This window comes from Capricornis sumatraensis, chromosome 4 (genome assembly GCF_032405125.1).
Source record: "Capricornis sumatraensis isolate serow.1 chromosome 4, serow.2, whole genome shotgun sequence".
Lineage (NCBI taxonomy): Eukaryota > Metazoa > Chordata > Mammalia > Artiodactyla > Bovidae > Capricornis > Capricornis sumatraensis.
Genome location: NC_091072.1, coordinates 151,010,432 through 151,080,357, shown reverse-complemented (window position 1 = coordinate 151,080,357; position 69,926 = coordinate 151,010,432). Strand labels below are relative to the sequence as shown.

Here is a 69,926-nt window from a genome sequence, read left to right as displayed (position 1 = left end):
AAGTAAAGAAAAAGGAATAAGTGGTCCAGATTGAGGGGACAGTGTGTGCAAAGGCCCTGAGGCAGGACAAAGGCTGGCATCCCAGGAAAAGAAGGCCACTTGACTGGACATGGCCCAGCCTTATCAGTCCCATCAAGGAATTGATCTTTATTCTAGGAGTTATGGAAAGCCATTAAAGAATCTGAATAGGGGACTTCCCTGGTGGTCTGGCGGTTAAGACTGCGCTTCCATCCCAGTGGGTATGGGTTTTATCCCTGACCAGGGAATTAAGATCTTGCCTGCTGTGTGCCATGGCCGAAAAATAAAAATTAAAACACATAAACAAACGGAAGAATCTAAATAGGATTCCTGGTACATTCAGACACACAAAGAATCTAAGTAAGAAAGTAATGGGGTCAAATCTGCGTTTTTTTAAAAAAATGAAAAGTTCCTTCTCGGTTACAATGTAATGAAATCAAATTTATATTTTAAGGCAGGGCAAGAAAAAATTAAACGTAAAATTCTGTCTGTGTGTTTGAGCCTCCCCCATCATGTACATTATCCATTAGCCAGAACCTTGAAAACACAGGAGTGCCTTCTTAGCTGTGAAGATCTTTCTTTTTTTTCTTTCTTCTGATGCTAGCAATGTAACTTCTTAAAAGAAGAGCATTCTTTCCCAGCTCTACAGGGGGTCATGCAGAGCTGACCCCCTCTTTGTATGTGCTGGACTATGCATCCTTGGTGAGTTTTATGTAAAACATCAGTAGGTCATTTTGACGTGCAATCGTTTGTCTCAAAAACATGTATGACTGCTTCTAAGAGCAGAACAGTTCTTGGAGCTTTCTGATAACCTGCTTCCTGGATTATAATTCTCAGTCTGACTCAAATAAAATTCCTCCCCTTTTTTTCCTTCTTAACTTGGTAATTAATTGACTTTTCATCAACAAATGTTAGAACAGCCTGAAAGGAGCAAGACTAGTTAGAAAAGAGACTACTGTAATAATCCAGGTGAGAGACGATGGTGTCTTAGGCTGCATTGGGGAGAGAGGGTTGAATGGGTTTCAGAGGCAAGGAGGAGGAAAACCAATGGAGTGAATGCAAGGGGCAAGAAGAGAGGAGAATAGACATTGGGAATGACCCCTAAGCTTCTGCTTCTAGCCACTGTGTGGGTGGTGAGGTCATTTACAAGACATGTATTAGTGATAGAGGGCAAGTTTGGAGAGTGGAGGAAGGGTGAGAGAGAAGTTTATGAGTTTTCCTTTATGTTCAGTTAAGTTCCCTTTGGAACATCCTGACAGAGTATTGAGAATGCCATTGGCATCTTCATTCAGAGCCCAGAAGTGAGGTTTGGAGTTCTCAGCAAATAAAAACTACAGCCATGTGAGAGGCTGGAATAGACAGCCGGCATAAAGACTTGCAAATAATGTTCACCACAGCATTATTCGTAACAACCCCTAAATGAAACAAACCAAACGTATTTCACTTGTGAATAGGTGAACTGTGGGTATGCACCCGCTGGAATACTATTTGTCAACAAAAAGAAACAGACTACGGCTACATGGAACAATATGGATGAATCTCAAAAATAGTATGCTTAGGGAAAGAAATCAGATATAAACGAGTACATATGCCTAATTCAATTTACATGACATGCTAGAACAAGCAAAACTAATCTTTACTGATAGGAATCAGATTAGTGACAGCCTGGAGCAGAGAGGGGTGTGAATTGACTGCAAAGGGGTGGGGATGGGGGCACGGGTTTTGGGGGCGGGTAATGGGGCCGTTCTGTACCATGATTGTGGCGGTGGTTACACAGCTGTATGCGTGTCAAGACTCTCAGAACTGTACGTGGAAATGTGTGAATTTTACTGCCTGTAACTTAAACCTTAAAAAAAAACCACCCACAGTTTAAAACCTGAAGCCATGAGTATAGATAAGATTCACTGAGTGAAAAGGATAGAGAAGAAAAGAGAACGGTGGAGTGGGTGACTAATAATTTCACCAACAGTTAACACGTGTCCTTACATCTTGCATGTGAGAAAAACGAGGCTCAGAGACGTGGAGTGCTTTCCCCAAGGTTGCACAGCACTAGGGAGGAAAGCTGGGGCTTGAACCCAGAGCCATCAACCAGGCCTGAGCCCATGCTGAGCCCAGTCACCAAGCAAGGAGAAGGCCCCTAACTCATATTCTTTGAGGTGCAGGTGTCAGTGAGCTGGTTTGAGGTGTTCCTCTTACCTGATCTGTAAAAGTAAAGACAGCTGTTATCCACCCACACACTCACAACATGCAATGGCAGGACAACAGCTCCAAAAGGGGTTAACAGAGGAAGCACAAAGGAACTGCTGGTCCACGGCGATTCTGGAATCCGCTGGGCCCACGTTGCATGTTCCCTGCCTAGATTTCAAGACCTGAGAACGATTCCACGTCTGTTGGCTCAACGTTCTGCCCTTGGGCTCATCTTTCCACTGAAAGGCAACTGAGTAGATCTTTCAGCTTTTTCCTGCCAGTAGAATTTGGGAGATCTTACAGCCGCCTTCCATTTTGCATTCTCATTGCCCTGATGGTCCAGTAAGGAAGTGCTTTTGCTGAATAAGCTTTTGTCAAGACTGTGTATGTCTGGGACTTCGCTGGTGGTCCAGGGGTTGGGACTTCGCCTTCTAATGCAGGGGATGTGAGTTTGATCCCTGGTCTGGGAGCCAATGTCCCACATGCCTCCTGATCAAAAAACCAAATCATAAAACAGAAGCAATATTGTAACAAACTCAGCGAAGACTTAAAAGAAACATACTGCGTGTGTCTTCCCTGGATTTCAACAGGGTTCACCCTGCCTGTCGAAAGCCACACCCCAGATCTTTGTGAGATGAGCCCTCCCTCCCATCAGCCCCAGCTGAGGTCACCAAGGGCTGACCCCCTCCGGCTGCCTCAAGGCCCTGTGTTTGGACTGAGGTTCTGTTTCTGGGAGGCACACCCCCAGTCTCTCAAAGCAGCCCTTTGAGTGATTCAATGCTGCTGTGATGCTTTGAGCTCCATGAGGTTTCTTTTTCCCTCAATTATTTTATGTATTTCTTTTTGGCTGTGCTGGGTCTTTGTTGCTGCAACGAGGCAGGAGCTACTCTCGTTTGCAGCGCGAGGGCTCTCATCGCGGTGGCTTCTCTTGTTGTGGAACACCAGCTCTAGGGCGTTCTGGCTTCAGTCGTTGGGGCAAATGGCCCCTAGAGTGCTGGCTCAGTACTGAGGCACATGGGCTTAGTTGCTCCTCAGCCTGCGGAATCTTCCTGGACCAGGGATCGAACTGGTGTCCCCCACATTGGCAGGTGGACTCTTATCCACTGCACCACCAAGGAAGTCCTTTGTGAGGTTTTAAGGAAAAATTGTACACTTTCTGCTTTTCCTCTAGACAGCTCCTCTCTAACCCATCTTCCTGGAGGTCATTTCTTAACATTCGCATCTTGTGCCATGTCGGGAAGCTGAAAAGTCTCAAAATCCTCAAGTCCTCCTTCTCTTTCCATGGCTTTTAAAATCAGCTTCTGCTTGGGAATTCCCTGGTGGTCCAGTGGTTAAGGCTTCATGCTCTTACTGCCGAGGGCTTGGGTTCAATTCCTAGTTGGGGAACTAAGATCCCATAAGCCATGTGGCACAGCCAAAAAATATACAAAAATAAATTAAAAAAAAAAAAAAAAACAGCTTCTCTTCCATTAACCTCTCTTCTCTCACATTTTGGTAGGAAAAAACAGGAAGCAACCTGCAGCCCTCGTTCCCCTCCACTCTGTTAACCAGTGTATCACTTACCCTTTCTGTTTTCCAAGTCCCTGCAAGGAGACAGCTGTTCTAAGCTCTTTGCTGCTGTTCAGCAAGGGTCTCCTTCTTCCAGCTGCTCATAGTAAAACCCTCACTTCCGTTGAGGCCTTTCTGGCAAGTTCTGGAAGCCTGCAGTTCCGACAGGATCCAAAGAGTTGTCTGTCAGGACTCTTCCAGCCTCTGCCCTCTGTACCCCACATTTTTATGGATTTGTTAAAGCAGCACCCTTCTGGCTCAGCTGGTAAAGAATCCACCTGCAATGTGGGAGACCTGGGTTTGATCCCTGGGTCAGGAAGATCCCCTGGAGAAGGGAAAGGCTACCCACTCCAGTATTCTGGCAGGAGAATTCCATGGACTGTATAGTCCATGGGGTCGCAAAGAGTCGGACACAAGCAACTTTCACTTTCACTTGGAACGCCATTTCCATTACTGAAATCTGTATTAGTTATCTATCGCTGTGTAATAATTTAACCACAAACTAAAAAGCTTAAAACAGCATACACTTATTATCTTTTTAAAAAATCTTATTTTGTTTATTTATTTAGCTGCACTGGGTCTTAGCTGCAGCATGCAGGATCTAGTTCCCTGACCAGGGATCAAATCTGGGGCCTCCTGCATTGGGAGCTCTGAGTCTTAGCCCCCAGACCACCGGGGAAGTCCCCATGTTTATTATCTCAGGACTGATGAAGGGCAGGCATCCAGGCAGGGAGGAACTGCAGTGAGATGTCCAGAGACAGAAAATACCTTCCTGGTTTCCAGGGGCCAGGAGGGAAGGATGAAGATGACTCCTGGTGGGTACAGGATATCTTTTCAGTATGATGAAAATATTTTGAGATTGTCAAGGATGGTTGCCGACTTTACGACTGTACTAAAAATCATTGAATTGTATACTTTATAAAGGGAAATCTTTATGGTATGTGGATTATAGCTCGATTAAAAACAAAAGGGTGCTGGCCAGGGATGGGTCCTATACTCCAACAACCAAAAATATTTTTAAAAAATGTTTAAGTAAACTAAAAGTGAAATTAATTTCAATAATATATTTATTTAACTCAATGTATCCAAAGTATTATCATTTCAAATTGTAATCGTATACCAAATTATTAATGAGGTCCTTGAAAAAATTATTTTTTTCATACTAAGTCCTAGAAGTTTAGTGTGTATTTTATACTTACAGCACATTTCAGTGTGGATGCTAAATTTTAATCGGAAATACATGGCCTGTACTTAATTTCACAGCATTTACATTGAAAATTCAAGTTGTCTCACCCATATTTTTTTCTAATAACTGAAAGGAGGGAGTATCAATTTTTTTCTTTTTTTTAAATTGGAATACGGTTGCTCTGCACTGCTGTGTCAGTTTCTGCTGTGCAGCAAGTGAATCAGCCATACATACACCTACTGCTGCTAAGTCACTTCAGTTGTGTCTGACTCTGTGCAACCCCATAGACGACAGCCCACCAGGCTCTCCCGTCCCTGGGATTCTCCAGGCAAGAACACTGGAGTGGGTTGCCATTTCCTTCTCCAATGCATGAAAGTGAAAAGTGAAAGTGAAGTCGTTCAGTCGTGTCCGACTCTTCGAGACCCCATGGGCTGCAGCCTACCAGGCTCCTCCGCCCATGGGATTTTCCAGGCAAGAGTACTGGAGTGGGGTGCCATTGCCTTCTCCATACATATACCTATATCCCCTCTTTTTTGTATTTCCTTCCCATTTATGTCACCATGAAGCACCGAGTTATATAGTAGGTTCTCATTAGTTACCTGTTTCATACATATTAACAGTGTATATATATATATCAATCCCAGCCACCCAATTCATCCCTCACACACACATACCCCACCTGTTTCCGCTTGGCATCCATACATTCCATACTTTTGTTTTCTATGTCTGTCCCTATTTCTGCTTTGCAAATGAGATCATCTATACCATTTTCCCTAGATTTCACATGTATGTGTTAATATATGGTATTTGTTTTTCTCTTTCTGAGTTAGTTCACTCTGTGTGACAGTCTCTAGGTCCATCCCCAACCAACTGGTTCATCTGAAACCAACTTTTAAATTGATTTTTACTGAAAATTAAGCACATTAAGAGTTCAGTCAGTTCCTCAGCTGCACACACAGGCCGCATTTCCAATGCTCCACACCGACTTGTGACCAGCGGCCACCAGGGAGTAAGGCTCTGCTGTCTGGGCTCTCTCCAGTTACCCCCACTGACTTGGGCCCCAGGAAACCAAGTCTTGTCCTCCAGTCACCTCCAGGGGAGGTGGGATTTCAGAATTTGCTGGGTTAGTGAGATGGGAAGGAGCATGGACAGCATGAGTGGGAGACCACTGGGGAGAGAAGAGACCACTTGGGGGAGGTGGGGTAGGGGGAGCTTGGGGGGAGGAACATTTTACATTTGATTCATTGTGTCAGAATGATTTGGTTGTTAAATAAGCACCTTAAGGGATTATTTGACATTTCATACTTTTAAATTTTTATAAATTAAATTCTTTCCCCTAGGCTAGGTTTTTCTAAGCTTCAGATCTCTGGCTGGTATTGGCGTGATCTGCATAATCCCACCTCTGATATTTAGCCCCACCTCTTAGGAGCCCCTTTCTTGCTGGTCCATCAGGGAAAGCTCTCTGCCGGACAGTCATTCACCTTCCTGGGTCTTCCCACTGTGGGCAGCCACCCTGCCCCAGCCTCCCCTTCCCTGGAGCTGAGCTGGGCCGCGCTGCTGCTGAGAAGCTGGGATAATCCGCCCTGAGCTATTTCAAGGATTAGTCCTGCTGCCCGGTACCCAGCTACCACGAGGTGGGATTTCAGGGCTGTGGATGCTGCACCAGGAACAGGGATGCAGCTCCTGACTTGCAGATCTACTCAGGGCTCTGGGCACCAGGCTCTGGGCTCTGGGGTAAGGGCACGTCCTAGAGTGTGGAGTTGAGCAGAAGGACATAGGCAGCTTGCCAGGCTACAGGCTGGAGAGTCAGAGCCTGAGGTCTTAGGTCCTCAGTCTCTGCCCTGAAACACACACACACACACACACACACCTCTCCAAACACACACACTCATACCCTCTCTGCACATATACACACATGCACCCCTCTCCACACACACACACACACCTCTCCAAACACACACACTCATACCCTCTCTGCACATATACACACATGCACCCCTCTCCACACACACTCACACCCCTCTCTACACATACGCCCTCACCCCTCTCTCTACACACACACACACACACACACACACACACACATCCTCTTCTCCTCCTCACTTTCACACACCAGTCCGGTGCGTGAAACTCTCATGGACTGGGTGGGTTCTTTTATATTTGTAGCAATCTTATTCCATAAAAAAATATTAAATATCATATTTTCTGACTATGTTGGTACACAGATGAAAATGTTAATACTCAAATACCTTCTTTAATCTGAAGTTCATTTTTTCTTCTGATTCTTAATGAAAATACATTTGTGGTCTTCTGAAAGTGCTGTCTTACTGTGCGTGATGGGGGAAGTTGCCGCCACCTGTGGCTGGCTGGTGCCTGCCCCACTGTGTTCCCAAGCTCTGGTCCTCCAAAACTGCAGGGGAGACTGGGATTGGGGGTGTCAGGAGAGCTATGAGGTCCCAAAGTGGGCCTTTGAGGGTCAGAGCAAGGCCTGGAAGCCCCCTGTCTGCTCCCTCTGAAAAAGGAGAGTTTCCTGGGGCAGGGTGGCTGCCCACAGTGGGAAGACCCAGGAAGGTGAATGACTGTCCGGCAGAGAGCTTTCCCTGATGGACCAGCAAGAAACTGGTCCTCCTCTCCTCTGAAAAAGGAGAGTTTCCACTGGGAGAACCTGGTGCTACCCAAGAGGAACAAGTTCATGGTTTCATGGAGTCCATCCTGCCCCCCAGATGCCACTGATGACAGGTAAGTCTGAGCAAATCTGAGGGAGCCCAATTTTGGCATTGGAAAGAGATGGCTTCTTCTGAACCCACCAGCCACTGGAGTTCTGGCTCAAGTCCTGACTGCCCGCTGTGGCACATGCAGCCCTCTTCAGGGGCAGATACAATGGAGTTGGTGAGAGTGTCTACTAACAAGTGGCCCTGGCTGAACTTGGGCAAGTTCTTAAGCCTCTCAAAGCCTCATTTTCCTCCAAGTGTACATAGGAATGATGGGAATATTTTCCTTACCAAATTCTTATAAGTATTAACTATTGTGTACCAACATGTGCTTTCCACCCAGGAAAACGCTATACACTTGTTAGGAAGTAGGACTGTCGTTCGGGTCCATAACTTCAAGCCAAATAGATGGGGAAACAATGAAAACAGTGACAGACTTTATTTTCTTGGGCTCCAAAATCACTGTGGATGGTAACTGCAGCCATGAAATTAAAATACTTTGCTCCTTGAAATAAAAGCTATGACAAACCTAGACAGCATATTAAAAAACAGACATTACTTTGCCTACAAAGGTTCATCTAGTCAAAGCTATGGTTTTTCCAGTAGTTATGCTTGGATGTCAGAGCTAAACAACAAAAAAGGTTGAGCGCTGATACCATGTGGTGCTGGTGAAGACTCTTGAGAATCCCTTGGACAGCAAGGAGATCAGACCAGTCAATCCTAAAGGAAATCAACTCTGAATATTCATTGGAAAGATTGATGCTGAAGCTGAAGCTCCAATACTTTGGCTACCTAATGCGAAGAACTAACTCATTGGAAAAGACCCTGATGCTGGGAAAGATTGAAGGCAGGAGGAGTAGGGTATGACAGAGGATGAGATGGCTGGATGGCATCACAACTCAATAGACATGAGTTTGAGCAAGGAAGATGGTGAAGGAAGCCTGGCATGCTGCAGTCCATGGCGTCGCAAAGAGTCGGACATGACCGAGTGACTGAAACAGCAACAGAACTCTCATACAAAACAAATAAACAGAGAAGATCGCCCACCTCTTCTCCTTAGGTCAGGCCCCTTATCATAACCGAGGATATAGATGTAAAGTACCAAGTGCATTGCCCAGCACAGAGCAGGAGCTCAGAAAATGGTACTCAGTATTATGGTCTGGTTCACATATTGCTGAAGCCTGCCTTGGAGAATTTTGAGCATTACTTTACTAGCGTGTGAGATGAGTGCAATTGTGCAGTAGTTTGAGTATTCTTTGGCATTGCCTTTCTTTAGGATTGGAATGAAAACTGACCTTTTCCAGTCCTGTGGCCACTGATGAGTTTTCCAAATTTGCTGGCATATTGAGTGCAGCACTTTCACAGCATCATCTTTCAGGATTTGAAATAGCTCAACTGGAATTCTATCACCTCCACTAGCTTTGTTCATGGTGATGCTTTCTAAGGCCCACTTGACTTCACATTCCAGGATGTCTGGCTCTAGGCAAGTGATCACACCATCATGATTATCTGGGTCATGAAAATCTTTTTTGTAAAGTTCTTCTGTGTATTCTTGCCACCTCTTCTTAATCTCTTCTGCTTCTGTTATGTCCATACCATTTCTGTCCTTTATCGAGCCCATCTTTGCATGAAATGTCCCCTTGGTATCTCTAATTTTCTTGAAGAGATCTCTAGTCTTTCCCATTCTGTTGTTTTCCTCTATTTCTTTGCATTGATCACTGAGGAAGGCTTTCTTATCTCTCCTTGCTATTCTTTGAAACTCTGCATTCAGATGCTTAAACCTTTCTTTTTCTCCTTTGCTTTTTGCTTCTCTTCTTTTCACAGCTATTTGTAAGGCCTCCCCAGATAGCCATTTTGCTTTTTTGCATTTCTTTTCCATGGGGATGGTCTTGATCCCTGTCTCCTGTACAATGTCACGAACCTCAGTCCGTAGTTCATCAGGCACTCTGTCTATCAGATCTAGGCCCTTAAATCTATTTCTCACTTCCACTGTATAATCATAAGGGATTTGATTTAGGTCATACCTGAATAATCTAGTGGTCTTCCCTACTTTCTTCAATTTAAGTCTGAATTTGGCAATAAGGAGTTCATGATTTGAGCCACAGTCAGCTCCCAGTCTTGTTTTTGCTGACTGTATAGAGCTTCTCCATCTTTGGCTGCAAAGAATATAATCAATCTGATTTCAGTGTTGATCATCTGGTGATGTCCATGTGTAGAGTCTTCTCTTGTGTTGTTGGAAGAGGGTGTTTGCTATGACCAGTGCATTTTCTTGGCAAAACTCTATTAGACTTTGCCCTGCTTCATTCCGCATTCCAAGGCCAATTTGCCCATTACCCCAGGTGTTTCTTGACTTCCTACTTTTGCATTCCAGTCCCCTATAATGAAAAGGCCATCTTTTGGGGGTGTTAGTTATAAAAGGTGTTGTAAGTCTTCATAGAACCATTCAACTTCAGCTTCTTCAGCGTTAGTGGTTGGGGCATAGGCTTGGATTACCGTGATATTGAATGGTTTGCCTTGGAGACAAACAGAGATCATTCTGTCGTTTTTGAGATTGCATCCAAGTACTGCATTTCAGACTCTTTTGTTGACCATGATGGCTACTCCATTTCTTCTAAGGGATTCCTGCCCACAGTAGTAGATATAATGGTCATCTAAGTTAAATTCACCATTCCAGTCCATTTTAGTTCGCTGATTCCTAGAATGTCGATGTTCACTCTCACCATCTCCTGTTTGACCACTTCCAATTTGCCTTGATTCATGGACCTGACATTGCAGGTTCCTATGCAATATTGCTCTTTACAGCATCGGACCTTGCTTCTATCACCAGTCACATCCACAACTGGGTGTTGTTTTTGCTTTGGCTCCATCCCTTCATTCTTTCTGGAGTTATTTCTCCACTAATCTCCAATAACACATTGGGCACCTACCAACCTGGGGAGTTCCTCTTTCAGTATCCTATCATTTTGCCTTTTCATACTGTTCATGGGGTTCTCAAGGCAACAATACTGAAGCGGTTTGCCATTCTCTTCTCCAGTGGACCACATTCTGTCAGAAAGAGCTAACAGAAAAAATCTGGTTTTAGAAAAGGCAGAGGAACCAGAGATCAAATTGCCAACATCCACTGGATCATTGAAAAAGCAAGAGAGTTCCAGAAAAACATCTATTTCTGCTTTATTGACTATGCCAAAGCCTTTGACTGTGTGGATCACAATAAACTGTGGAAAATTCTGAAAGAGATGGGTATACCAGACCACCTGACCTGCCTCTTGAGAAACCTATATGCAGGTCAGGAAGCCACAGTTAGAACTGGACATGGAACAACAGACTGGTTCCAAATAGGAAAAGGAGTCCAGCAAGGCTGTACATTGTCACCCTGCTTATTTAACTTCTATGCAGAGTACATCATGAGAAACGCTGGACTGGAAGATCCACAAGCTGGAATCAAGATTGCCGGGAGAAATATCAATAACCTCAGATATGCAGATGACACCACCCTTATGGCAGAAAGTGAAGAGGAACTAAAAAGCCTCTTGATGAAAGTGAAAGAGGAGAGTGAAAAAGTTGGCTTAAAGCTCAACATTTAGAAAACGAAGATCATGGCATCTGGTCCCATCACTTCATGGGAAATAGATGGGGAAACAGTGGAAACAGTAGCTGACTTTATTTTTGGGGGCTCCAAAATCACTGCAGATGGTGATTGCAGCCATGAAATTAAAAGACGCTTACTCCTTGGAAGAAAAGTTATGACCAACCTAGAAAGCATATTAAAAAGCAGAGACATTACTTTGCCAACAAAGGTCCATCTAGTCAAGGCTATGCTTTTTCCTGTGGTCATGTATGGATGTAAGAGTTGGACTGTGAAGAAAGCTGAGCACCGAAGAATTGATGCTATTGATCTGTGGTGTTGGAGAAGACTCTTGAGAGTCCCTTGGACTGCAAGGAGATCCAACCAGTCCATTCTAAAGGAGATCAGTCCTGGGTGTTCATTGGAAGGACTGATGCTAAAGCTGAAACTCCAATACTTTGGCCACCTCATGTGAAGAGTTGACTCATTGGAAAAACTCTGATGCTGGGAGGGGCTGGGGGCAGGAGGAGAAGGGAAAGACAGAAGATGAGATGGCTGGATGGCATCACCGACTCGATGGACGTGAGTCTGAGTGAACTCTGGGAGTTGGTGATGGCAGGGAGGCCTGGCGTGCTGTGATTCACGGGGTCGCAGAGAGTCGGACATGACTGAGCGACTGAACTGAACTGAACTGATTGTGGTCTGGTTCCTACTTCTTGTCTAATCTTATCTCCAGCCCCTTCACCTTGAACTTCACCAGCACCAAACTGCTGACGGTCTAGTGTCACACACCCCTCTGCACACTGTCTCACCTCCTGATCACTGTAGCAGAAACTGGCTCATCTATAGCTAGACTCTGTTTCCCAGCCTGCCTTGCACTTAGATGTGGCCACTTGAGCAGACTCCTTCCAGTGGAAGATAAACAGGAGTGATCTGTGCTGCTACCAGACCTGCTCCATCAAACCCTGCACATGCTCTTCATGTTCTTTCCCTTCCCAACTCCAGAAGCCCCTTGTTAAGGGCAGCAGACCCATAGATGGAAAGAGCTCAGGCCCCTGAGTTAAAGCCTGAAGGAAAGCTCTCCACGGATCTGGATGAGATAGACTCCTGCTGTCTCGTGGTCCTTGAATGCCTATAACCCCACCCTCCTTCCCTGGGGTCACTCCTGCTCATCCTTTAAGCTTCATGTCTGGCATCACATCCTCCAGAAACCCCTCTCTGAGCAAACATGAGCAAAGGTTAGGTGTCTCTAGCAGACACTGCCCAGTTGAATACCCTCTTTCTGTCCACTCCCTCCTAACTGTTGTCTAGTCGCTAAGTTGTGTCTGACTCTTTGCAATCCAATGGATGATAGCCTGCCAGGCTCCTCTGTCCATGGGATTTCCCAAGCAAGAATACTGGAGTGGATAGCCATTTCTTTCTCCAGGAGATATTCCCAACTCAGGGATTAAAAACCCACGTGCCCTGCATTGGCAGGCGAGTGCTTTATCACTGAGCCACCAGGGATAGAATCCTATTTTGTTCAGATAAGTAATAACCCCAGTTACAAAGACTCATATCCCAAGTCTCCTTTGCAGCTGGCCAAGGTCCTGTGGTCTAGACCTGGTCAATAAGATGTTAGAGAAAGTTGCTGGATGGAGATTCCTAGGGAATTTTTGTTAAAAAGAAGTAGGTTGGGCTCACATCTGTATTTTACCTTTTTGCTTCCTTTCTTCCCCTAGTGGTTAGACAGCATTTCTCATGCCCCAGCCTTGTCTATCAGTTTCATTTTTTAGAGTGAGGTGATAGCCATACAAACTGACCACTTTAAAGTGAACAGCTCCTAACACAGCATTGTAAATCAACTATAGCCCAATAAAAATTATATTAAAAAAGAAAGGAAAAAATTTTTAATCATCATGCAGTCAATGATACAGCCTTGCTTTACTCTTTATCAACTAAATTTGTAAAATATGGCCTTGTGTTGTTTTTCATCTGTGTCTCTCATTTCCCAATCAGGCCATTACATTCTTTTTCACTCCCCAAACCATCAAACAAAATGTCTTGTAGATGTGCTTGTAATAAAGATTCAATAAATGTAAAAAAATTAAAGCAAACAATTCAGTGGCATTTAGTGCACACACAATGCTGTGAAACCCCTCCTTCTGTGTAGCTCTGAAACCTTTCATCACCCCCAATTAAAAACTTGTACCCATTAGGCAGGGCATCCAGGTGGCTCAGTGGTAAAGAACCTACCTGCCAACACAAGAGACTCGGGTTCGATCCCTGGGTGGGGAAGCTCACCTGGGGGAGGGCATGGCAGCCCACTCCAGTATTCTTGCTTGGAGAATCCCACGTACAGAGAAGCCTGGCGGGTTATAGTACACGGGGTTGCAGAGAGTTGGACACGACTGAGCACACACGTTCCCATTAAGAAGCCGTTTCACATTACCCCTTCCCCTCATTCTTGGAAACAACCAACCTGTATCGACTTTTCTGGATATTTTGTGTGAATAGAATTACATGATGGGTCACCAGAGGCAAGTGGGGCTCCAGTGTCCACACATTAAGATGACACTCAGCTTTTCTTTATCCTCAGCATTATCACTACAGCTCCAGTGGCTGAGGTTAAATGTCTTCGCAATCCAGCTCCTAGGAAAGCTTTGAAATGAAGTGTGGGATAGCCAGTCGGTGGTAGATGAGGCAGAGGACTTGGATGAAGTGAGGGTAAGCAGTCTGGAGGGTGAACTGGCTGCTCCGGGCTGGGTGTGCTGTCTTGCAGCACTTTTGTGAGAGGACAGCTGGGTTTGATGTGTGGAGTATGTGGGAACATGTCTATGTACAGACAGACATCCAAGCCCTTCGTGTCTGAACACACTTCACAGATCACAGAGCACTTAGATATCCTTTCTCTCCCGTGCTCAACCCTTAACCCCAATTTACAAATGCAGCAGCCGAGACCCCATCAGTCCCTCTTTGATGTGTTCTGGACACCTTAAGCTGATCAGTCATTGCTCAGGTGGAGTGAGGGGGAAATGAGCTTGCAGGTTGTGTTAGTCAAAAACAAGACACCATAGAGTGGCTTAAACAGCTTAAATTTATTTTTCACAGTTCTGGAGGCTCCAAAGTCCGAGATCAAGGTACCGGCCAATTTGATTCCTGGAGAGAGCTCTTTTCCCTTTTGTCTGTGTCCTTACTGTTGCAGAGAGACAGAGTATCTCTTCTCATCAGGGCTGTCTCCCCTCATGAGAGCCCCACCCTCGTGACATTATCTGCCTCTAATTACCTCCTAAAGGCCCCAGCCCAAATGCTGTCACCTTGGGGGTTAGGTGTCAATGTATTGGAAGAGGTGCACCTTTGGTCTATAATAGAGGTGCAAACCCATCTCTTTCCCACCATTGGTGGGAACAGTATGCTGCAGCCTGCAAACACTGGGGTCTACTCATCAAAAAAGACATTTCATCCTAACTCTCTCCCAGGGAAGAATGCAGAGAGGGGTAGGGAAGGAGGACAAAATTCTGAGAGTAATTGGAAGAGAGCAGAGAGAAATTTTTGCCAGATTTAGCAAAAAATATATATATATAACACTTAATCCTGAATTTCAAATAAACAACAAATGATTTTTTAAATGTAAGTGTGCCCCATGCTCAGTTTGGGACATACTTATATAAAAATAAAAAAAAAACTTTTTTTTTTCATCTGAAATTCAAATGACCTTGGCATCTTCTGTTTTCATCTGGCAACCCTAAAAGAGAGGGGGCAAGAATTCTGAGGCAAGTCAGTGGACCCCAGGAGGGACTATTACAGAATCTTTGCACTGATGCTGCTTTTATGTATTTTACTGTTTAAGTCTTTTAAACAAGCATCTAGGCCTTTTTTCTTGTTGAAACAAAGACATATCATAAAATCTACCATTTTAACCATTTCTCAGTGTCAGTGCAGTGGCATTACATACATTCACGTCGTGCAACTATCAGCAATATCCAGAACTCTGTCATCGTCCTAAACCAATATGTGAAGGGAAACCAGAGCCGCACAGTCATTGAAGTGGTAAAAGCAGATTTTTCGGGACTTGGCAACAGGGGAAAAGAGAGGTCATTAGAGACCCGGGGTCAATTCCAAATACAGCAGACAAGTGGGGGCTTCTGGACAAACAGCAGGGTAGGGGATGGGGTGGATGGAAATTTACTTAAGAGGGACGGGTAACTCTAGGATAGGATTCTTGCCGCAGGCGGCAGGTGAGGGGTGGGACATTACCTGGGGACAGGGATGGGGGGCAGGTGGCGGGTAAGGGAGGAAGGAATTTGGCCAGATAAGAGGGCGGAGGTTTCTGGCTAAATCGAGTGACAGGATTCTTGCTAAAACTGGGCTTCGCAAGTGGAGGCCTAGTTAGGAAGAGGATTCAGAGGAGCCTGACTTAAGTGTACTCCAGAACAGACGGTCAGGAGCTCTGAACCCATTAAACCATAACGCTTCCACAGCAACCACAGCTCTGGTTCTGTTTGGATCTAGCGGGTATGGGGCACCTCGCACAGCGTGGTCCTTCTGTGTCTGGCAGTTACTATCTAAGGGAGGGCGAGCACTGGGCGGACTCTGGGGAGCTCGGCCCGCAGAGGCCAAGCCCAGAAAACACGAGAGAGGTACAATCAAGCGCATCACAGAGGAGAAGTGGGTGGAGCGGGCGCGGAAGGCGGGGCCACGCGGAAGGCGGGGCCGCGCGGAGGGCGGGGCCGCGCGGCGAAGGGAGCAGCTGCGCGGGGAGAGGGGGCAGAGGGCACGCGGGCGGGGCAGCGTGGGGGTGGCGTCTGGCCTCCGGGCAAGGCGGAGCTGAGGGGACGGGCGGCCACTGGGGGCCCAGACCCGCGGCGCGGAGCCGGCGGAACTGACGGCTGGGGGCGGGGCCGGAGCTCCGGGGCCGGATCACCCGGGAGGCGGAGCGGGCTGCGGCGGGGACCCGGCGCGTCGCGTCGCGGAAGCGGCGGGCGTAACGCAGGTGAGGGCGCAGGCCTGGCTGGGACGGCGGGACGGAGAGCGGGTGTTGCGGGCGGGTCACCGAGGGAACGGACGGAGGCGGGAGCGGCTCTCCGGGGGACGCCGGCCGGGAGGCCCGGGCCGGGTGACTTCCGCCTCGGACGCCGACTGGCGGTGCGTCCGTCCGCTGGATTCGGACTGGGCCTCCGTACGCGCCCTCGCCGCGACCTGGGGTCCCCGGGAACCCCGACCGGTTTGCGAGGAGGGCCCGCCTCCCGCCCCGAGGGCCTGCCCACCACTGGCCCGGCTCTCGGAACCCTCCCTTTGTGGCCGTCCCTCCCGGCCCCTGGTTGACCCCACACCGCTGTAACCCTGCCTAGGTTCCTGCCCGCAGCTGGCGTGGGTGTCGGTATGCCGACACTTGTAAATTTATTGTAAAAGCAGAATTTATGAGAGTCGATTTGTTGTATGTTCACTGTCCTATGAGAAGCCACAGTGTTTACCAAGATTCTCTAAGCCGTAGAGTCAAAGGTAGCGTCCGCCGTCCAGGAAAAAAATACTGTGCAAGAAACTACGAGTTACATGTGTGAGTTTAAAAGGGAAGAGCGAAATTAACTTAGTAATACACTTTACTTAGCCCACTGTCGGAGAAGGCGATGGTACCCCACTCCAGTACTCTTGCCTGGAAAATCCCATAGACAGAGAAGCCTGGTAGGCTGCGGTCCATGGGGTCTCGAAGAGTCGGACACGACTGATCGACTTCACTTTCACTTTTCACTTTCATGCATTGGAGAAGGAAATGGCAACCCACTCCAGTGTTCTTGCCTGGAGAATCCCGGGGACGGGGGAGCCTGGTGGCCTGCCGTCTATGGGGTCACACAGAGTCAGACACAACTGAAGTGACTTAGCAGCAGTAGCCCACTGTATTTAAAGTATGGTCCTTTCAACGATGTCATCAGTATTTAAATTTTTAATGAAGTATTTTCTTCGTTTCAGTAGGAAGTATGAAATTCGGAGTGTATTTTACGCTTGGACTCCATCTGCATTCAGAGGAGCTCCGTTTATTTCAGGTGCTCAGGAGCCCTGTAGCTTGCGGCCCCTATACCACATGGCAGGTCTGAGGATCTCATTCCTGGCCTTCAGGCTCAAGTCGTACTCCTTGCCATCAGTGTTTTTCGCAGTCTGGCCACTGTCTTTTTCTGCTCCTCCTCCAAGGATGGTTTTATCTTCCCTGCCCAAACCACTTGCCCTTCCCTACACACCTTTGTTCAGCTGTCCCTTCTTCCTGCGGTGCTCTCCCTGCCCTCTCTCCCAGGCCTGGTAGGGAGACACAGCTTCTGCCAAGAGCTTTTCCAGACTCCCTGACCCCAGTAGGGGTTTGTCACTTGCTCCTTCCTCATTGTCCCCTAGCACTGGGTTCACAGCTGTATTAGAGCATTAACACCTGCTGTTTAATTGTTTTCCAGGCTGTCTTCACAGCTACCATAGCGTCTTATTCTTCTTCGTTGTGGTCATGACCAGTGCCTGATAGTTGATCAGCCCTTGTTAGCTGACAGAATGAGTAAAAGCTCTGGACACCTGTACTCAGGCTCTCAGTTCTTTGAGAGACCTGCTGTTTCCTTGCCTGGGGGCTTTGTGCCTGTTCCACCCCCTGGTACATGGACAGACATACATTAGGTGGGTGACTGACCATGAGAAGTACATCTCAAGATGAGCACAGAAAGTACCTTCTTTCTGCCTTTTCCTCCCTCTCTGTCTTACAGGTGGGAAAACAGATACTGAACTAAGCTAGGATGCCCAGCAGAGCTGCGTCACTGTAAATGCAAAGAGGGGCAGGGGTGGGGATGGTTTGGGATCAGTTGGCTCCACTTTGGTCACTTGATGGTGGGAGGAGAGGTGGGGAGGTGAGGAGTTACTCCGAGAATCCTGATGAGGGTGCTAGGCAGGCTCAGGTGTAGGAAGCTGAGGTGTTCACCGCTGTAGAAGAGCTTGGAGAGCAGACTGGTCATCTCAGACCAGGAAGAATGCTGACCTGGGAAGGGTAGGAGAGAACAAGGTGGGTGGAAGGAAGAGTGGGGGAAGCCAGCAGAGGGCGAGGAGGAGTAAGCTCCAGCAAGGTGAGGATATTGGTGTGAAGCATTGAGCTTAACTACTTTTCAGAGGGCAGTGCCATTCTCAGTCTGTGGGATGAGAAGTGGAAAGAATCAGAGGTTCAGAGATGGCAAGCAGCTTACCCCAGGTCATATAGGACTTGAAGCTCAAACCAAGCCTTCTAAACCCACCCTGGGCTGACTTACCCAGCCCCACCCACACTTCTGTTGCAACCTAGGAGAGCAGGTCTGGGGCACGGTGCCAGGCTGATTAATGTCTTCTTCACAGTCTTCTACCGAGGGGCCGTGATTAGGCCTATTTATAGGGGCTTGGTGCCTTAATATTCTGCCCGATGCCTCTCTTGCCAATCACATCAGTGCCGTCTGCAGTGTGATTGCTGCTTTGGTGGCACCAGGGAGTGGAGTTAATTAAAGCCAGTATAAATAGACTGACTCTGCCCTCCTCTTGCAGTTCGAAGGAGGGTTTTTCCTTCCTGTCCACCCCCCCATGTGTCCCTCCTTCCTCCTGCCTCTCCCCACCCCACACGCAGCTCTAATCCAGGAGAGCAGAGCCCGGACATCCCTGCCTCCCGCTGTTGCCTGTCCTTTCTCAGGAGCAGGTCCCAGGGACCAGAAGAGGAAGAACCCAGAGTCCATATTTTCTGTGCTCTTGCAGAACCGGTACCATTTGCTGGTACCCGGCAGTAGACACAGGCAATTCCCCACTGTCCTGCAATCTATCCCTCTTTTTCACTCCGCAGTCACAGTTTCTTTATTGTTCATCCAGGCTTGGGAGGTTGAGGTGAGATGAGGTAGGGCAGGGGCACCTAGCTGGGTACCATGCACCCACCTTGTGGCAGCCAGTCAGTGCCCTCTGAATGCCTTGTGTCCATCTCTGGTCCTTACAGTTTCCGCTGCTCACTCAACCAGCATTGACAGAACAGTAGCTCCTGGCAGCCCCCCGACTGCCACCCAGGCTGAAGCCGTGCAGATCATTGGGATGGGGTCTGTGTGCATGCTCTTCTCCCGCACCTGGACCTGTGATGGGTGGGTGTGGGATGGGGGAGTCCTGATGCTCCCTTCTCTCCCCCAGGCACCATGACCCCCACGGGGACCCAGCATTCCTTGGCTGGTCAGACCTATGCAGTGCCCCTCATTCAGCCAGACCTGCGGCGAGAGGAGGCCATCCAGCAGGTGGCGGATGCCCTGCAGTACCTACAGAAGGTCTCCGGAGACATCTTCAGCAGGTGGGTGCTGCTCCCTGGCCCAGGCAGTCATCTCTCCAGTCCCAGAGGCACCCTCTTGGAGCACCTCTGTGGTGACTTTTGGTCCTGAGGGAAGCCAGCTGGGTCCCCTGTGCCCAGGGGGCCAAGCTGGGTCCCCTGTGTAGACTTTTTCTTGTAAGCGCTCACTGTTTACCATCCTGCTTAGCCCTGGGGTTCCCCATGCATCCACGGGCCCTGGCAGTGGTATGACTCTCCAAACTGCTCTTCCCTTGCTGGGGTGCCCTGTTCCTTCGCCTGTTCCGCCAGTCAGCCCATGGTTGGTTATCCACCATTTCTTGTGTGCAAGGCTCTGGGCCCTTTAATAAGGCAGCATCCTTGCCCAGCTGGAGGGTCTGCTCCAGCAGCAGAGACAGACTCTAAGTGATCAGTTGGGTGTTAGTTATAGTTGTGGTAAAACCAATCTCTACTGTCTTGTAACACCTAATATTTGTATCACATTAACTGTGTGCCACCTTTGACCTGAGTGTGTTCACTTATTCAACACTTTTAACAGCCTTTGTTTTTTTCTTCAATATGTATTTATTTATTTGGCTGTGCTGGGTCTTAGTTGCGGCATTTGGGATCTAGTTCTCTGACCAGGGATCGAACTCAGACCCTCTGCACTGGGAGCGCAGAGTCTTAGCCCCTGGACCACCAGAGAAGTCCCTCAACAGCTTTTTGTTTGAGCTTCCGTTATTTCCACTTTGTCGATGAGGAAACTCTGGCAGAAGGGTCAGGAGACTTGCCTGAGCACTGGAACTAGGCGTCACACCCAGGTGTGGGGGCTCCAGGCTCTGGAATTACCCCTGTCTCTGTGATAAGAGGCCTGACTTGGTCTATAGGGTCAGGGAAGACATATGTGAGGAAAAGCTGGACTGGTGGAAGGGAAGATATCGTGAGTGGGTAGGTTGGGGGAAAAACCTTCAAGAAAGGAGGAAGAGCATGAACTAAAGTGGAAAGGGGCCTCAGTGGAAGCCAGTGTGGCTGGAGCAAGGGGCTTCGGGAGGCTGGCAAGGTGGCTTTGGTTCCTCAGTGATCCCAGGTGGGGAGTGGTGGCTGTTTGTACCCCTAGCGCTGATCCAGCTCAGCTCTCAGGCTCTTGTGATTTTTCATTCAGTCTTGGTTGAATGTCTGTGTGGTGTTTGCTGTTTTCTGCAAAGGTTCCCTAGTTTTGTCCTGTGTAAGGTCCTGTTTCTCTGGCCATGAGCAAGCTAAGATGGGCTAGCGCTTCTTCCTGGATGCCCACGCTGTGCTTCCCCGGCTGGAGCATTTGACTGCCTGATTCAGGTCCCTCTCCTGGCCAAGTCTCCCCCACTGTCCCCTGCTTGTATCCCAGACCAGGGACACCCACCACTGCAGCATGCAATCTCCTCCACCAACTGGAACCCCACCTCTTCCCAGAAGCGTTCCCCAGTGGGGGCAGAAAATGGGGCCATTGTCTCCAGATGGAGAGTCCCAACACTTGACTCTAATGCCTCTGAGCTGCCCTCTAATGCACCTGGCTGCCCCAGGCCTCTCCAGAAAGTGAGTAACTGAGAGTGGGGCCTCATTAACGGGGTTGACTCTGGAGCGGACTTCCTGGCTCCAGTCTGGTTTCCCCATTTGCTTGCTCTTAACCTCCCTATGGCACCCCACTCCAATACTCTTGGTAGGCTGCAGTCCATGGAGTTGCTAAGAGTCGGACACGACTGAGCGACTTCACTTTCACTTTTCACTTTCATGCATTGGAGAAATGGCAACCCACTCCAGTGTTCTTGCCTGGAGAATCCCAGGGGCTGGGAGGCCTGGTGGGCTGCCGTCTCTGGGGTCACACAGAGTCAGACACGACTGAAGCGACTTAGCAGCAGCAGCAACCTCCCTGTAAAGCCTCAATGTTCCCATCCATAAAATGGCAATGATAATGGTGCCTTCCTCGGAGGATCATCCTTAAGATGAAATGAATTGAAATTTACAAAGGAACGGAAGTGCCTGGTGTTTAGTAAGCATCCAGTGAATGTTCCCTCTTGTTATTTAGTAGCATCATCTCTGCTCATCTGCCGCCTGTGCTAGCCCTCCATCACCTGTTGTCAGTAGTTATAGAAATGCTAAATGTATCCAGGGGTCACCTAAGCAAGAGGACACAGGCCTTTAAAAGCTACTAGTGCCAGATTCCGGTCACCCCACACCTTGTGATGAAACAGTCCATCAGAGATACTTGTGTTTCCTCACCAGGACCGTGGCTGCATGCCTGCCTGTCTGTAAGGGGAGCATTGGATTCTTAGCATGCTTTCCTTTCCCTTCCTGTAGACATTTCCAGGTTCCTCTGCTCCTGGATGGGAGAAGCAGAGGGCAGGAAGGCCATGTCACATGGAGGGGTGGTGGGCTCATTGAGGCCCAGGGCTGGCAGGGTGCTCTCCTAAACAGCCGACTTCTGACTTCCGGGTAGCTCTGCCCCTCTCCCAGCAGGTGCCCAGCGTTCGGGACTAAGAAATACCGATGATGCATGGCCACGTGGTCCCTGTGCTCAGGGGCGGCATATCTCAGAGGGGAGAGCCACTGGCTGAGCTGATTCTGAGCCATGTAGCATGCACTGTGTGGGCACCTGGGGATCCAGAGGAGAGAGAAGCAAGACTTGGCAGCACGTTTATCAGTTAGGTTCCCCAAACTAACTGAAGCAAAAGTAACCAGCCGTCAGAGCAGGCTTTGGAGCCGCAGGGCTCAGTGATGTCGTGAGGACCCGGTTTGCTTTCATCCCCTCCCTGCTTGCTACCTCTGGGTTGGCCCCACCCCCAGACAGGCCTTGCTCTTGCAAGGTGACCAGTGGGCCCACAGCTTAGGTCCAGCAGGAGAGAGCGCCTCCCCAGAAGCCCCAGCCTCACGGCGGTCCCAGAGCCATGGCTGGGGCGGGATGGGGGTGACACGGCGGCTGGCTCAGCCCTTGGTCACATGCCTAACGCCCAGGACCTAGGGTTTAACCTGAAATGTGGGGACCAGGCCTGTGGGAGCAGTGGCATCCCCAGTGGAGGCTGGCTGTGATGAAATGAGGGAGCTGATGGTGAGAGGAACATGACCACCTGCTCCCGGGTCAGGGAAGGCCTCCTGAAGGGGTGCCACATGGGGCAGGTTCTGCTGAGGGGTGGGGAATGCGGTCTGCCTGGGACCTGGAAAGGGGCGCCAGGGGCTTGAGGCCTGACTGGAGGGTGGTGCCCCTGGCAGCAGGGCCCTCAGCACCCCAGCCCAGAAGCCACTGTCCCTGTGGTCTGCTCCTTCACTGCAGGATGGGGTGAAAGTCAGCCTCCGTGTTTGTGCCCCTCACCACCAAGCCCTTCTCGTGTCCCCACAACGCTGAGACAGTCTCTGGTGGGAGGAGTGGGTGAGAGGAGAGCTGAGCCACATCAGGGCCATGAGGGCTTCTCCCAGCTGGATGGGGCTTTGAGCTTAAGCCCAGGGTTTTGGGAGCCTTGATGGGTTCTGAGCAGGAAGTGATGGGACAGAGAGCTGGGAGGGGTCATCAGGCAGCTGCACAGGGGCCAAGGAGGGGGGCTGCGGTGCAGGATGGGCGGATAAGAGACACTTCAAAGGGAATGCTGACGGGACATAGTGACAGATTGGGAATGAGATCGAAGGGGAGGGAGGGGTCGGGGACGACAGGGAGTGGGGATGCCGAGCCCTGCCCCCCATCCCCCAGCCGCCTACGAGCCTGAGGCTCTTTTCTCCTCATGAGCTTTTGCAGTGGGGATGTGACTCCAGCGTGGAATCGGTCCCCTTGAACATAACTCCTCTTGCAGAGAAGAGCCCTCTCCCCTCCCCTCCCCTCCCCTCTGTTCAGGCCCAGGCCCAGCCCTTGGCCCCCCTGGAGCCTGTGCCCAGCTCTGCAGGCAGGTGAGCTCATAGGGTATTAGCATTCTGAGCCGGGTCCTTCTCCCGCTCTGCTCTGCCGCAGCCTGCAGCCGAGTCTACAGAGCTGGAGAGAATGACAAGGACCTTGCGGGCGCCTGGACCGCTCCTCACAGCCCCGCCCCAGCCTTTTCTCCTGCCAAGCAGACCTCCCGCCCTCACCTGCCCCTCGTCACCTGGGAGATGCCAGCCCCAAAATAGCTACCCAGAGACGTCACCTGTTCCACATGACTTAGATGACGGCAGAGGGGCTGCAGGAGGAGTGGAGGGGACTGTGTGAATGGCGGGTTTAGAGACGGCCCTCCCTGGCGGCCCCAGCCTGACCACTTGCCCTCTGCAGAGCTTTTCCCTGGTCTTTTCTTCCTTTCCTCCCCCCCTTCCCCTCCCCTCTCTTCCTCTTCACTTCCTCCATCCTCTCCCCTTCCTCCATGCTCCCCTCCTCCCTGCTGATTGGCACCTGGTGCCTCCCAGGGTTAGGAGGCCTCAATCAGCCGCCTGCATAATTAGCAGATCATTCTTAATTACCCCAGCTAGTGGAGAAGATCCAGGGGAAAGCAAGAGCTGCTCAGAGGGCTGATGGGGGGGTGCTGGGGAGGGGAGGGGAGCGGCAGTTAGGGCTGGGGGTCTTCGCTGCCCCCCACCAGCAGCTGACTGGTGTGGTGCTGGGAGCAGCAGCAGCCCCAAGGGAGCCCTGGGCCTGCCTGGCTTCATAGGTGATCTCCACCGAGGGTTGTGGGGATCAGCTTCGGCTTTGGAGGTGATGGGACAGGCAGCCCAGGCGCTGTCCTGGCCCCCGGGGGGCCTCGTTGACCTTGATCACCTCACGCCCCAGGCCCCGGCAGAGGAGCCCTCTGCCCTCCACAGTGCTCCCTTGCAGTGTGCCATGTCCTTGTCTGAAATCTGGAATGTTCTTCTCCGGGTCTACTCAGCACTGCCTGGGGCCTCTCACCCCACCCAGTCTGTGGGTGGTCCAGGCAGGTGTTGACCGTGTTCTGGGGACTTGTCGGCTTTTCTGGTCATGAGATACACATCACTGACTTTGACCTTTACGGCAGTTCTCCGATGGAGAAGTTACCAGCCTTGCTTCTCAGCTGAAGAAGGTGGGACATGGACCAGTTAAGTGACCTGCCCACGGCCATAGTGCTGCTGTCCCTAGGGCTTGGGGACATGGCAGTTGTCTGTCTCCTTGGGAGCAGGCGTGTGTTGCCTGATTTCTCTCTGCCCCAGGCTCTGAGCAGACCTGCTGAGCCTGCTCCTCCCTGCTGGGGTCCTGGTGACACTGTGGGGTCGCAGCTGCAGGGATGAGCCTGGGGGCTGAGCCATGGGGTCTAGATGAGGAACAAACAAGTTGCCCTCTTGGCACCGTCCTGTTCACAATGGATATTGCTGATCAGTCCTGGCTCTCGGGCCCCACCCCACATGGCCCCGCAAGCCTTCCCAACACTGCCTTCCAGCCTGCCCCTGCCAGTCAGGAGAGATGACCCGCCAGCTGAAACCTCTTCTCTCACCCTTGGTCTGAGATTGGGCTGCCTGAGGCCTTTGTCAACAAGCAGGACATTACTTAGATAAGAATAGAACTCTGGGAATTTCATCTTCCATCGTGTCCTCACAGGAATCCACCCCGGAGCACCCTGACAGTGGGCATCCAGCTGGAGTCTGATGGCTTCCTAGGCCACACTGCCCCCCCGCCACCCGCCCCCGCCGCACCATGGACTCTGATGCACCCCCCTCTTTCTGGTGACGATTGCTTTCCCACCTGACAGCACCTGAGGTCTTCTGGTCTCTGAAGGGAGTTACATTCTCAAAGCCATCTCATCTTTAGACCGAATGTCCTTCACTTGCCTTGTGTGACGTGCGCTGCTCACTCCTCGCCTCGCTCCTCACCCTCCTCTGGACGTTCGTTGCCTCCTCACTTCTTACCTAGCTGCTGTGTTCCGTGCCAGGTGCTGTCCCAGGTGCTAGTGGTGCAGCCGTGACTCAGGCAGAGCCTGTAGCCCAGAAGGGAATTCAGGGTCCTCTTACTGTGTGGACCTGGTTTGAAGGAGACACGGCTGTGCGTGAGTATGGTGTCCAGGAGATGAGCTCATGAATCCAGGGCTCTGCTTCCTCTGCCATGCCTCCAAGAGAGTGGATGTCCCATTTGTTGAAAGAAGGTGGGAGAGGAACATGGTGCTGTGTGCTCCATGGACTCACTTCCTTAGTCCAGGTTGCCATTAGCGCCTAGGTGACCAAAGTCGTCAGGTCCTCCTTCACCTGAACCCCTGCTCAACCTCTGTCCCCCGTGTTTGTGCGCCTGAGTGCTGAGCTTCACAGTCATTCTGTATCAGTGTCACCTTTCCTGGCCTTTCAGCTCATGTGGGTCTTGATTTCACCATGCAGACCATTTGGGGGCCTTCCCATTGGATACCCCAGCTTCCTAATCAAGCACTGGGTGAGCTGTGTTCACGACTGAAATCAGCCCATGGTGCCTTCCGGGTGCTGCTGCTGTCTGGCTCGCTCTGATTTTTCCTAAGTGTGCTCTTCTCCAGCCCGCAGCTCCATCTCATCCACAGGACTTTGTGAGAAGCCATCAGCGTCCTTGCTGACTCAGGCTGCACTGCGTGTAAGGTTTTTCCCCTCTTACACCAGGCTAATAACCCTGTCAGAAAACGCTATAAATTTAGAACAGTGTTGGCCCCGGGGATCCACCTCTTCCATTTCAGATTGCTCGGGACCCTGTATTTAATAATCCATTCTGGAAATTTGCCAGGATTCACTGTTAAGCTTGATGTTTGCAACTTTGAGAAATCAGAGAGAGAGCAGGCTCCGTCTGTGTCCAGTTCTGACATCCACCTTTTATGCCGCCATTATGTTAACTGTGAGGTTGCTTCATCTCCCAGCAGCGTGGGGCTGAGCTGGGAACTAGAGAAGGTGGCCTGTGTGCAAGTAGAGAACCCGTCCTCCCCGCCAGAAAGTGGGCCCAGACAGGTCACTGGTTCCATATCTCCTGGAAGGAAGCTGTGCCTTTTGATCTGGTATGCATTGCTGCCCCACTCAGACCAGCCTGTCGAGGAAAACTAAGCTGGTTTGGGTACCTGCTTGGAGCCCATCCCCTGCGTCCCCAAGCCCCTGCACACGAGCGGCCACAGGAGTAATCAAGGAGACTTCATCGGGGTGGAGACCCTGCGCTTGTGAAAGTGGCTGATCAGGGCTGGTAAAAAAGTCCTTGAGTTCCCTCGCTGTGTGGTTTCTGACCAGAGACCACGGGCCTTCTGCCATCCACCAGCTGTGGCCACGGTCAGGGGCTGGTGTTCCTGGAGGTCGGGGGGCTCTTGGGCAGAGGACACTCTGGTGGGGTGGGCTGGGGCTCCTGGGAAGTGAGAAGAACCTTGTGCTGCTGAATAGTGAAAGTGAGGCGCGTGTGCATTTACCTTGGGGCATGTGGTGCTGGCCATTCAGTGACCGCACAGGAGCCCTTCAGGTGCCCGGCACAGTGCCACATGCTGGGAACACGGCAGAGAGCAGAGCCCCAAGCCTAGGAGCCCACAGGCAGGAGACACATGGTGACAGGTGGTTCTTGTTCAGCTGCTAAGTCATGTCCAGCTCTTCGCGACCTCATGAACTGCAGTATGCCAGGCTTCCCTGTTCTTTACTGTCTCCCTGAGTTTGCTCAAACTCACATCCATGGAGTCACTGATGCCATCCAGCCATCTAATCCTGTCACCCCTTCTCCTCTCGCCCTCAATCTTTCCCAGCAACAAGGTCTTTTCCAGTGCGTTGGCTCTTCACATCAGTTCAGCGTTGACTTCTTTTAGGATTGACTGGTTTGATCTCCTTGCAGTCCAAGGGACTCTCAAAGGTCTTCTCCAGCACCGCAGTTGGAAAGCATTAATTCTTCGGTGCTCAGCCTTTAGGGTCCAGCTCTCACATCCCTGCATGACTACTAGAAAAACCATAGCTTTGACTCTGCAGACCTTTGTTGGCAAAATGATGTCTCTCTGATGGTGACAGGTGGCAGTGTGTAACAATAGAGCCGGCTAGGGGTTGGAAAGTGACAGTGAGTTTTAAACTCTGTCTCAGGGAGGCTTTGGCATGGGGCTGAGTGAAGTGAAGGACCAGCCGTGTGGGGAGACGGCTGGGCCACATGACAAGGCAGTGTTGGGCATATTCAGGAACTAACAGGGTACCCTGTTGCTGGAGCCTGCTAATCCTGGGAAGGGGAGGGGCAGCCCTTTGGCAGCCTACCCACAGCTGTGAGAACCTCAGTGGGAACTAGGGTTTACCTAGAACCACCTGCTCTGAGTTGGGCAGTTCCTTGTGGACAGCTCTGGGACTGAAATAAGGACCAGTCTGGCCTGTCGCTCAGCCTCGCTAAGCTCTGGTTTCCTCCATGTAAGTCATGAAGATTCTGTCTCTGCTCACCTGGGCCTGAGAACAAAAGCCCTGGTGGGTGGGCACTACATCCTTTCAGGTGGCATGTACAGGTGCCAGCTTGGTGCCATGGTGATTGCCAGTCCCTGCCCAGAGCTCCAGGGAACGGAATACAGTCTGTTCCCAGACCCTTCAGGTTGGATGGTCCTGATTGAGGTCACCTGGGAAGTTCCAGGAGCAGCCCTGACAAGCAGGTATTACTGTTTTAAGAGCCCTTACCTTAGGGCTTCCCTAATGGTCCAGGGGTTAAGATGTGTTTGCACTGCAGGGGCACGGGTTCAATCCCTGGTCGAGTACTAAGATCCCACATGTTGTGGGGCATAGCCAAAACAAACAATTCAGACACAAGCCCTTACCCAAGTCCCCGTTTGCCTGTTTGCTGTTGGAAACAGAAAGGGGGCCAGAGGCTGCAGGGGCTTGGGGAGGAGCCTCCAGCCCTGGTGATTAGTTTCTGTTTTGTTTTTTGTGGGTTTTTTTTGGTGGCAGGATCTCCCAGCGAGTAGAGCTCAGCCGGAGTCAGCTGCAGGCCATTGGGGAGAGGGTGTCCTTGGCCCAGGCCAAGATCGAGAAGATCAAGGGCAGCAAGAAAGCCATCAAGGTAGCAAGCGTGTGGCCCTGTCCTCTGGCTGGTCGGTAGTCCCAAAAGCCCTCTTCTTTCCCCTCTCCCCATGCCTCTGAAGCTGCCGGGTCCCTGCTTCAGCTACCCCTCAGGTTTCCTCCTGCCCACAATCCCTCCACCCCAAACCCAGGCTGGCTGGAGCTTCTCAGGCCCCAGCAGGAGTGACCAGACGACCTGTGTCCACAGGTGTTCTCCAGCGCCAAGTACCCTGCCCCCGAGCACCTGCGGGAGTACGGCTCAATCTTCACAGGGGCCCAGGACCCCGGCCTGCAGAGGCGTCCCCGCCACAGGATCCAGAGCAAGCACCGCCCCCTGGACGAGCGGGCCCTGCAGGTCTGCGGGGGTGCCTGCACCCTGGAGGGAGCCGAGGCCCCAGAGGATTCTGACTGCTGGGGGAGTGGGGGGAGCTCTTTGGCCTGGAGCTGAAACCCACCTTCCTCGGTCAATTCCCATCTCCCCACACCCCCAGGAGAAGCTGAAATTCTTCCCCGTGTGTGTGAACACCAAGCCAGAGCCTGAAGATGAGGCTGAGGAGGGGCTGGGCGGGCTCCCCAGCAACATCAGCTCTGTCAGCTCCCTGCTGCTTTTCAACACCACCGAGAACCTGTGAGTGGGGGGGGCGGGGGACCAGGGGGGTCTCCAGGCTCGGGTGCAGCGGAAGTCTATGGCCTGGGAGCCAGGAGGCTCGTAAGGCCTGGGAGGCCATAAGCCTAACTTGAGCTGGGGCCCTAACGACGTGAGAAGGGCGGTCCAGCCCGGGGGCCAAGCACAGGTGCTGCATCCCCTGCCCTCCGCCTTCTCCAGGTACAAGAAGTATGTCTTCCTGGACCCCCTGGCCGGTGCCGTCACAAAGACCCACGTGATGCTGGGGGCTGAGACAGAGGAGAAGCTGTTCGATGCCCCTTTGTCCATCAGCAGGAGAGAGCAGCTGGAGCGGCAGGTGGACGGAGACGATGCCTGGGGGTGGGGGAGGCGTGGCCCCCCAGTGTTGTCTGGACCAGGGGTCTGATGAACCCCCTACCCGCCCAGCTGTGCTTGGGGACCTGGGAAGCTCCAAGGCCCGTTCCCTGGCCCCCCTCACCCTCCCGACCCACAGGTCCTGGAGAACTACTTCTACGTGCCTGACCTGGGCCAGGTGCCTGACATCGACGTGCCGTCCTACTTGCCTGACCTGCCAGGTGTGGCTGACGACCTCATGTACAGTGCGGATCTGGGCCCTGGCATCGCCCCCTCTGCCCCCGGTGCCATTCCTGAGCTGCCTACCTTCCACACGGAGGTGGCCCAGCCCTTCAAGCCAGGTGGGCCGAGAGCTGGGGACGGACTAGGGTGGGTGCCCTCCTGCTCAGCCTCTTGCCTCCTAAGGTACCTGACACCTCGATTTCTGTCCCAGACCTCGAGGATGGGGTGCTGACGGCACGCCCACCACCCCCGCCACCTCCACCACCTCCCCCAGCTCCAGCCATACAGATCAGTGTCCCCCCGCCTCCGCCCCCGCCGCAGGCTGTGGCCCCGCCAGGACAGCCCGCCAGGGGGGACGACAGCGGGGGTGCCTCCCCTTCAGGTAGGGGCAGTCCCGGGGCATGTGGGTTGGGGAGGGGCACCTCCAACTTCTGGATCCCTGGAGGGTTTTCTGTAGCTTAAGTTAAATGGTCATCAATTCTAGATTTTCAGAATAGTTCTGATTTCAAAATCACATTCCCCCGAGTTCATAAAGTAGTAGTTTCGAACGGTATCTGTGGGTCCCTGAAATTCTAACCTTCAAGGTAGAGGGAGCCTGGACCCCCCCATTCCCCTTGAACCAGTGACAGGGGGCTGCTAGTAACCATGGAAAATATAGCGAGTCCCCACGTGGCCCTTAAGTGGTGTCTCCCAGGCTACCTCAGCACCCTCCCTGGGCGGTGCTGGCCCACAGCCTGGCTCTGCCCTAGCAGCCTTTCTTCCTCACACCTTCCACCCTCCAGCGCCAGTCCAAGGAGCGCCCAAGGAAGTGATTGACCCCTCCAGTGGCCGGGCCACTCTGCTGGAGTCTATCCGCCAGGCCGGGGGCATCGGCAAGGCCAAGCTCCGCAGTGTGAAGGAGCGCAAGCTGGAGAAAAAGAAGCAGAAGGAGCAGGAGCAAGGTGAGGCTGGACCCGCTGCAGGAGGGCGCTCTGCCCGCGTCTCCAGGGCCTGTGCAGGCCTCCCCGGCATGTGTGGGCCCCTCCTGCCCAGTGGTGGAGCCTGCTTAGACTCGGTCAATTGTCCAAGGAAACAGGGACTAGGGATATTTTTAGACGGGGACCTGGCTGTGTCCCACTTCTCGAGGCCCCTTGAGGCTCCGGGCTACGTCAGCTGTGTATCCAGTGCTGACAGATGCCATGTCTGGGCCCAAAGCGGCCGAGCTCTCTGGGGCCCCAGCCCTGAGTCATCCCCGCTGTGCTGCTGAGCACCGCACGGGGAGCCCGGGCAGGCTCCTGTGTCCACTGCCGCTCCCTGTGCCTGTCTCAGGGCGGCGACTCTTCTCTGTGCCCGTCTCAGGGCGGCGGCGACTCCGCTCCCTGAGCCTGACTCCGGATGTCGGTGACTCCATTCCTCAGTGGTCACCTGCTTTCCTAGTAACACTGACCAGTGCTCCAGGAGCTGTGGTGGCCTGGTGGCTGTGGAGGGGCCAGGGTTTTGACGGTGCAGAGGACCCCATGACTGAGCCTTGGGGTGTCACATGGGCTGGACTGAGCCCACCCTGGGTGCCTTCACCTTGTCGCCATGCTTTCCCACTGCAGTGAGAGCCACCACCCAGGGCGGGGACCTGATGTCGGACCTTTTCAACAAGCTGGCCATGAGGCGCAAAGGTAAGAAGCAGGACCCCGGTGCCGCCTCCTTCCTCACGGTTTTCAGGTCTCTAGGGCCTGGGTGGCCTGGTGCCACCAGCCAGACCAGCTCCTCACTCCAGCGTCTGCCCTCCTAGGTATCTCTGGGAAAGGACCTGGGTCCGGGGCCAGCGAGGGGCCAGGGGGGGCCTTCGCCCGGATGTCAGATTCCATCCCGCCCCTGCCTCCCCCACATCAGGCCCCGGGCGAGGAAGATGAGGATGACTGGGAGTCCTAGGGCTGGGCTTATCCTCCCCCAAGTCCCCGGCTGTACCACGCCCCCGTGCAGAACAGCCGAACAGGCTCCTTGGGGGAACGGGGTCACGGAGGACTCTCCAGCTCTCTTGCTGGGATCTTCAAGGAGCAAGGAGGCTGCTTTCAGAGGCCAAACTGGGGACGGGGCGGAGGCATGGTGGCGGGCGGTGCCTCTGCCTGTGCTCCAGCCCCCTTCACCAGCGTGTGCTCCTCTTTCCTGGGGAGACTGCGGTAAAACAGTACATGAATCAATAAAGAAGTGATGCAAGACGCGAGCCTAAACCAACAGTGCACTTTTAATTAAGGAACCCAAGCTGTGCAGGGGGTGGCAGGGGGTGGTGGTGGGGGGTTGCATGGAGTGGGGGGACACAGGAAAGTGTCTCCGTGATGGACACGGGGTCTCTAAAAATAGCCATGCTGAGAGCCTAATGGCCCTCGGCATAATCGCTGATGTCAGGGGAGGCGGTGTCTTGGCATCTGCTCTGTGGCTGAGCGGGAGGCCCTGGAGCCAGGCCAGGAGGATGATCCTGCTGGCAGGGCCAGGGGCAGGTGAGGGCCAGCAGTGTGGGAGGAAGTGAGGCCAGGAGGTTAGGGAGCAGTTCTTAAGGACTTAGAGAAAAGGTCGCTGAGGGGACGAGAAGCTGGGGCACAACGGTCCTGCGGACAGCAGGAGGTGGGGATGGATGACATTCTGGGTTTCCGAGGGCAAAAGGGAGAGGCTGGAAGAGCCTGCTCCATCTCACCTCTGAGAATGTGGATCCTGAGAAACAAGCCAGGGCAGGGTGGCTGCAGCCTCCACAGCCGCTCACAGACCGGCCAGGAATCAGTGGCCCACAGGGCTGGGCCGAGCAGAAGGCAGACTCCGTTCCAGGCAGGCCGGTTGCTGGGGGTGGGCCCAGGAATGGTGGGGTCACTGTTTCTTTGGGGTCAGCCTGGTTGTCTCCTGCTGGCTGGTCCACCTATTCCTGCATCCTGGCAGCCCAGTGAGTCCCAAAGGGGCTCCCACGGCACCCCCTTCTCAGGCAGGATCCCTGCAGACCAAGCTCACGATGATGTTGCCCATGGGCAGGTGAAGGGAGGGCCTGGCAACCAGGCAGCGGTGCAGCCACCAGTCAGGAAAGGCCAGCTTTCTCTCGATGGAACTGCAGAGAGAAAAAGACCATGACACCAGACTGGGGCAGGGGCGGCAGAGTCTCAGGGAGGCAGGAGACGGGCAGGACTGACCTTCCGCAGAGCAGCAAAGGCAGGGCCAAAGGTAGCTTTGACCTCCACGCGGTCCCGGATCCAGGCCGGCAGCTTGGCCTGGATGGCCGGCGATGCGTACCGTTGGTCCAGGAGCACTATGCTGGCAAAGTCCTTCTGGTGCCTGATGGCCCTGCCTAGACAGAATGGGGATGGGTCTTTCTACCGTGCCCCTCTCCTTGCTCAGTGCTCAGGCTGGAGAGACGGCAGGTGAAACTGCTCCTTCCTGTCACCTCAGCCCGCAGCCAACCCTCCCGCCAGCAGCACCGCCCCAGACTCACCTATGGACTGGTTGACAGCCTTCATGCACAGGTTCTCCACCAGTGCCTTCCCGGGGCGGGCCTGGCCTGGGGCTCTGGGCTGCGAAGGGCAGAGAGGACCCGTCAGGGTTGATGCCTGCCTCCTGTGAGGGGTTCACCAAGGCTCTGGGGCAAGACCAGTGGGCCTCACAGGCACCAGCAGCCAATACAACAGGTGACGGCACGAAAACACCCAGGAGTATGGAAGCACGTCCATCCCTCTGGGGCAAACAGGCACACACATCGAGGGGTAGTTGCGGCCATGGGAGGCACGGGGGTACTCACAAGCGTCTGGTCCAGGTAAGCCATCTTCTCCTGCAGCTCTGGAGACATGATGTTGGGATAGGGCATGCCCACCATGACCACACACCTAGGGTGGAGGCACACATGAGCCGGGGCACATGGGCGGTTCCCAAGGCCCAGGATAAGGGGCCCATCCTCACCCACCGTCACCAGCTTCCTTCGGCCTCTCCTTCCCCTCATCCCTACCACCTGGAGCAAGTTCTCTCATCAGCCCAGATGTCTAGTCTAGACCAAGGAACCGAGTCCTGATCCAGTGAGGGCAGCCTGGTTTTCCAGCTGGCCCCAAAGGGCCCAATCCAGAGTTGGTGAGTCCAGGCCCCTCGCAGTTGTGGATCTGAGCCATCAGCCCAGGTGCAAAGTCAGAGCCCGAGGGGTGAGAAGCCACTGCTTACCGCCCAAGGTCGTCAGAGAAGTTGATGCCTTCGCTCATCTTCCCCCCAACCACGGAGAGCAGCAGGGCACCCGTCTCCGTGCCCCGGGCCTGGCCACAGTGCTGTGGAAACACCAGCCCAGAGCTGCAGCGCCAGACAGTGGGTGCCCCCTTCAGGGGCTCTGGGGACCAGCAGCCTCACCTTAATGCACCTGGAATATTCCAGCAACACCTGCTCCACCCTGTTTGCTTTCTTGGGCTCCTGAAATATCTGAAGGTAAACAGAGAACATCTCCCAGAAAAGGGTCACAGATTGCCTGGGTGTTGGGTCACTCTTAGCCTTAAAGTTTTGTGGGGACTGGAAAAGCCCACAGAGCCGGCATCCTGAAGGGCCCCCTCCGGCCTGGTATCAGGACTGGAAGTAGGGATGAGACACTAGGGGCAGCCCCCACACACGAGGAACCCCGGGAGGAACTCTGGGTGCCACCGTCTCTCAGGTGGTAAGTCCAGCTGAGTGCCAACCACTCACCCTTTTCCTGATGGTCAGGCGGGCCAGCAGGCCACTCTTCTCCCAGTGGGCGCAGACCTGGTGTTGGTACTCGTAGGAGGGGAAGAAGCAGACCACTCCTCCTGGCACCACATTGCACAGGTTACAGAGAATGCGGCCCGTCTCGTCCATCTAGGGAAGGGAGACGAGAGCCAATCCTGCAGCCCCTCCCGGAAGGCTCAAAGCCACGGACCAAGGCCAGGGTGGCTGCGATCGGCTATGGGGTGCGGCCAAGCGGCGCCACCTCAGTGGGTCGTGTGCCACCCTCCCTACCACAGGCCCAGCTGATGCTTCTATGACAAATCAGGCACAGAAAACTGCAGACGGGCCCCTAGAGCTGTGCCCAGCACCCCCAGCCACATAGCAAGAGAACCAAGGTAGTGAGCAGCTTGCTCGTACACTGCTAAAGGGTGAGGGTGGGGCAGCTCAGTCCCTCCCTGGTGGACGTCCACACAGACGCTGCTCAGCGTGTGCCAGCTGAGACGGGAGACCCAGAGCCTGAACACCTGGGACTGGCCAGAGTGCCCCAGCCCTAAATCCATCTCCCACCCCCACGAAGGCCACCGGCAAGCACACTGGCTGGACTGACCATCTGAGGCAGCCCCCTCTTCTGATATGTGAAGTCCAGCATCTGGTTGGAGGGCCCGCTGCAGATGATGAGGGGCAGGATGTGATCTGGAGGGATCACGTGACCTGGGTGAGACCCAGTGAGGCTGAGTCCACGGAGAACGGCCCCCACCCCCAGCCCTGTCTCCCAGACCCAGACCAGCAAGTTACGGCACCCACCCTCCGCCCCGCTCCCACGGAAAACCAACTTGGGATGCCCAGGCCTCCACATGCAGACAGAGGGCCTCAGGGCCAGAAGCTCCCCCCTACTCCCAGCCCTACCACCATGGCTTCCATCAGCCCCTGGCTGATCACAACACATGGCTGGACTGTGACAAGGGCCCCCCGCCACCGCCCCGAGCCTGGGTCCTCACCACAGGAGAACTCTACCACGCGCTCCGCTTCCACCCCGGCACCGGCCAGCAGCTGCTCCCGGAAGTCGGACACCTGCAGACCACAAGGCCAACACCGTCACCTCCCAGAGGGCTGGACCAGGACGGGGCAAGTGCTTAAGAACAGGAGAGGGAGGTACAGGGAAAGCCTGCTAACAGATTCGCTGAAAGAAAAGACAGAACTAACGATAGCCGGTGTTGGCAGCCTCATTCCACCACCTGAGGGAACAACGGGGGAAATTCAGCAACCTGGCAGAGGGGGTCTCAGCCCTGGCTGTGCAACAGAATCACTTTGGAAAAAATATATATATACATGGGCAAGCCCAGCCCAAACTACTGAGTAAGAATCTGTAGTGAGAAGACATGCACATTTGTATTTTTTAAAGGGCTCCAGGTTTTTTCACCTATCAAATGGGCAAAATTCCCCAAATTTGAGTACTCTCTGGAAAATAGGTATTCTTGTAGGCTGCTGGTGGGATGCAGAGTACAGAGCAGAACAACTGGGGAGGGGACTTTGACGGGTGACCCATAGACGGCAGCCCCCCAGGCTCCCCCGTCCCTGGGATTCTCCAGGCAAGAACACTGGAGTGGGTTGCCATTTCCTTCTCCAATGCATGAAAAGTGAAAAGCGAAAGGGAAGTCGCTCAGTCGTGTTCGACTCTTTGCGACCCCATGGACTGCAGCCCACCAGGCTCCTCCATCCGTGGGGTTTTCCAAGACCCTTGCATCTCCTGCATTGGCAGGCAGGTTCTTCACCAGTGAACCGCCAGGGAAGACCCCATAATATAATTTATCTTGGTGAAAAGGCTGAGGAGTGATACCCACACACACCACACACATACACAGTGGAACACTGGAGAGACAGATCAGAAGCTAATTAAAGGGTTACTTATGGGAACAGAAGTTTGGAGAGGAAGCAGTGAGACTGAATATGTGCTGTTACAGTTCTGCCTTCTGAACCATGCAGATGTGGACATCTCTTAGAACATAAGAAAGCAACAAGGCAAACTGAAACTGAAAACAAACCAAGAAAGCCTGGCTACCTATCAAACTTAAACCACAACTGCACAGAGAAGAGCTGGCTTTCCACGCCTAGTGACCACACTCCCTTGGAGGGGCACTTCAAGGGCAAAGAATAAATGCAGGTAAACAAATTCAATCCACAGTTTACTGTTCGAGTGTTGCTATCATTTTACAACTGTTCTAAGTACATTGTGGGACAGAGCAAAGAATTATGTTAATGTGCTATAAGAAACCAAACTGCAGCTTAAGAGGCATTGTGTAAAGTCAAGTAAAATGACTGGTTTTGATACAGAAACATCACTGGATTCACAACTTCTGAAAACTATGTCCTAAGTCTGTCCACTGAAGAGCGGTCATATATAATAACATAGTCATGTAACGGAATAAAGGGCAGCCAGAGTTGGGCAGGATAAATGCCAATTTGCTGACAAGGAAAAACATTTAAGACGTTTTGCTGCTGAGTGAAAAAAGCAAATGACAATAGCAGCGTGTGAAGACACCACCTTTGTTTTCAAAATGTGCCTGTATATCTGTAACAATTACATACGCAAATTCTGTAATAATAATGTACACCAAAATCTGTCTTTTCCTGGTGGAATTGCAATTTATTATTGATTTCCTGTTAGATTCCCCTAAATGTGTATCAGTATGAAATCAGTATGAAAAGGCAAAATGATAGGCTACTGAGAGGAACTCCCAAGGTCAGTAGGTGCCCAACACGCTACTGGAGATCAGTGGAGAAATAACTCCAGAAAGAATGAAGGGATGGAGCCAAAGCAAAAACAATACCCAGTTGTGGATGTGACTGGTGATAGAAGCAAGGTCCGATGCTGTAAAGAGCAATATTGCATAGGGACCTGGAATGTCAGGTCCATGAATCAAGGCAAATTGGAAGTGGTCAAACAAGAGATGGCAAGAGTGAACGTCGACATTCTAGGAATCAGCGAACTAAAATGGACTGGAATGGTGAATTTAACTCAGATGACCATTTTATCTACTACTGCGGACAGGAATCCCTTAGAAGAAATGGAGTAGCCATCATGGTCAACAAAAGAGTCCGAAATGCAGTACTTGGATGCAATCTCAAAAACGACAGAATGATCTCTGTTTGTCTCCAAGGCAAACCATTCAATATCACAGTAATCCAAGTCTGTGCCCCAACCAGTAATGCTGAAGAAGCTGAAGTTGAACAGTTCTATGAAGACCTACAAGACCTTTTAGAACTAACACCCAAAAAGATGTCCTTTTCATTATAGGGGACTGGAATGCAAAAGTAGAAAGTCAAGAAACACCTGGAGTAACAGGCAAATTTGGCCTTGGAATACGGAATGAAGCAGGGCAAAGACTAATAGAGTTTTGCCAAGAAAATGCACTGATCATAGCAAACATCCTCTTCCAACACAAGAGAAGACTCCACACATGGACATCACCAGATGGTCAACACCGAAATCAGATTGATTTTATTCTCTGCAGCCAAAGATGGAAAAGCTCTATACAGTCAACAAAAACAAGACCGGGAGCTGACTGTGGCTCAGATCATGAACTCCCCTTATTGCCAAATTCAGACTTACACTGAAGAAAGTAGGGAAGACCACTAGACCATTCAGGTATGACCTAAATCAAATCCCTTATGATTATACAGTGGGAGTGAGAAATAGATTTAAGGGCCTAGATCTGATAGATAGAGTGCCTGATGAACTACGGACTGAGGTTCATGACATTGTACAGGAGACAGGGATCAAGACCATCCCCATGGAAAAGAAATGCAAAAAAGCAAAATGGCTGTCTGGGGAGGCCTTAAAAATAGTTGTGAAAAGAAGAGAGGTGAAAAGCAAAGGAGAAAAGGAAAGATATAAGCATCTGAATGCAGAGTTCTAAAGAACAGATAAGAAAGCCTTCCTCAGCGATCAATGCAAAGAAATAGAGGAAAACAACAGAATGGGAAAGACTAGAGATCTCTTCAAGAAAATTAGAGATCTCTTCAAGAAAATTAGAGATACCAAGGAAGCATCACTACGAACAAAGCTAGTGGAGGTGATGGAATTCCAGTGGAGCTATTTCAAATCCTGAAAGATGATGCTGTGAAAGTGCTGCATTCAATATGCCAGCAAATTTGGAAAACTCAGCAGTGGCCACAGGACTGGAAAAGGTCAGTTTTCATTCCAATCCCAAAGAAAGGCAATGCCAAAGAATGCTCAAACTACCACACAATTGCACTCATCTCACACACTAGTAAAGTAATGCTCAAAATTCTCCAAGCCAGGCTTCAGCAATATGTGAACCGTGAACTCCCTGATGTTCCAGCTGGTTTTAGAAAAGGCAGAGGAACCAGAGATCAAATTGCCAACATCTGCTGGATCATCAAAAAAGCAAGAGAGTTCCAGAAAAACATCTATTTCTGCTTTACTGACTATGCCAAAGCCTTTGACTGTGTGGATCACAACAAACTATAGAATATTCTGATAGAGATGGGAATACCAGACCACCTGACCTGCCTCTTGAGAAACCTATACGCAGGTCAGGAAGCAACAGTTAGAACTGGACATGGAACAACAGACTGGTTCCAAATAAGAAAAGGAGTACAGCAAGGCTGTATATTGTCACCCTGCTTATTTAACTTCTATGCAGAGTACATCGTGAGAAGTGCTGGACTGGAAGAAACACAAGCTGGAATCAAGACTGCCGGGAGAAATATCAATAACCTCAGATATGCAGATGACACCACCCTTATGGCAGAAAGTGAAGAGGAACTAAAAAGCCTCTTGATGAAAGTGAAAGAGGAGAGTGAAAAAGTTGGCTTAAAGCTCAACATTCAGAAAACTAAGATCATGGCATCTGGTCCCATCACTTCATGGGAAATAGATGGGGAAACAATCGAAACAGTGTCAGATTTTATTTTGGGGGGCTCCAAAATCACTGCAGATGGTGACTGTAGCCATGAAATTAAAAGACGCTTACTCCTTGGAAGAAAAGTTATGACCAACCTAGATAGCATATTCAAAAGCAGAGACATTACTTTGCCGACTAACGTCCATCTAGTCAAGGCTATGCTTTTTCCAGTGGTCATGTATGGATGTGAGAGTTGGACTGTGAAGAAAGCTGAGCGCCAAACAATTGATGCTTTTGAACTGTAGTGTTGGAGAAGACTCTTGAGAGTCCCTTGGACTGCAAGGAGATCCAACCAGTCCATTCTGAAGGAGATCAGCCCTGGGATTTCTTTGGAAGGAATGATGCTAAAGCTGAAACTCCAGTATTTTGGCCACCTCATGGGAAGAGTTGACTCATTGGAAAAGACTCTGATGCTGGGAGGGATTGGGGGCAGGAGGAAAAGGGGACGACAGAGGATGAGATGGCTGGATGGCATCACCAACTCAATGGACGTGAATCTGAGTGAAGTCCGGGAGTTGGTGATGGACAGGGAGGCCTGGCGTGCTGCAATTAATGGGGTCGCAAAGAGTCGGACACGACTGAGCGACTGAACTGAACTGAATTGAAAATGTGTATATTAAAACTTAAGTTTATAAAAGAGAGAAAGATGGTTGTATCTAGCGTGGGTACAACAAGGGGAGGCCACTGCATTCTGGGTCTGAAACTCCAGGACAGCTTTCTCTGGAGAAGAGACCCAAATATCTGTGTCTGCCTGACCCCAGATACTGGCCTAGAGACAGAATAGCAATGCCACCTGGTGGACACTGCTTGGCTGGCTCAAGCTGCACCCCTACCCCACCCTCCTACCCTTCCACCCCCGGCCCTATTGGCCAGGGATCCTTCCCCTCCCAATACCCAGGCGTAAGGCTGGGCCACGTCCTTACTGGCTGCATGGTGCCGCCCGCAATAATCACCGCCCGGCATTCCTTCACCACCTGGGCGAAGTGCACAGCTGGGTTCAGGAGCAGGAACTTGAGGCTGCTCTGGCTGAGGCTGCCTGCAGACAAATAAAGACAGCCACATGCAGAAGGGCAGGCGGGTGCAAGCCAACCAAAACCTCCATCTGTCTGAGACAAAGATGGTGTCCAGTCAGGTCCCCATAGGAGCCACAGAGATGCCGCTTTCTCTTTAAACGAGACCCATTTCATCCCCAGGACAACCACGAGAGAGACGCACAATCGTCTCCCTTCCCACACGAGGGACTGAGGTTTGGGGAGAAACTGGTCCCAGTTACGCAGCTTGTAGGTGACGGGGCCATACTCCAACGCAGCCCCCCGACCCTCACACCGGGCCGCGCAGCTTCTCAGGTAACCTCGCCAAGGCTGGCCAGCAGCCCAGCACCTCCATGTCCTCCTCCTCGCCCCCTCGATGCCGGCGCGGGTCACAGGCGGCCGTTTACCTGTCCTAACCCAGCGAGGTATGAACACCAACTGGAGGTGAAGAAGCCCGGCTCCTCCCAGTTACCTTGGCGGCTCAGGATGACCCGGCCATCCTGGTTGGCAGTGGTGAGAGCCTCGAGGAAGCCTTCAACGTGCATTAGCGGGGAAGCAGGCCGCGGAGACAGGTCCTCTCCCGCCTCTGCGGGGGTGGCAGGGGCTGCACAGAGCAGAGGAAGGGGGTCAGCGACTCCGGACGGAGGACAAAGACCACTCACGTGAGGAAGGCCACAACCCAGGCTGCCCGTCCCCACTCACCCGCCGTCGCCCCAGGCTGCAGGCTCTGCAGGAAGTCCTGGAAGCCGGACAGTTTGGGTTGCTCCATGGAGGGCACCAGGACTGCCCCGTACCTCTCTGTGAAGCCAAGGAGCTGGGATGGGATGAGAGCAGCGGCCGTGAGGGGAGACGGACGGGCCTCTCTGCCCACCCATGAGCTGCCCCCAGTGAACATGGGGACAGGTGCCCCGGCGCTTCTGCAACGCAGGAGAGGGGCATGTGGGGCAGCCTCGGGCTGAGCAGAGGGTCGGGTACCTTTCTGCTGATCTTGCTCTTCTCACAGTAACGCCGCACCTGCAAAAACACACCCGGCCAGAGGCGCCATGAAAATGGATACAGCTGGAGAGAGACCTTCCACATGCCTGGGAGTGGGCCCACCACCCCCGGTGCCAGAAGCCTCCGGTGGCCACGTCAGCCTCCCGCCCGGGGCCTCTCCTCTGCCCCTGCCCCCATTACTGCAGAGAGGAGAAAGGGGGAACCTGGAAGCACTGGCTTATCACACACAGAGAAAAGCGCAGCTGTCATCACAGTAAGCTGATGACCCCTCTCCTCTGACATGAGCTGTGTGCAAGGGTTAAGTTATCCCATAGACCCTCAGGCCTCTGAGCTGCTCAAGGACAGAAGGAACTCACTTTTGATTCCTTCCACAGTCTTCATGCAGAGTCCTGCCTACGGGTAGGGAACAATAAAGGAGCATGGGGGTGCCTACCCCCAAAGGTGATGACCTACCTTGAACAGGTTGATGTTGTCGATTTCGCTCTGGAAGAGGAAGTCGTTGATGGTCTTCAGCTCTGTCCCTGACAACAAACATGCGTGCCAGACGTCCCCCCCGGGGACCAAGGCCTGCATCCCGGAGGGAAGCTCACCAACAGCTGCCGCCCGTTCTTACCTGCCTGCGAGAGGTTCTGTGTGTTGGGATTTTGCTTAATGTTCCCTAAAAAAAAAAAGAGAATCAAACAGGTCAGGACAGTGGGCCCGGCCCCTGTCCTCTCCCTCTGCTCTGTAGTTATCGAGCGAGAACGTTGCTGTCTGAAGGGGTCTTCTGCCATTTACAGCACCCAAAGGACCCGTTGGAGGGGGGCAGGATGTCCCGAGGGCCCGGAGGTCTGACCCACATGTTCCATGTACAGCCCGAGCCTGGCAATGTCACCCTTTGCAAGGCAAGCACAGGGCCCCCCACCCGCATTCCTACAGGCGTGAGCAGGAGACCCCCAGGTTGCAGGGCAGAGACCAACTGAAGAGCGCCGAGCTGAGATCCCCTGGAAACTCCCCTGCCCTCCGCACTTCAGCTTCTACGGGTAAAGGGACTCAGCAAAGGGATGCTGCCACACAGAGGAAGACAAAGGAGCGTGGGGCCAGGAGCCAGGGACTCCAGTCCCTCTCGCTGGGCTCATGAACCAGCGGCCGGCCATGCCCCTGCCCCAGGCTTCAATTACTGCCCTGAGGTTGAGCACGCCTATGCCACCCTCCTCGTGGGAGCACCGAGCCCTGAGTCCCAGCACCAACAGGGTCATACACATGTTTATAGCACAACATGTGATGGGTTGCTGCCACCCAAGGAGAGGGCCTGGCCAAGTAAAAAGGACTCAGGACAGGAGCATACACAACCAGGTTCTAACAGACATCTAAGCGGGGACAGATGAGGATTTCTAAATCAATGGCAGCGACGATGCCTGTGACCGGAACCCTGGAGGTGCTGACTGGCATCCGGGGACCGGGCTCCAGCAGACTCGGGGCGGGCGGGGAGGCTCCTCACCGCCCAGCACAGCCACGAACTTTTCCAGCAGATACAGGAGCTGCTTGATGTACATCAGGTTCTTGGCCTTCAGGCGCTTCCTGGAAGGGGGGAAGCCCAGGCATATCAGTGGGAGGGATCCCAACTCCCCTCCTGGTCCCGAGCTGGGACCTTCCTGTCTGCCACCTTCCCAACTGGGGCATGAGCTGCAGCCAGCTCTCCCAGAAGACAGGCTGGCCAGGCCCCAAGGCCTCCATGGCCTAGTGGGGTGCAAGCCCAACGAACCAGGAGGTGAAGGGCATGCTGGCCCACTGCTCTGAGCCCAGGCCAGAGACACCCCACGATGCCTCCTCTCGCAGGTAGGCTTTGGGGCACCAGGGCTGAGCGGGGCCTTCCCAACCCCCTAAGAGGCAGCGTCTCACCCGTATCGTTCTGTGTACTGGAGCAGCTGGCTGTGGGCCTGGCAGAGCTGGGGGAGGAGACAGTGCGGGTGAGAGGGCGGAGCAGACCTGGGCAAGCCACCCTGGGCAGTGACAGTGACCCCTGGATGCCTGAATGTGCCAACTCAGGACACTCGGGGCAGTCGAAATGCAGGGGGAGCTGGGGCAGACCAACGTGTGGCTTTTCAAGGCCCTTTGGCTGGTGGGGCCAAGAGACGGGGGGAGGCAGACTGCTGCTGTGGCGTCCAGTGAGGGTCAGGGAAAAGGCCAGATGGCAATGCTCGCACGTAAACACCTCTGCTAGTGTTTCCTGGGACAGGAAGGACACGCTGTCTGCTGAGAGAGACGGTTCAAGGCAACCCTCACACCCTGGCCCAGGTCTGTCGAGGGGAGCATCATGTGGGCTTAAGGATCAAGAGCCAGTGGTCAAATCCACTGACCTCAAAGTCGCTCAGTCGTGTCCAACTCTCTGCGACCCCCATAGGTTGTAGCCCACCAGGCTCCTCTGTCCATGGGGATTCTCCAGGCAAGAATACTGGAGTAGGTACCTACCTATTCCATTCTCCAGGGTATCTTTCTAACCCAGGGATCAAACCCAGGTCTCCCATGTTGCAGACAAGATTCTTTACTGTCTGAGCCTCCACGGAAGCCCTCAGGGACAGCGCTCAACCTCCCTCAGACTCCACGCTCTCAGAGTTAACAGGACCAGCCCGATGCAGTCAGGGGGCCCCGCCAAAAAGGTGCAAGGCACGTAACAAGCAATCAACAACAGCGGCTGTCAACCGTCTCCAGCATCCCTCACGGCAGTGTCAACAGTAACATCCAGCCACGCGAGGACCCGCTTCTCACACCCTGCCACTCTGACCTGGAGGCCTCGGGTGACAGGGCAGGGAGGACCACGCAGAGTGCCCACAGCTGGGCTGGGCCCAGTCCTAAATCCTGCTGGGGGTCCCAGTCTCAGCTCAGCACACGCCCTGCACCCCACACCAGGCAGGCCCTGGTCCGGGAAGATGGAGGCCTACCCACCTGGGAACCTCTGACCTCTATGCTGTGGATGTTGGTGATGGTGTCAATGAGGTTGTGGGCCTCGTCGATGACCACCACCTGGCCCTGCAGCCGTATCCCCGCTGCCTGGCGAGTGGGTGCGTGCAGCAGCATCTGATAGGGGAGCACCACCAGCTGGAGGGGAAGAGAGGGCCTGAGGGGGCGGGACCCCCTTCCTCCCCCAGGGGGGTTGGCCCAGCCACCTTGCAGCCCCAGTGTGCATGGTTCCACTTCCCACCCAGAACACATACAGGGACATAGAAGAAAGCTAGAGCAGCACGCTGTGACCTGAGCATGAGACCCTGCCTAGAAAGCCTGTGGACCAAACAGGAAACAGATACAACTGCAGCCCAGTGGACCACTGGCAGTCGTGGGGAGGGGCTGGGACCCCAGCTGCAGAGGCCCTTCTGTGCCCCTGGAAGTGGTGAGGGACCTGGGGGAGGGGGCTGGGACCCCGGCTGCGGAGCCCCTTCTGTGCCCCCAAGGCAGCCCTGGGTTCTGGTCCTGGAGCCATGAGACTCTAGGAAAGTCAACCTCTCAGCTTCAGTTTCCTTACCTGCAAAATGGGCTCAATACACTATCTCACATAAAACCACCACCGCCCGACCCCCGGTCTTCACCTGGGCTGCGGGAATGGCGAACCGGCCCCCGTAGTAGGGACAGGCCCGAGCTTCCTTGCCCAGGGCCACCAACTGCTCGACATCCTTCACCCCTGCCAGGACCTCGTCCCGGAGGAGCTGCAGCCGCTCGTGGCTGTAGAAGGGGCAGGTAGCCCTTGGCTCCTGCCTCCGCCTCCTCCTCGTGGGCTCCTCTTCCTCAGTGATGCTCTTCCTCTCTGAGGGGCACAGGGGCAAAGGCAGAAAGCCACAGCTGTCCCGGGGCCAGGAATGGTTCTGTACCATCCAGACCTGTTCCCACGGGGCGGAGCCTATGGACCTTTCAGAACTGCTGCTTATGATCCCATTGAAACATCCCAGCATCTTATTGTCTTTCTAGAAAAGGTCTACAAAACCATCTCTCAGCCAGGGTTTTGGGCTAGATCTGGACTAAAAAGCAGACAGGCTCCTCTTCCCCACGTGAGGCTCTTTAGGAAGGAAGTCGGGTCTGCCTTGCCCTCGCTCCCACCACTTCCCGCATCCCTGGAGCCACTCCCCACTCCACTCCCAGCACCGCCCTGGGCTGCAGGAGGGTCCCAGAGGCCTGGAGCATTGGCAGCTACCATGCTTGCTTCTCTGCATCTCCACACAGCGGTCATTGATCAGCTGCACTGAACCCAGCTTCCGCACATCCCCATTGACACACAGGTTCTGTAAGACCGAGGAGAGGGCAAGAGAAACGGGGCTGCCTGAGTGACACGGAGGGAGCCCTGACACCTGCCTGCCCTCCCGCTTCCTTCCAGGGACCAGCACGGCCTCTCCTGCCCTGCGGCCTGCCTCAGCCCCACGGTGGTCTCTGCCTTCTGGGATGGAAACCAGTGGGATGGTACCAGGCTCTCACCTGCCGAGAGCCCAGGGAGACCAGCCGGGTATCCTGGCCAAAGGGGCTCTTCTGTACCTCATGCACGAACTGGGCCAGCTGGGAGTGCGTCCGGCTGCAGTAGTAAATCTGCCCGGGGAGGGGGTATCGGGGGAGACCGTCACTCCAAACACTCCGCACAGGGAGGAGGGCCGGGGCCCAAGAGGCCAAGGGAACGGGGAGGGCGGCCAGGACTCAGACGTAAAAAAGGCGACCACCCCCATCTCCCTACCCCCGGCAGACCCCAGGCGGCCCCCGCCCCTGGGTCACGCCCGGCTTCTGCTCCAGGTGCGCTGCGGGGCTCGGTCATGTCAGAAGAGGGAGTGTCCCCTCAATGGCAACTCAGACACCAGAAGGACTGAGAGTCAGAGGTATGGGGGTGGGGGTGAGGGTCCACACACACCTCCCAGGGCTCAGGGGCTGGAGGCTGGGTGGGGATAAAGCAGGAGGAGGCTGAGCTCAGTTCTGTGTGCCCCTCTAAGAACCAGGAGAGGAAAAGGAGAGGGGGGGATATCTAATGTCAATAGAGAAAACCAAAAGTCTTCAGTGCAGGAAGCCGGAGCAGCGTCAGAACCACACAGGCCTCCCAGCCCCCAGGCAAATGCACACTCAGACCAAGGACAGGGGCCTGCCACCACCTACCACCCCCTGGAGACCGGGGGCAGAGCACTCGCCGCCCCCCACCCCCATGGAGACCTGAGCCCTTGGCCCAAAGGCTGCCCTTCGACACCCTGAGGCGCAGGCATCTCCCGGGGGCCCTGCCCGGCGAGCACTCGGAAACTTGGGGGTTGGAGACATGGAGACAAAGCTCCAGCCTCATCCGCAGACCCGGGTGGCTCACCTGGGACCCAGGACCCTGTGTCTCACCTTCGTTACGTGTTCTTCGTCCAGGTCATCTTCATCCACGTCCACTCTGAGAGGAAAACACACACGCACGGAGAAAGTCTTCTCAGACTTCAGTTTTTGTTTTTATCCACCCAGAAATTCAATTTTTTTTAAAGGCATTAGGGTACATTGCCTGAGGCTCTCAGAGAGGGGTTATCAACAGGGCCAGCCTCCTGGTCCGTGGAGGGCTGTTCGGGCAACTCTGGGATTTAAACCACAGGTCACCCAGGACAAAGCTGGCATGACCCCCATGAGGGGCTGGATGTGGGAGGAGGCGAAGCACATCCTGTGGGTCAGAACCAGGGGGCATGTCCTCAGAGGCTGGTATCTCAGGACGCAGGGCATCGAAGCCACAGAAGCTAAGCTGCAGGATCAGGGGCCTGGCTGGACCCTGAGGTGCACTTTCTGGTTGAATATTGACAAACTGCACTCGAGTTCTTTACCATGTTCCCCAGGGGCCCCCAGGCAAGGAGCAGGAGAGCAGCCAGCAATCCAGGGATGGGGAGGAAGGGCCATGGGGCACTAGCTGCTCCTGTCTCCCCAGAGCAGGATGGGGTGTGGAGAGCAGCCTGGCACCTTAGCCCTGGGTGGGGTCACAAGTGTCTTGGCCAGGTGCTGAAACCTGTGGCTCAGGGCAGGCCTTTGAGCACCAACACAGAAAAACCCCAGGGCCAGGTGGCTTCACCGGTCAATTCTACCAAATAAAGAAATAATGCCAATCATTCTCAAATGCTTCCAAAAAAACCAAAGAGGAGGGATCAGTCCCAAACTCATTTCATGAGGCCAGTGTCACTCTGATACCAAAGTCAATAATGACACAGAGGAAAACAGAATTGCTGGCCAAGATCCCCACTGAATACAGACACAGAAATCCTCAACAAAAACACCAGCAAACCAGCATGTTAATGCATCATGCTTCATGATCAAGTAGGATTTATCCCTCAGATGCAAGGATGTGTCAACATAAGTAAATCAATAAATGTCATAAATCACTTAGTGGAATGAAAGATAAAAAAGATTATATGATCATCTCAGTAGGTGTAAGAGAAGCATTTGACAAAAGTCAACACCTGGGGCTTCCCTGGTGGCTGATGGTAAAGAATCCACCTGCCAATGCAGGAGACACGGGTTTGACTCCTGATCTGGGAAGACCCCACATGCCGTGGAGCAACCAAGCCCAAGCATGATGGCGAAGCCTGTGTCTAGAGCCCAGGAGCTGCGACTCCGGAAGCCCGCACGCCCTAGAGCCCGTGCTCCGCAACAAGAGAAGCCGAGGCAATGAGAAGCCCAAGCACCGCAACTAGAGGAAAGCCCGCACAGCAAAGACCCGGCTCAGCCCAAAATAAACCAATAAAATTTCTGTTAAAAAAAAAAAGAGCTAATAGCTCCAAAAAAGTAATCAATGTCCTCTCATGATAGAAATTCTCAAGAAACCAAAGAGAAGGAGCCTACCTTAACACAATGAAGGCCATTGGCGACAAGCCCGCAGGTCACATCACACTCAGTGGTAAAGGCTTTTCCTCTAAGATCAGGCACAAGGAGGCCCACTCTCACCACTCCTGCTCAGCACAGTATTGGAAGTCCTAGCCAGAGCAATCAGGCAAGAAAAAGAAATAAAAGGCATCCAATTTGGAAAGGAAGAAGTGAACTGTCTGTTTGCAGATGACATGGTTTTATATGCAGAAAACCGTGAAGATGTGACCCAAAAACTGTTAGAACTAATAAAGAAATTCAGTAAAGGAGAAGGTGGCAGAGGATGAGTTGGTTAGATAGCATCACTGACTCAATCAGACATGAATCTGAGCAAACTCCCGGAGAGGACAGGGGAGCCTCGAGTGCTATAGTCTATGAGGTTGCAAAGACTCGGACACAAATTAATGACTGAAAATCAATAACTGGCATAAAAGCAGATGCACAGACCAGTAGAACAGAACTGAGAGCCCAGAAATCAACCCCTGTGTATACAACTAACCTGAAAAGGAGGCCAAGAATACTCAATGGAGAAAAGACACTCTCTTCAACAAATGGTACTGGGAAAACTAGATACTCACAAGAACAAATGAAATTAGACACCTTCACATACCACTCACAAATTAACTCAAACTTGATTAAAGACTTGAGATGTAACCCTTGAAACCACAAAACTCCTAGAAGAAAACACAGGGAACAAGCTCCTTAACGTTGGTGTTGACAATGACTTTTCTAAAGATACGAGAAGTATAAGCAACAAAGCGAAGATCAACAAGAGGGGCTACTTCAGACTAAAACGTTTCCAGACAAAAGAAAAAAAAATCAACAAAATGAAAAGCCAACCTATGGAATGGGAGAAAATATTTGAAAATCATCCATCTGATAAGAGGTTAATTTCTAAAATATATTAGGAACTCCTACAACTCAATAGCAAAAAACCAAACAAAAAAAAAAACCCCATATAATCCAATTTTAAAATGGGCAGGAGAACTGAATGAACATTATTCCAAAGTAACATACAAATAACCAATAGGTACATGAAAAGGTCAAATCCCTTATCATTATACAGTAGAAGTGATAAGTAGACTCAAGGGATTAGACCTGATAGAGTGCCTAAAGAACTATGGACGGAAGTTCACAGCATTATACAGGAGGCCGTGATCAAAACCATTCCCAAGAAAAAGAAATGCAAAAAGGCAAAATGGTTGTCTGAGGAGGCCTTACGAATAGCTGAGGAAAGAAGAGAAGTGAAAGGCAAAGGAGAAAAGGAAAGATATAACCATCTGATGCAGAGTCCCAAAGAATATCAAGGAGAGATAAGAAAGCCTTCCTCAGTGATCAGTGCAAAGAAATAGAGGAAACCAACAGAATGGGGAAGACTAGAGATCTCTTCAAGAAAATCAGAGATACCAAGGGACTATTTCATGCAAAGATGGGCTCAATAAAGGACAGAAATGGTATGCATCTAACAGAAGAAGGTATTAAGAAGAGATGGCAAGAATACACAGAACAACTATACAAAAAAGATCTTAATGACCCAGATAACCACGGTGATATGATCACTCACCTAGAGCCAGACATCCTGGAATGGGAAAGGCAAGTGGGCCTTAAGAAGCATCACTATGAAGAAAGCTAGTGGAAATGCTGGAATTGCAGTTGAGCTATTTCAAATCCTAAACGATGATGCTGTGTAAGTGCTGCACTCAATATGCCAGCAAATTTGGAAAACTCAGCAGTGGCCACAGGACTGGAAAAAGTCAGTTTTCATTCCGATCCCAAAGAAAGGCAATGCCAAAGAATGTTCTCACTACTGCACAATTGCACTCATCTCACACAGTAGCAAAGTAATGCTCAAAATTCTCCAAGCCAGGCTTCAACAGTACATGGACAGAGAATCTTCCATTTCAAGCTGGATTTAGAAAAGGCCTCAGCCAATATCCTCTGGATCATCAGAAAAGCAAGAGAGTTCCAGAAAAAAACATCTGCTTCAGGGACTCCACTAAAGCCTTTGACTGTGTGGATCACAACAAACTGTGGAAAATTCTTCAAGAGATGGGAATACCAGACCACCTTCCCTGCCTCCTGAGAAATCTGTATGCAGGTCAAGAAGCAACAGTTAGAACCGGACATGGAACAATGGACTGGTTCCAAATTGGGAAAGGGGTATGTCAAGGCTGTATATTGTCACCCTGCTTATTTAACTTCTATGCAGAGTACATCATGCAACATGCCGGGCTGGATGAAGCACAGGCTGGAATCCAGACTGCAGGGATAAATATCAATAACCTCAGCTATGCAGATGACACCACCCTTATGGCAGAAAGTGAAGAAGATCTAAAAAGCCTTTTGATGAAAGTGAAAGAGGAGAGTGAAAAAGCTGGCTTAAAGCTCAACGTTCAGAAAACGAAGATCATGGCATCCGGTCCCATCCGTTCAGTCAATTGCCCTGTCGTGTCACTCTTTGCGACCCCATGGACTTCAGCACACCGGGCCTCCCTGTCCATCACCAACTCCCAGAGCTCACTCACACTCATGTCGATCAAGTCGGTGATGCCATCCAACCATCTCATCCTCTGTTGTCCCCTTCTCCTGCCTTCAATGTTTCCCAGCATCACGGTCTTTTCCAATGAGTCAATTCTTCACATCAGGTGGCCAAAGTATTGGAACTTCAGCTTCAGCATCAGTCCTTCCAACAAATATTCAGCATCAGTCCTTTCCTTTAGGATTGACTAGTTTGATCTCCTTGCAGTCCAAGGGACTCTCAAGAGTCTTCTCTAACACCACAGTTCAAAAGCATCAATTCTTTGGCACTCAGCTTTCTTTACAGTCTAACTCTCACATCCACACATGACTACTGGAAAAACCATAGCTTTGACTAGACAGACCTTTGTCAGCAAAAGTCTCTGCTTTTTAAAATGCTGTCTAGATTGGTCAAAGCTTTTCTTCCAAAGAGCAAGTGTCTTTTAATTTCATGACTGCAGTCACCATCTGCAGTGATTTTGGAGCCCAAAAAAATACAGTTTCTCACTGTTTCCACTGTCTCCCCATCTATTTGCCATGAAGTGATGGGACCAGATGCCATGATCTTAGTTTTATGAATGTTGAGTTTTAAGCCAACTTTTTCACTCTCCTCTTTCACTTTCATCAAAAGACTCTTTAGTTCTTCTTAGTTCTTCTTCGCTTTCTGCCATAAGGGTGGTGTCATCTGCATAGCTGAGGTTATTGATATTTATCCCTGCAGTCTGGATTCCAGCCTGTGCTTCATCCAGCCCGGCATGTTGCATGATGTACTCTGCATAGAAGTTAAATAAGCAGGGTGACAATATACAGCCTTGACATACCCCTTTCCCAATTTGGAACCAGTCCATTGTTCCATGTCCGGTTCTAACTGTTGCTTCTTGACCTGCATACAGATTTCTCAGGAGGCAGGGAAGGTGGTCTGGTATTCCCATCTCTTGAAGAATTTTCCACAGTTTGTTGTGATCCACACAGTCAAAGGCTTTAGTGGAGTCCCTGAAGCAGATGTTTTTTTCTGGAACTCTCTTGCTTTTCTGATGATCCAGAGGATATTGGCTGAGGCCTTTTTTAAATCCAACTTGAAATGGAAGATTCTCTGTCCATGTACTGTTGAAGCCTGGCTTGGAGAATTTTGAGCATTACTTTGCTACTGTGTGAGATGAGTGCAATTGTGCAGTAGTGAGAACATTCTTTGGCATTGCCTTTCTTTGGGATCAGAATGAAAACTTTTTCCAGTCCTGTGGCCACTGCTGAGTTTTCCAAATTTGCTGGCATATTGAGTGCAGCACTTACACAGCATCATCGTTTAGGATTTGAAATAGCTCAACTGCAATTCCAGCATTTCCACTAGCTTTCTTCATAGTGATGCTTCTTAAGGCCCACTTGCCTTTCCCATTCCAGGATGTCTGGCTCTAGGTGAGTGATCATACCACTGTGGTTATCTGGGTCATTAAGATCTTTTTTGTATAGTTGTTCTGTGTATTCTTGCCATCTCTTCTTAATACCTTCTTCTGTTAGATGCATACCATTTCTGTCCTTTATTGAGCCCATCTTTGCATGAAATAGTCCCTTGGTATCTCTGATTTTCTTGAAGAGATCTCTAGTCTTCCCCATTCTGTTGGTTTCCTCTATTTCTTTGCACTGATCACTGAGGAAGGCTTTCTTATCTCTCCTTGATATTCTTTGGGACTCTGCATCAGATGGTTATATCTTTCCTTTTCTCCTTTGCCTTTCACTTCTCTTCTTTCCTCAGCTATACGTAAGGCCTCCTCAGACAACCATTTTGCCTTTTTGCATTTCTTTTTCTTGGGAATGGTTTTGATCACGGCCTCCTGTATAATGCTGTGAACCTCCATCCACAGTTCTTCAGGCACTCTATCAGATCTAATCCCTTGAATCTATTTGTCACTTCTATATAATCATAAGGGATATGTATAATCATAAGGGATTTGACTGAGGTCATACCTTAATGGTCTAGTGGTCTTCCCTACTTTCTTCAATTTTAGTCTGAATTTTGCAATAAGGAGTTCATGATTGGAGCCACAGTCAGCTCCTGGTCTTGTTTTTGCTGACTGTATAGAGCTTCTCCACCTTCAGCTGCAAAGAATGTAACCAATCTGGTTTCACTGTTGGCCATCTGCTGACGTCCACGTGTAGAGTCATCTCTTGTGTTGTTGCCTTTCAGAGTGTTTCAGCGTTGTATCTTTTTGTTTTTTCATACTGTTCATGGGGTTCTCAAGGCAAGAATACTGAGTGATTTGCCATTCCCTTCTCCAGTGGACCATGTTTTGTCAGAACTCTCCACCATAACCCATCCGTCTTGGGTAGCCTTACATGGCATGGCTCATAGTTTCATTGAGTTAGACAAGACTGTGGTCCACATGTCTGGTCCCATCACTTCATAGCAAATAGATGGGGAAACAACAAAAACAGTGATAGACTTTATTTTCTTGGGCTCCAGAATCACTGCAGATGGTGACTGCAGCCATGAAATTAAAAAATGCTTGCTCCTTGGAAGAAAAGCAATGACCAACCTAGACAGCATATTAAAAAGCAGAGACATTACTTTACTGACAAAGCTCCATCTGGTCAAAGCCATGGTTTTTCCAGTAGTCATGTATGGGTGTGAGAGTTGGACTATAAAGAGAGCTGAACACCAAAGAATTGCTGCTTTTGAGCTGTGGTGTTGGAGGAGACTCTTAAGAGTCCCTTGGACTGCAACAAGATCAAACCAGTCAATCCTAAAGGAAATCAGTCCTGAATACTCACTGGAAGGACTGATGCTGAAGTTCCATTACTTTGGCCACATGATGCGAAGAGCTGACTCATCTGAAAAGACCCTGATGCTGGGAAAGATTGAACACAGGAGGAAAAGGGGATGACAGAGGATGAGATGGTGGGATGGCATCACCAACTCAATGGAGCTGAGTTTGAGTGAGCTCTGGGAGTTGGTGAAGGACAGGGAAGCCTGGCACGCTGCAGTCCATGGGGTTACAAAGAGTCGGACACGACTGAGCGATTGAGCAGAGCTAAACATGAAAAGGGGTTCAACATTGCTCATCAACACAGAAATGCAAATCAAAATCAGCATTTCTAGTTCACTCAAGAAATAACAGCGCACAAATTAGACACCTATGAGCGTGGACCAACAGAAGCCTTAGGTTAAGAAAAACTCAGCCTGACAACAACTAAAGGGCTTACCTCACAAGCCTTACACAGCTTGACTTGGTGCTAGAGCCTGAAACTTAGAGTCAGACCAGCGGGGTTCAAATCCCCAGCTGGTGGCCCTGGCCCAGGCCTGGCACCCTGCTGGACCATGGTGCCCTGAATGCAGAGCCGAGATGCAAATACCGCCGAGAGGAGGGAGCTGCCCGAGCAGGCAGAGAAAGGGCTTGCCGCTGTGGGCATCCTCTGTGCCATGAAGAGGGGCCTCGCTGCAGAAGAGGGGGGCCGCCTCTCGTGGTGGAGGAAGGAGCTGCTCCCTGGAAACCTGCGCAGACCCAGGCAGGGCAGTGGGTGGAGGTGATGCTCTTACCCACTGGGCACTCCTTTCTCCTCGTCGCTCTCATACTCTGCGAGGACCAGCTCTTCCTCCCCAGAGGCCACCTGCTCAGGCTCTGTGCCTGCAGCCAGCATCTCCCTGCTGAGCCGGAGCAGACGCTCTGTTTCCTCATCTTCCTGTCTCTGTGAGAGAGAGAGAAACCTTGGTGCTGGTGTCCCACGCGCAACGAGGCAGCATCAGGCAGCCATGGCCAAGCGCAGTGCGCCGCCACTGACATGGGCCTCAAGTGACTGGTGCCAACGCTCCTGTACCAGTCCTTCAGCTCAGGCTGCCCCGCTCCCAGCGAAGCGGCCGAGGGCCCGGCTGCTCACCCCGACCAGCCACACGGGTGGACACCGCCTGGACATGGTCCCAGGGACCACACTCACCATGCGCTTGGCTGCGAACCGGAGCTTCGCGTTGTGACGGATCTGCTGCAGACGCTCTTCTCGCTTCTTCCTCCGGACCTGCTCCTCCTGGAAGGGGGAAGCCAGAAGGGAGACTCCTGCAGGAAGCCCGGGAGCAGGCCCCTTCTGGAGCCGGGGTGCCTCAGTCCAGGGCTTTTCGCCTCTGGGCAGCCTGCCCTGCCCTGCTGGCCTCCAGTCGCTACAGCATAGCCAGCAGACCCTGAGCCCCCGGGCTCACTGTAGAAAGGACATACTTGCATCCAGCATGGCCCTTAAGGGGTCCAATGCCAGGGAAGCCAGGTCCGTGCTGCCACCAGCAACAGTGCGGTTCCTCTCCCAGCAGTGAAAGGGAACTGCTGCTAAAGAACCCGCCTGCCAATGCAGGAGACCCGGGTGTGATCCCTGGGTTGGGAAGATCCCCTGGAAAAGGAAATGGCAACCCACTCCAGTATTCTTGTCTTGAGAACTCCATGGACGGAGGAGCCAGTGGGCTACAGTCCATGGGGTCGCAGAGTCAGACATGACTGAATCGACCTAGCACATACTCATGAACACCAACCTAGAGGAAGCCTGGTGACATCAGCTAACACAGACAGTGAGGGCGCAGCACCACCCACCCGGAGGTGACCAGAGGACCCACAGCAAGGACACGGGCTGTCCAGCCTCGGGATTCACCTGACGTCGCCCAGACGCCCCATTTCCCGGACTGCCCACCTCCCATAACCCAATCTCACCTTCAGTCGGTCCACCAAGTCCCTTTCTTCCTTCTTCTGCACAAACTGAGTGATCCAGTCGGGCTCTCCGGTGGCCTCTGGGGTGCCTGGGCTCCCCTGGCAGGAGGATGGGGGACCCAGGGCTGGGGCCAGCCCATCGCTCGAGGTGGGGGCTCCAGCCTCCAGCAGACGCTCCTCCTCTTGGCGTTTCTTCTGTTCAAAGTCGCGGAGCCAGGAGAGGGCCCCGCAGATGAGACTTAGGGATTTTCCCTACAGGAAGAAAAATCCTCTCAGACATAGAAGCCAAGAGACCCAGCTTCCCGAATGACCTTTCCTGTTGTAATAAAGCATCTGACGTTAAGTATCAGAGGGTGCTCCAAGACCCGCTTCTGAAAGGAAGAAAAGGGAAGGGAACTGGCCTTTTCCTAGAGCACAGCTAAGAAAAAAGGAAATATAAAAGTGAAATCCTTTAATTATATGTCTTCACTGTTCTTCAAAGAATAAAAGAGGCTTATCAAGCTACCTGTAAGTACCGCAAGTCACCACAATAAGAAGAATGGCAGAAACTGAATAAATAGCCCAGAAAATGAATTAACCCCCGCCCCCCAAAAAGGGGCACGTCATGAAGTCCTGAATAGGACCTGCTGAGGCAGAGATGCAGTCAACATATCTGTGCAGACAGAAGGTGATCGGCCCCGGGAGTCCCAATGCTATGAAATTTTGAAGCAAACCAATTGTTCTGGAGAATACATCTGTTGCTTTAAACATCAGACTTTTCCCTGGAGGTCCTTGACGTGCGTTGAATTGTGTCCCCCTGACCCTAGTGTCTCAGAACGCGGCCCTGCTTGAAAACAGACATCCTGAGTTAAGAGGGGGTGGGCCCTGATCCAGAGGAGCAGCGTCTGTGTGTATGTTCTCGGTCGTGTCCGACTCTGTGCAACCCCATGGACTGTAGCCCGGCAGGTTTCTCTGTCCATGAATTTCCCAGGCAAGCACACTGGAGTGGGTTTCCATTCCCTTCTCCAGGGGATCGAACCCATGTCTCTTGCATCTCCTGTATTGACAGTCAGGTTCTTTACCAGCTGAGCTACCAGGGAAGCCTGTGTATAAAACAGTACCCTTGCATAATAAAAAGGGGAAACGTGGACACAGAAGCAACGAAGGCAGACAACGTGAAGAGACGGGAAGAAGCTTGCTGTCCACATGCCCAGGAGAGGGGCGTGGACAGATCCTCCCCCCAGGCCCTCAGGAGGGACCTTGCCGACACCTTGATTCTGGACATCTAGTCTCCAGACTGTGAGACCATAAATTCCCACATTCACACTGTCTGTGGTGTTTTCTCACAGCAGCCCGGGCGGGCAGGCAAAGAGGATGACTGTATGATGAGTTGTAATGTTGAGACACCACTGGATGGTGAAGAGAAGAACAGATGTAAGTACACGGAAAGTGACACAAATCTTTAAAAGACAACTACGGACTTAAAAGTTATTCAAGAGAGGAGAAAAAAAAGAGACCGAAAATATGTAACTGAAGCAGGAGGGTGGGCAGAGGGACGCGAAAGAGGAGGTCAGAAAGCTCCATCTTACCTATGGCGAAGAGGCTCCAGTGACCACAGCCAGTAAAGCGAAAAACAGCAGCATCGGCTTGTGATTCAACATATGCAAACCAACGGCATTTAAGAAATAGATAAGAGAGTTAAAAGCACCGGCCCAAGGAACCAAGTTTGATAAATGTGACTTTTTAAACTACACACACTGTTCTTTGATTCAATGTTTCATGTGACTTTAAAGAGAGGAGGACAAGGGACCTCCCTGGTGGTCCAGAGGTTGAGACTCCGTGCTTCCAAACAGGGGGTGCAGGTTTCCTCCTTGGTCGGGGAGCTAAGATCCACATGCTGCATGGCATGGCCAAAAATAAATAAATAGAGCTTCCCTGATGGCTCAGTGGTAAAGAATGCGCCCGCCAATGCAGGAGACACAGGTTCCATCCCCGATCTGGGAAGATCCCACATGCCCCAGAGCAACCAAGCCCATGCACCACAGCTGCTGAGCCTGTGCGCTAGAGTCTGGGAGCTGCAACTACTGCAGCCCACCTGCCCTAGAGCCCAGCCCTGCTACAAAAGAAGCCACTGCAGTGAGAAGCCTGCACAGTGCAACTAGAGAGCAGCCCCCACTCACCACCAGAAAAAAGCTGAAGCAGCAAGTGAAGACCCAGCAGAGCCAAAAATAAATACAAAAAAATTATTAAAAAATAAAGAAAGAAAGAAAAAAAGAGAGAGAGGAAAAGATGCTTCCTGACATCAGGTGAGACAGATGGTCAGATGAGGACTTGAACATCCTCAGATCTATTTACAGGAAGTCGCTTCTGATCCCGGTCAGTCTTTCGGTGGGTTGGGAGGGGAGAAGTCCCAGGTGCTGCATTATTTATTTATTTTTGGCCATGCTGCATGGCACCTGGGATCTTAGTTCCCCAACCAGGAATCAAACCCATAACCCTGCAGTGGAAGCGCCAGGGAATTCCCCACAGGCACTGGCTGTAAATGGAGGGCTGGAGACTGGCAGAAAGACTCTGCTTTGACAACTCCTCAACCTGCACAGCATCCTCGTCCCACACAACATCCTCATCCCACATAGCATCTTCGTGACCCAAACCGTGTGAATTGGCAGGAGGGAGTCCCTCCCACTCACTGCGTCTGAAGGAACAAAACGGAACCAGGAGAGGGGCCCCGTCTGTGTCTCCCCAGGAAAAGATGACACACTCCCATCAGCGGGTGAGAAGACATGAGTCACTTTCCTCTGTTCATTCAGTCAACACACACATTACCACCCCAGCCCAACTGGGCCAAGCTCCCCAGATGGCAGGGACACAGAGTCGAGGCCCAAAAGGTCCTCCAGGAGGTCACAGCAATGCCCACACGGGCAGCCCACTGTCACACAGCACTTGCTGCAACAAGAAAGTGCAAGACAGGAGCCAGACCCCAACAGTCCTCAGTGGTCAACCTCTAATAAACCCCCTCCTTCCAGGCAAGGAAGGAAAACGGAGGGGCTCCAGACAGGGTTACTCTGGCCCTTGGTGGCCCAGTTTGTGGAGAATAAACCCATATTTGATCTGTGAGTAAGCTAGAGTAATTTCTATGTTTCTCAGTTGTGTGCCCAGAGTAAGATGGAAGGTTTCAGTGCTCCAAGTTGTGGTTTCCACGGCCATTCAAATTCTCATTTGTCTCTAGCCTAATTTTTCTGTAACCCCGGGGCTGTGTTTAACTGTTTAATAGACAGGAATGACTTACTCAGAATGATAAAACAGAAACAACGACCTTTCTAAGCTTCACACCATGACTCTCTGTGCAGGCAGATAAGCATGCTGGTGGCCTCTGACTTGTCATCAGCGTCTCCCCAGACCTTCTCAGGTCCCACTGGTCATACTTACAGTGCCCGTTGGACTCTCAAATATCCCAATCTTGCCAGCCTCCAGCACCTGGTACAGCGCTGCCATGAAGTCTTTCTGGATGGCATATGGTGTGAAGGGAAACGGGAAGTGGACGCCACCAGCCTCCTGGGTCTCGTCGGCCATAATCCTGGAGGGAAAGAAAGCCGGGAGCTCTCTGATGGGCAAGTACTGGCCTGAGATCGAGAACAGTTCCTAAGAGCAGCCTCAGTACTAGTCACCCACTTTCTCCCCAGAGGGGACCATTTTTGGCAAGCAAAGATCATGCTCTCTCCAACTGCGGGCCTATCCATAAGGCCTGGCCAGAGTCGCAGTTCATCCAGACACTCATCAAAACTGGACACAGGGGAATTTGACCCAGGCAGCCCTAACAGAAACCCCTGCCGCTCCACTTGCCTGCACACCTTTGTAAGGGCCTGGAGATTTCCCCTGGATAGCCAGCCTATCATTATTTCTGCAGCCATTACGCTTTGTCTCCCACGCCTCCCCGCCACGCCTCCCCGCCACGCCTCCCCGCCACGCCTCCCCGCCACGCCTCCCCGCCACGCCTCCCCGCCACGCCTCCCCGCCACGCCTCCCCGCCACGCCTCCCCGCCACGCCTCCCCGCCACGCCTCCCCGCCACGCCTCCCCGCCACGCCTCCCCGCCACGCCTCCCCGCCACGCCTCCCCGCCACGCCTCCCCGCCACGCCTCCCCGCCACGCCTCCCCGCCACGCCTCCCCGCCACGCCTCCCCGCCACGCCTCCCCGTTCCGTGTTGCTGCCGCTGCTAAGTCGCTTCAGTCGTGTCCGACTCTGTGTGACCCCATAGACGCAAGCCCACCAGGCTCCCCCGTCCTTGGGATTCTCCAGGCAAGAACACTGGAGTGGGTTGCCATTTCCTTCTCCAATGCATGAAACTGAAAAGTGAAAGGGAAGTAGCTCAGTCGTGTCCGACTCTTCGCGACCCGATAGACCGCAGCCTACCAGGCTCCTCTGTCCATGGGATTTTCCAGGCAAGAGTACTGGAGTGCGGTGCCATTGCCTTCCGTGTTAGGAACTATCTTTTCCTCTTTTTCTGACCCTGGCTTCTCTGAAACAGCTTTTCACACCCTTTCTTCCTTTAATCACCATCTTCCATCCTGGCCCCTACTCTTTCTCTTTGGAAGTCACTGCTCTGAGCTAGGTAAACAGGACCAGCTCACCTCAGTACAAATATGAATAAATCTAAATCCCATGTACACCTCCGCTACACAAGTGGCCTCAGGAAGACCAGTGACCATGCTGATTCCCTTATGAGGAGAGGAAGTTGCACGGTGTCCTTCCAGTTAAGAATTTAGGGGTAATTAAAACGAGGACTGAGGTGGAATGATAAAAATAAGGATGACAAAACCAGGACAGTTCAACAGCACAGGTAGGCCTGTAATCAAAAACCCACTAAAACATGGAGGGAAAGGAGACAGGCCCTAACAAACCCCAAATACCTGCCCTGTGTTAAACACTCCACATGCCCTTCCATTTTTGTCCTCTTGTTTAATCTGCACAACACTGTAAGGATATAGTTGTTGGATCCTGACACTTACAGAAATTAAATAACTGTTTAAAGACTCAGCTCAGAAAGGAAACCCAGGGATCCAAGCCCAGGTTCACATGGCTGTTCTAGTCCAACTCATGTGTCGGCAAAAGAGAACTAGCATCAATAAAAGGGAGATTTACCGAAAAGATACATACTTGGAGATTAAGAATACAGCCGGTCTGGGAAATCCAAGAGCAGAAGCCATGGACAAGGTAGTACTTCTTGCAGACTAGAGCTCCAGAGTGATTCAGGTTTTAAGATGGTTCCAGGAAGTCTACCAGCAGTAAATGCCTTAAGATTCCCAGTTCTTCTGCCCCAACACATGCCACGTGGGGCCTGCCCAGCCTCCTCTGCTCAATCCCAGCTTCAGCTTTACCCTGAAACTGACCTGTACACTGCCTCTGCAGATCCTTAACCTTCTAGCTTCAGGTCCCACTGTCAAGCAAAGTCTTCTGTTTCCTAGTTCTAAATCCCAGGAGAGAAATCTGACCACCCCCCTACCCCAACCCTTTTATTTTTTAGTTGGCTTTTAACTGGTGGCTCAGACGGCAAAGAATTCACCTGCAATGAGGGAGACCTGGGTTCAATCCCTGGGTCGGGAAGATCTCCTGGAGAAGGGAACAGTAACCCACTCTAGTATTCTTGCCTGGAAAATTCCACGGACAGAGGAGCCTGGCAAGTACAGTCCATGGGGTTGCAAAGAGTTGGACATGACTGAGTGACAAACACTTAACTTGTAATGACGGGAATGAGCTACATGGATACATATATATGGACACATATATCTCTTCTCTCTTGGATATCCCTCCCAGCCCTCCTCCATTCCACTCCTCTAGGTCATCACAGAGCACCAAGCTGAGCTCCCTGTGCTGCACAGCAGCTTCCCACTATCTATTTCACACGTGGTAGTGCATACATGCTAATCCTAATCTCCCAATTTGTCCCACTCTCCCTTCCTCCCCACTCACCCTGTGTCCACTTGTCTGTTCTCCACATCTGCATCTCTACCCCTACCCTGCAAATCTCCTGGCTTTAAAGACAGATCGCTCGACAGCCTAGAGACCACTGGCTGAGCCATGATCTAATCAGCCTGGGCCTTGTGCCTGCCGCCCCTCTCTGCTTGGGGACTGGAGTCCTGGACATTTAGGCCTCAGCTCCTCAGAGGCCTCTCACTCTATTTGCCACCCTCCCCACTCCAGTACTCTTGCCTGGAAAATCCCATGGACAGAGGAACCTGGTGGGCTGCAGTCCATGGGGTCGCTAAGAGTCGGACACAACTGAGCGACTTCACTTTCACTTCTCACTTTCATGCATTGGAGAAGGAAATGGCAACCCACTCCAGTGTTCTTGCCTGGAGAATCCCAAGGATGGGGGAGCCTGGTGGGCTACCGTCTATGGGGTCGCACAGAGTCGGACATGACTGAAGCGACTTAGCAGCAGCAGCAGCAGTGGTCAAACACCTCCCCTCCCAACATACACACTGCTCTGCTTTGTCATTCTTTTATCTCATTATTTGAAACACTGTATTTTTGTTGTTCATAGCTCTCAGCACTATCTGAACTTATTTACTGTCCTCCCCCACTAGAATATAAATAGCATAAAAGGAGGAACCTTCTCTGCCTCGCTCTTCCCTGCCCCTAGCATTCAGAACAGGTGCTCTGGCACTTAGCAGGCAATCAATAAACAGGTGATAAATGAATAGCCAGTCTGAGGTAAGGGGTGTGGGAGGGGGTATCTGTTCTTCAGAGGGATGGGGAGAGGAGACCTATGACTTCAGTATCTAGTCCAAGGGCCAGTTCTTTGATGGTTTCAAACTGTTTTCATATAACCTCACAACCCTATGCAGTCAGGATTTTTATTAGTTCTATTTCACAGTTGAAGAAACCGGGGCTCAGAAAAGTTAAGTGATTTGCTCACAATCACTCAGCAAGGGCTTGAATCCAAGATTTTAACATATATTTACCTGAGGGAGGGCTTCCCAGGTGGCTCAGGGGTTAAAGAATCCGCTTGCCAAGCAGGAGACCTGGGCTTGATCCCTGAGTCGGGAAGATCCCCCGGAGAAGGAAATAGCTACCCACTCTGGTATTCTTGCCTGGGCAGAGCAGCCTGGCAGGCTACAGTCTGTGGGGTCACACAAGAGTCGGACACAACGAAGCGACTAAACAGCAGCAGCAGCCTCTGAGCTCCTGAGCTGTAGATTTCTAATCTTCCTCCCACCAGGGTAAGTAGGATGAAAAGACTTGGTTACCAAACTTTAGAATGACAACACGAAACAATAAAGAACAAAAGTAATCATTATTTCACTTCTCTGTGGGTGGTAATTAGGGATCTCATTATTCCAGGAGCAGCACAAGCTAAACCATAAGTGAAAAAAGGGTTTAGCTAAATCCAAGAATAAAGGATTCACTAAGTGCTGTTTAAAGATGTTTGGTACAACTTTTCCCAATCTCTGCAGGCTGGATGCCTGGACATGAGCACACACAAGTTGTCCCTAGAATTCCCCACCAGTGTGAAGACACGAGGAACGGTAATCTTATGTTCACTCATGGGTTAAGACATATGAAGGCATCTCAGGTACACAGTTCAGTTGCTCAGTCATGTCCAGCTCTTTGCGACCCCATGGACTGCAGCATGCAAGGCCTCCCTGTCCATCACCAACTCCCGGAGTTTACTCAAATTCACGTCCATTGAATTGGTGATGCCATCCAACCATCTCATCCTGTCGTCCCCTTCTCCTCTGGCCCTCAGTCTTTCCCAGCAGCAGGGTACACACAATTCCTGAAAGTGCTCATTTTCTTCAGTCTTCGATGATTGCTTATTTACCCGGGTACAAACTTGCTCCAGACTGATGGTGTTCCCCCTACCCCAAATTCATGTGTTAAAAGCCCTAACCCTCATTGTTAGGCTGTATCTGGAGAAAGAGCTTTTAGAGAGTAATTAACATTAAATGTGGATAAGGAAATGGCAACCCATTCCAGTATTCTTGCCTGGGAAATCCCATGGATGGAGAAGCCTGGCAGACTTACAGTTCATGCATTTGCAAAGAGTCGGACACTACTGAATGACTAACATTTTAACATTAAACGAAGAAGGTAATTAGGATTAAGTGGAGTCCTAATAGTGGGTTCCTAACCCCTATAGGACTGGTGGCCTTGGACGTCCCAGCCTCTAGCCCTGGGAGAGAGAAGTTCTCTGTTCAGGCCTCCCAGCCTATGGCAGCCTGAGCAGGTGAGACGCCTGTGTGCCAGGTACCATCCTACTGTTTCCCTCCTAAAGCGCTTTAACTCCACACACCTGGGAGACAACCAGGCTCTAGCCCACCTGCTGTGAATCTGGGGTGGCAGGGCTGAGAGCTGCCAGCTGGCCCCAACTCCACGTCCTCATCTTGCTTCTGTCTCCCACCCAGCTCCGCCCTCGGAGCTGTCACACTGTGTGACGATTTAGCTACACTTTTCACGGCACTGCCTCCCACAGTCTGGTCAATTCCATCCGTGCCAGTCCTCCTGGCTGGCCACTGCTCCACCGGGATTCGCCGAGTGGTAGGATGGCTCTGGGGGTCAGACTGCCAAATTTGGGATCCCGCCTGTATCCCCACTTAAGTCCACATCTCTGAGTCCATTTCCGCAGCTGCAGGGGACAGTCAATTCAATCACTCAGCTGTCAGACTCTTTGCGAACCCATGGACTGCAGCACGCCAGGCTTTCCTGCCCAACGCCAGCTCCCAGAGTTTACTCAAACTCATGTCCATCGAATTGGCGATGACATCCAACCATCTCATCCTCTGTCGTCCCCTTCTCCTGTCTTCAATCTTTCCCAGCATCCGGGTCTTTTCCAATGAGTCAGTTCTTCACATCAGTCCAAAGTATTGGAGTTTCAGCTTCAGCATTAGTCCTTCCAATGAATATTCAGAACTGATTTCCTTTAGTATAGACCGGTTGGATTTCCTTGGAGTCCAAGGGACTCTGTCCCTTGCAGGGGACGGGGAACGGCGCATTCGGTGGTCCTGCAGGGACCAGCAGGTACTACCACGTGCAAAGCGCACTCAGCACCGCCGGCGGAACCGCCCCGCAGCCACCCATCGCGGCCAGGTCCCGCCCCGCGGCCTCTCCCGCCCTCCCATTGGTGCCTGGCCTGTCGATCACACGGCGGCACCGCCCCGGGACGCTTTCCCGCCACCGGGCAATCCCGCTCCCCGGCATATCCACCAGTCTGCCCTTTCTCATCTCGCTCCACGTCCTCGGCACCGCGCTCACCTTCCTCGGCGGCAGGGCTGTTCCGCCGAGGCCAGACCGGAGAGCAGTCCAGGCAGACGCCGCGGAACCTGAAACTCCGGCTCCTCGCCGGTGTCAGCGTCTTCCAGGGCAGTACACCGCGCTGCACGCCCCCCCCCCCGCAGCACTGCGCATGCGCACCCCGGGGCTCGGTGGGGCGGGTCCCCGTGTTGCGCCACTGCGCTTGCGCGGCCGGCTAGTCCGGTGCTCTGTCTCTGTAGCCAAGTAGAGCGTCCCGCCGCTGCGCTCTGGGGTCACTGCGCATGCGCGCTCCTTGGCTCTCCTGAGGGTGGAGTTCGCGTTTGGTGTCTCTGCGCGTGCCTGGCGTGTTCAGCTGGGGCGGGAACCCCAGCGGAGGGATCGTGATCTGGACTCCGTACCCTTCCTTCGCTGCGCCCTTCACCGCCATCCGTGGAGGGAGTGTTTCTTTGCCAGCTGGCAGCCATAAATACTGAGCGCAGTCAGTTGACTTCAGTTGACCATGTTTATCAAACAGGTGGCGCTAGTGTTAAAGAACCCGCCTGCTAGTGCAAAAGACTTAAGAGACACTGGTTCGATCCGTGGGATGGGAAGATCCCCTGGAGGAGAGCATAGGCAACCCACTCTAGTATTCGTGCCTGGAAAATCCCATGTAGCTTGGTGGGCTACAGCCTATGGGGGTCGCAAACAGATGCGACTGACCCGACCTGGCACCACCTAAGGACCAGGTGCGTAGCTGACTCAGGAAGCCTGTATTCTGGTCCTGGAACTGAGCCTGGTAAAACCAGCTTCCTCTGCCCAGTTTTTCATTAACCTCTTTATCTAAAACTTTATTCCCTTTCTTATCCCACACCTGTTGCCCTCAGGATTGAAAAGTATCCAAGAAAAGGGGGGATTGGAACCCAGCATCACCCTTCAGGGGCCTCCCAGGTGAAAAAGCCTCTCCGTGTTCTAGTTCTTGTCTGTAGAAAAAGGCTTTGGTCTTTTGATACCCTTCCTGAGTTCCACAGGGAAGGCACAGGCAATTATTGATAAAGGAACACAGAAACAAGAGCAGTTAAACAGAAGTCAGGACCATCATTCATTGACAAAACAGCCCTAGAGCCTCCTCAAGACGTATACATAATAATCTGACACCCATCTTTGAGCAGTTCTGTGGGAACTGAGACCCTCACCCCAGGGAGGATGGTGGCTACTAGCTGAGCACAAGCACGTGAAACCCAGACTGTCTGGAACCAGAAGGTTGAAGATTAAGATTCCTGAAACGCTGCCCTGTTACCTCATCTCCAACCAATCAGAAGACAGCCGCTGTGCTCTTGGCTCCGTCCTGCAGTTAGCCTTGTACTTTCCCTCACCACAACCCCTTGTCAGGAAAGTGAATGCCATGTGGAGCGTTGTTCAGTCAGTCGTGTCCAACTCTTCGCAATCCCATGGACCACCACGCGGTGTGCAGGGTGAGCAGCCCCGAAGTTCAGTCTGGTCATAGACCCTGCTCCTGTCTGACCTTAATGTGAGACCCTGGTATTTTACCTCTAGAATGGACAGCACCTCCCCAGCCCACCTCAGCAGGGTTGAGACAGACTAAGGGATTAAACAGTTAATCCCACTAAGGGGTTCTATGTAGAAAGATGGGAGACTCCTGTAAGTTAATGATTACTCGGGAAAGCAGGTGTGCTCAGCACCACACCCATGCCACAGAAGCACGAGAGTTGCCCCCAGACAATAAAACAATGGTGGCGTGAGCCCCACATCCTGCCAGCAAGCTCAGTAGGTCAGTGATCCCTAGGACACGCTCTCTGCACAGGTGAAAAAGAATATTGTTTGTGGACCTAGATTAACCATGCAAGGACAAGAAAACTCCCCTGCTCAACCCGGAGAAGGAACTAATGATGAAAATGACCTCTACTCAAGAAAGACAAAGAAGGTCTTATCCCCCTCCCCACTTTTCCTTTGATTATAAAACTGTAGCCCAGTATGTCCTCAGCATATGGCATTTCTTGCCCACCTGCTTAAAAGCCTCACACATGTCCTATTCTGGTAAATCACTTCTCTACCACTTTGCTCTTACTGAATTCTCCTCTGCACTGAGACATAAAGGACTATGGTACCAAAGCTCCTCTGTGCTCCTGTGAAATGACACTTTCAGGTCTGGAAGCCAAGTTGAGGGCTGTTGCTACTGGCCCCAGTCCTTCCTCGGGGGATTCACCTCGTCAGGAGGGTAGAGCGCATCTCCTTCACCCCCTCGGGCATGGTTCTTCTTTGTCCACTCAGGGACTGGACTGCATGACCCCTGGGAGCTTTTCTGAAGGCATGTCCAGTGTGTTTTCCAACACCACACAATAACCCAGTTTTGACACTACCTGCAGGTAACTGGGATCCCACATGTTAAGGGCTCTGTCCCACAGGACTGCAGCATGAGACAGCAGCCCCAAGGCCAGCTCGTCATCTGTGCTGCTCACCTTGCTGTGGTTGTTCAGTCACTCAGTCATGTCCGACTCGTTGTGACCTTGTGGACCGCATCACGCCAGGCTTCCCTGTCCTTCACTGTCTCCCAGAGTTTGCTCAAACTCATGTCCATTGAGTCAATGATGCCATCCAACCATCTCATCCTCCATTGCCTCCTTCTCCTCCTGCTTTCAGTCTTTCCCAGCATCAGGGTCTTTTCCAGTGAATCAGTTCTTTGCATCAGGTGACCAAAGTATTGGAGCTTCAGCTTCAGCATCAGTCCTTCCAATGAATATTCAGGGTTGATTTTCTTTAGGATTGATTGGTTTGATCTCCTTGCTGTGCAAGGGACTCTTAAGAGTCTTTGCCAGCACCACAGTTGTTAACCTACTACTGACTGTAGATCAGAGGTTCCCACAAGCTCCTCCTTGGGTTTGATTAATTTGCTAGAGAGAGTGACAGAACCAAGGAAAACATTTTACTTAGGAGAACATCAGTTTATGTAAAGACATAACTCAGGAACAGCACGAGGAAGAGATGCACAGGGCAAGTATGGGGAGGGAGCGGAGTTTCCACTTTCCCCACACCTCCATGAGCTCACCAACCCAGAAACTCTCCAAACCTCCTCTTTCCATGTATTTAATAGAGCCATCATTACCTGGTGGCTTAGAGGTTAAAGCCTTTGCCTACAAGGCGGGAGACCCAGGTTCAATCCCTGGAGAAGGAAGATCCCTTGGAGAAGGAGATGGCAACCCACTCCAGTATTCTTGCCTGGAGAATCCCATGGACAGAGGAGCCTGGTAGGTTACAGTCCTCGGGGACATGACTGAGCAACTTCACTTTCACTTTACGTATGCACAAGTTGATTAAATCATTTGTCATTGTGATTTCTTTCTTTTCTTATGTGGCCACATTCTGCTGCACGTGGGACCAATTCCCCAACCAGGGACTGAACTAGCCTAGCATCCACTGCATTGGAAGACAATTTTAACCACTGGACCGCCATGGAAATCCCACTGGTGATTGAACTCCATCTCCAGCCCCCTCCCCTCCCAGGAGGCTTGGGGATGGGCCTGACCATTCCCACCTTCCAGTCACCCAGTTTGTTCCCCTGGCTCACAACCTTAGGCTGGTTACCTAGGGGCTTCCCCAAAATCACATTATTAACATAACAAGAGACACCTGTATCTCTTTCCTCACTTGGGAAATTTCAAGGGTTTTAGGAGCTCTGCTAAGAGCTGGGACAGAGGCCAAAAATATATTTATTATCACAATATCTCAGGATGGGCCTATGAAATTACAACTGGGGGCGTTTTATGCTAAGTGGTCCCTGGGAATGACCTTGGTAATTGGTGTGATTTCCTGGCAAGATAAGAAACTTTAGGGACAGTTTCTAAGGCTTGAAGGAAAAGTTTTCAAGAAGAGGAGCCAGTGTTACAAGTTGTATACAAACCTGGAGGTGGGAATTTACAAAAGGATGATTCCAGAGTCTGTTTTTTGTCAGTACTTTCAACTATCACTGATTGGTGTAGTTTGAAAAGGGCAAAGTACTATCACCTTTTGGAATGCATTTAATTTTTAAATTGGACACAATTCAGTTCCTAACACAAACCATGGATTAATGTCTTCTGTATATATTTGTCGGAGAAGGCAATAGCACCCTACTCCAGTACTCTTGCCTGGAAAATCCCATGGGTGGAGGAGCCTGGTAGGCTGCAGTCCATGGGGTTGCTAAGAGTCAGACACGACTGAGCGACTTCACTTTCACTTCTCACTTTCATCCATTGGAGAAGGAAATGGCAACCCACTCCAGTGTTCTTGCCTCGAGAATCCCAGGAATGGTGGAGCCTGATGGCCTGCCATCTATGGGGTCGCACAGACTCAGACACGACTGAAGTGACTTAGCAGCAGCAGCAGCAGCAGTATATATTTGTGTTCAGTCGTGTCCGACTCTTTGCGTTCCCATGGACTACACCCCACCAGGCTCCTCTATCCATGGAATTTTCCAGGCAAGAATACTGGAGTGGGTTGCCATTTCCTACTCCAGGGGATCTTCCCGACCCAGGGATTGAAACCACAACTCTCGCATTTCCTGCAAAGACAGGCTGATTCTTTACCTCTCGTGCCATCTGGGAAGCCCCTAGAGAATGGGCCCTTTGGAATGAGGCCCATCAAAATCCTGAAAAGGTCTCTGATGCTTCAGTCTTAAGTTTATATAAATGTTGCATTTACTATACAACCACGGCTTGTTTCCATGTTTAAAAATTGTCTTAAAGTAATTGTCATCTGGTAAACTTGACACTTTAAGAAAATGTACTGCATTTTGGTCTATTTCTCCAAAGATCCCCCTCCCCATTCTACACACACACACACATCCCTAGGGTACGAATTCTCTAAGAAGCATCATGGGAGGAATAGAAGATGATACTCCTTGGGGTCTGATTGTAGAAGACTTTAAAGTGTGAAAGTGAGTCACTCAGTCATGTCCGACTCTTTGTGACCCCATGGATTGTATATGTATAATTCTAAGGACCAGAACACTGGAGTGGGTAGCCTTTCCCATTCTCCAGGGGATCTTCCCATCCCAGGGATCAAACCCAAGTCTTCCACATGGAAGGTGGTTTCTTTACCAGCTGAGCCACCAGGGAAGCCCAGAAAACTTTTAAACAGCAAGCTAACAAGTTTAGACTTTATCTTATAAGCCATTTGTACATCATTGAAATGTTTTTTTAACAGAGGAATGAAATTGCAAAAGCAGTGTCTTGGAAATAATAAGTCAGAAGCAGGGTGAAGAATAGCTTGGAGGGGAAAGAGACTAGAAGCAAGCAAACAAGTCAGGTTATGCAATAAACCAGACAATGCAATAGGGACTTGGACCTCAAGGGTGGCAATAAGAATGGAGGATAGGGACTTCCCTGGCAGCCCAGTGCTTTAAGACTTCACCTTCCAATGCATGGGGTGCAAGTTCAATCCCTGATCAGGGAGCCAAGATCCCACATGCCTTGGGGTCAAAAAAC

At 51.7% G+C, this 69,926-nt stretch overlaps 2 protein-coding genes across 5 annotated transcripts; one reads left to right on the top strand and one right to left on the bottom strand.

Moving 5' to 3' along the window:
* The first annotated feature begins 16,108 nt into the window (after positions 1 to 16,108).
* WASHC1 (WASH complex subunit 1) lies at positions 16,109 to 31,787 on the top strand. Its single transcript, XM_068971293.1, has 11 exons — positions 16,109 to 16,187; positions 19,349 to 19,502; positions 28,293 to 28,404; positions 28,612 to 28,758; positions 28,895 to 29,031; positions 29,230 to 29,365; positions 29,522 to 29,723; positions 29,816 to 29,986; positions 30,387 to 30,545; positions 31,185 to 31,253; positions 31,370 to 31,787. The coding sequence occupies exons 2-11, from the start codon at positions 19,354 to 19,356 to the stop codon at positions 31,507 to 31,509; spliced, it is 1,422 nt and encodes a 473-aa protein (XP_068827394.1). The 5' UTR covers positions 16,109 to 16,187; positions 19,349 to 19,353; the 3' UTR covers positions 31,510 to 31,787.
* Positions 31,788 to 32,532: 745 nt separating this feature from the next.
* Positions 32,533 to 58,785, bottom strand: DDX11 (DEAD/H-box helicase 11). 4 transcript variants are annotated; one of them, XM_068969783.1, is made up of 27 exons: positions 58,642 to 58,785; positions 55,237 to 55,485; positions 54,485 to 54,571; positions 54,090 to 54,238; positions 47,190 to 47,195; positions 46,550 to 46,595; positions 45,665 to 45,772; positions 45,387 to 45,474; positions 44,788 to 45,002; positions 44,150 to 44,302; positions 43,106 to 43,152; positions 42,705 to 42,784; positions 41,838 to 41,882; positions 41,678 to 41,745; positions 41,204 to 41,242; positions 40,931 to 41,042; positions 40,701 to 40,832; positions 40,121 to 40,233; positions 35,268 to 35,340; positions 34,877 to 34,980; positions 34,270 to 34,419; positions 33,943 to 34,011; positions 33,763 to 33,863; positions 33,353 to 33,437; positions 33,050 to 33,128; positions 32,751 to 32,905; positions 32,533 to 32,668 (listed from the first exon to the last, which is right to left on the bottom strand). In XM_068969783.1, exons 1-27 carry the CDS (start codon positions 58,783 to 58,785, stop codon positions 32,639 to 32,641), a joined length of 2,727 nt encoding a protein of 908 aa, XP_068825884.1. In that variant the 3' UTR covers positions 32,533 to 32,638. The 4 variants fall into 4 exon arrangements, with proteins under 4 accessions (XP_068825884.1, XP_068825883.1, XP_068825886.1 ...); XM_068969782.1 differs by lacking the exon at positions 47,190 to 47,195; XM_068969785.1 differs by lacking the exons at positions 34,270 to 34,419; positions 47,190 to 47,195.
* Between the last annotated feature and the right edge of the window lie 11,141 nt (positions 58,786 to 69,926).

Coding starts and splice junctions, on each gene's coding strand:
- WASHC1 (XM_068971293.1), top strand. CDS start 19,354: ATGACCCCCACGGGGACCCAGCATTCCTTGGCTGGTCAGACCTATGCA. Junction 19,503..28,292: donor TCCGGAGACATCTTCAGCAG/GTGGGTGCTGCT, acceptor TTTTGGTGGCAG/GATCTCCCAGCGAGTAGAGC. Junction 28,405..28,611: donor GCAGCAAGAAAGCCATCAAG/GTAGCAAGCGTG, acceptor CTGTGTCCACAG/GTGTTCTCCAGCGCCAAGTA.
- DDX11 (XM_068969783.1), bottom strand. CDS start 58,785: ATGGCCGACGAGACCCAGGAGGCTGGTGGCGTCCACTTCCCGTTTCCC. Junction 34,420..34,876: donor AGAGGGGGCTGCCTCAGATG/GTCAGTCCAGCC, acceptor TCCCTTCCCTAG/ATGGACGAGACGGGCCGCAT. Junction 32,906..33,049: donor GGCTGTCAACCAGTCCATAG/GTGAGTCTGGGG, acceptor CATTCTGTCTAG/GCAGGGCCATCAGGCACCAG.